This window comes from Toxotes jaculatrix, chromosome 6 (genome assembly GCF_017976425.1).
Source record: "Toxotes jaculatrix isolate fToxJac2 chromosome 6, fToxJac2.pri, whole genome shotgun sequence".
NCBI lineage: Eukaryota > Metazoa > Chordata > Actinopteri > Toxotidae > Toxotes > Toxotes jaculatrix.
Genome location: NC_054399.1, coordinates 10,539 through 82,627, shown reverse-complemented (window position 1 = coordinate 82,627; position 72,089 = coordinate 10,539).

Below are 72,089 nucleotides of genomic sequence, written 5' to 3'. Positions count from 1 at the left end.
TTTCATCTGTAGTCCCTGAGCAGGAACAATAAACACTGAGTATTAAGACAAAACACTACAGTCCAAGATAAGTAAATACATACATAAGAATACAACAAATATTAGAATACTGTCACTGAAACAGCCTTCTCAAACAACAACGGGACAACAAACATTAACAATCAGACAGCAACAATAACAGTTTCACACAGCAATAAAATCACAATGTTAAAATTACAAATCAGTGGATTATGAACCAGTAGGATTTATGGTTGATGAGTGCATGATTGGGTTGATTTAAGCCATGATTTTATCTTAGATTTAAAACCAGTGAGGGTGCTTATCTCTCTGATCTCGCTTGGTACTGAGTTCCAATAATTAGTGGCTTTGACAGAAAAAGCTGATCTGCCAAACTCAGTACGTCTGTGCTGTACTACACAGTGAGCTCTGCTGGTCGTCCTGGTTGTTCTTCTATTGTCTGGGCGCAGTGATATGAACTCCTTTAATGGAGGAGCAGCTAGATCATGTACTATTTTGTACAGTAAACTAACATTGGCAAGGAATACAAAATTATCAAAGGTCAGAAGTTTATGCTTTTGGACAATATTACAATGATGATAACTTGATGGCTTTTTGTCTAGTACCTTAAGAGTTTGCTTATAAAGTGTTTGCAATTGAGTGAGTGTTGTTTTTCCAGATTGTGACCAGCTTGTGATGCAGTATGCAATATGTGAGAAAATCATTGAGTGCATATATAGTTTGGCGGCATCTAAGGGGAGCTGATTTCGGATGTGTCTAAAGTTTCTTAAGTTAAATTTAACAGTGTTACACACTTGCTTTATGTGTTTCTTGAAGGACAGCTGTGAATCAACAGTAATCCCCAAATATTTAAAATGTGAAACAATCTGGATCTTTTCCCCATTTACAAGGATATCTGGCTGGTTTCCATTTTTTCTTATGTAAAAGTACATACATGCAGTTTTACTGATGTTTAGTGTCAGACAGGACCTTGAAAGCCAGGTTGAAATTTTGGCCATCGCTGCTGTTAATTTGGCTGCTACTTCATATCTGTCTCTTCCATATGCCAGGATGACCGTGTCATCCGCGTACATTTGTGTTTCGACTTCAGGACATGCAAGTGGTAGGTCGTTAACATATAGACTAAATAATAAAGGGCCTAAAATTGAGCCTTGTGGAACACCAACAGAGCAGTCAATGAATGATGACGTCTTATTCCCAACTCTGGTGCATTGTTTTCTCATAGTGAGATAGGATTCCATCCATTTCATTACATCATCAGAAAAGTTGAAATTTGACAGTTTTGAAAGAAGAACATTATGGTTTACTGTATCAAATGCTTTTTTCAAGTCTAAAAAAACAGCTCCCACAGCACTCCCACTGTCTAGTTTTGATTTAATTTTTTCAATAAAATAACAGGTAGCCATTTCAGTTGAATGGTTTTTTCTAAAGCCAAATTGCATGGGATGTAAAAGGGCTTGTCCAGAATTTAGAAAGACAGTTAGTTGTTCAGTTATCGCTTTTTCTGCAATTTTTGATACCACAGGCAAAATACTGATGGGTCTGTAGTTGGCTACATCAGTTAGTTCACCTACCTTAAAGATGGGAACCACAACTGCGGCCTTCCATGCAGCTGGAAAAATTGACTGTTTTATAGACAGATTAACTAGATGTGTAATGGGGGTGCTGAGGGAGTGAATATTGGTTTTTAGAAATGTTGAGTCGCACATTAACGTATCTTTTGCCTTTGAGGACTTTAAAGAGCTTAAGATCTTAAAAACCTTACTTTCAGGAACTTCAGTTATCTTAAAAATCGGTTTAGTAAAATTTGGTGCTGCTAAGTCTTTAATTCTTGGACCAAATGTGTCCGATAAATTTTGCACTGACGCAGTAAAATAAGTATTAAATGTAGAGGCAATTTCATTAGGATCATTAGTTAAATTCCCCTGGATTCTCAGTTCATGTCCCTTTCCCTGGTTTAGCTTGCTGTCTCTCTTTGTTAGTTTATTTATGTTCCTCCATATCAGTTTACTATTTCCTTTTCCTTCTTTAATAATATTCATAAAAAAATTTGCCTTTGCTTTCCTTAATTCATTCACCACTTTATTGCGGAGGCTTGTAAAAATGCGTCTATCATTAAGTGATTTAGACTTCAGTGCTACTTTCAAGGCAAAATCACGTTTTTTCATCAAGTTCCACAAGTGGTCGTTAAACCAGGGTAGATTACTCTTACGCTGTCCATTTTTAAAGGTTTTTATGTATTTTTCTTTAATCCTGTTTATTGTACCTATAAAGGACTCACAAGAGGCCTCTATATCATCTGTGAGTAAAACATCTCTCCAATCAGTTTGACTTAGTTCTTCCCTAAATGCATTCATGTCTTGTTTCCTCATTCCACAGGAGTGTTTAATTGTCTCTTGTTGGTAAATAAACCTATTTTTCTTGCAATGAGAGTCATGTTGTGATCTGACAAGCCAGTGAGAAGATTATAAGATTTAATAATTCTCTCCGGTTTATTACTAAAAATGAGATCAATTTGTGTTTTGGAGACATTTGTTATTTTTGTGGGACCATCTATTAGTTGAGTCAGTTCAAATTGATTTGTAAGTGCTTTTAGCCTCTTTCTAGTTGCTTTTTCAGCCCAGTTTAAATTAAAATCGCCAAGAACTATACATTCTTTCTTTAAATCCAATTTTTTGAGCAGGTTCTTAAAATGCTCATAAAACGTGATGTCAGATGACGGTGGTCTATACACGCCTATCACATTGAATGTCATCTGCTGGGGCAGGCTGATATTGATAGCGATACATTCAATTTCATTTATGCATGTTAAATCGATTTGTTCGCATCTAATGTCATCTCTCACGTACATAAGCAGCCCGCCGCCTCTTCCTTTGTTTCTGTCTTTTCTGAAGACATTGTAGCCAGGCATTGTGTAAGAAGCTACAGGCGATGATTTGGTTAGCCATGTCTCAGACAGGCAGAGGAAGTCCAAATTTGAGCCGCTAAACAGTTTTTCAAGTTGTTCAGTTTTCGCCCCCACGCTACGAATGTTCAGGTGACCTCCAAGGAGACCTTTCGGTTTTGCGCGTGGGTCCCAAATGATTTTGGAGTGCTGAACAGTTTGGAAGAGACCAATATTGAAGTGTTTTGTCATCGCCGGGATTCCGCGTGAATGTACCTGTTGACCCATACTACCTTGATCGGCGAGCGTCCTGGCTGGAGGCAGCAGATCTTGTACAGAGACGGGTCCCGGGTTTGGCTGCACGTCGCCGGCAAGGAGAAGTGTAGTCAGCAGGTAAGCGAGCAGCTTTCTATATACGCGTGAAGCTTTATCTCTGGTAGTGTTGTTGGTTGGTTCACCTGGAGCTGTTGCTCGCCCATTTCGTAGTATTATGGTATAGAGAGTTAGTATGCTCCATTCATTGTGTGTTACAGGTTGTATCGGTGGTAGTGTAGGATCTCGTGAGATCATCAGCTGATTGATCCCACAGCCACGGACCGAGAACATCAGCAGATCTTTCCAAGCATTCTGTCTCTCATCACCACCTCTAATGGAGCCAGGCTGGTGCCAACAACTGACTCAGCAATTTTTATGAGTTTATTTAGTCTGTTTGCATCCTTTGTTCTGATTCCTGCTCCCCAACACACCACCGCAAAGAAGATGGTACTGGGCACTACCGACTGGTAGAACATGTGGAGCATTTTATTGCAGACTTTGAAGGACCTGAGCCTTCTAAGGAAATAAAGTCGACTCAGGCCTTTTTTATTGAGCACCTCGGTGTTTGTGGACCACTAATCAGCTAGGCTAACAAGCTAAGCGGCAGCTACATCCACCACACGACAGTCCCCGAGTCCAACCCGACTAGCTGGACCCCGTGTAACCGTGACACACAGCATACAACAGAGATCATAATGTTGCTGCTGTGTTTTAAACATGACTGTTTCAGATAGAGAGGTTTTAGATGGAGCTGCAGGGTTTGGTGGAGTTGTGGGGGGAAATTTATTTCTAGCCTGTTATTTAACTGTGAAACAATCATTATTTCATATTGATAAAATATATTAAAAAGTTGAAAACATTATTATTGTTATTATTATTATTATTATTGTCATTATTATTAATGATACCGATAAAAAATAATGATGATAATAATATATTAAAATGTTTAATATTTAATATTTACCGGCTTTCACCGCTGCCTCCACCCACTATCCACTTACAGTTACAGCAGCACACCGCCGCTTACTGACAGAGCTGCTCTGTCCATGCAATGTTGAACTTTTTAAACAGAAAAATGAGACGAAATAAAGTTGTAGCCTAGTATTCCCACACTAAATGGACTCTGAGCGGAACACACCGCAGCAGCCTTCCTAACATTACCCGCTCCGGTCCTCTATCTGTATCAGCAGCGACCATAAATCGGCAATTAAGTCATAAGCCAGCAGCAAAATATGCTGGTACATGTTAATTAGTGCAAACATCCAGGTAAAATAGTGAGAAATTTACTTATCGAAAAAACTGCAACACAGACTCCTTAGATCAGGGGTGTCAAACCTGTCCACAAAGGGCCGGTGTGGCTGCAGGTTTTTGTTCCAACCAAGCAGCAGCACACCAGACTTGACTCATTTAATCAACTGATCTCAGTCTTCAGACAGTTGATTGGTCAAACTGTGTGCTCTTCATTGGTTGGAACAAAAACCTGCAGCCACACCGGCCCTTTGTGGACAGGTTTGACACCCCTGCCTTAGATGGTCGGTTAGTAGCCTACAGTCTACACTACAACAAGCCATATTGTCACAAAAACCTATCAGAACATTGGCAAACAAACACGGACACTGCAGCCCCTGTCAACCCGCTGGAGGTAGCTGGAGGCCTCTGGATGTAGCCGCCTAGCCCAGCCGATGCTTTAGCAAAGAGCTAACTGCCTGTGCCTGTCTATGGGGCTGTCACTCAACGTAACCACGCCCTAATTTATTAAGCCTAAATAACACTAAACGCTTGTGGTACAAAAAAATTCAACCCCCCCTCCCTCAATACAGACCAAAAACAAAAAATGTACCAGGCTGTAAATATGATCCTCACTGCTGAAACCTACAACTACCCCCTTGGTCAGTGGAGGCAGATGCAATGCATAACATCGTAATGGGAGAGGCATTTTTTTAACTAAATAAATCCATGCTTTCATTTCACCATTATTATTTCTTATGCTTTGTCATACAAGCCCAAAGGGAGATGTGGTTTCTATAGAGTTCCTTTGGGATTGTACGATAGTTAAATTGTGTTGTGGGGCTTGGTAGGCAGGAAAACCATGACTCCAGAGTAGACGGGGTTCTAGAGGAACCTCCTGACAAACCGGACTGTACACCATAGCAGTTTAGTGACTTGCAACTACCTTTTGTATGAGTTAAAAGATTTGGACAGTAAATGGCATCACTACTGTGGTGTAAACAAACAAACTGACATGTACACTTTGAAAGAGTGCTTGAAAGTGTTTGGTCCTGTGCATCAGACCAAACGCAGACTAGCCAAGCAAGGAAAAATTATATTGTAGCCTTGATATCATGTCTTCACTTTCTAGTGAGCATATGTAACATCTTCTTAGGCTTATAGCATACTGTCGTAGCACATCACTTTTCATTTCTTAAATTTTGAAAGCACTGAAACTGATGTTGTTAATAATGAACTTGACAACATTCAACAGACTTAATGACAAGGGTTGTGAAAGTCAAAGCATCCAATAAATGAGTACACAAAATACATCAACTTGCCAGCATGATGTTGATTGAAGTATGGAATTGAGAAGCCAATCACAGGCCACCCTGCAGGCAGCAAATCATGTAAGTGGATCAGCACAGAGCACCGAAGCTCCACAGCAACAGAGCAGCGAGCACAAACAAATAAAATGTCACTCACTGTGACCAGTGGCAGAGGCAGATAATTGTGGCGAGGGGGGAATAAGCGGAAACTTAATTTGTAATAGCAGGTGCTAAACATTTTTGTTCTGAAAAACAACTGAATGTGATAATACACATTAATAAGTGAAAAGTATTGCAATGTGTAAAGCTTTAAAAGGTGCGTCTGGTGTTCTTCTGAGGTCCAAAACAAGATATGCATGTGCATGCTTTGGTCAGCTGAAGACTGTCTCTTTCTGCCCTACTGTTATTATTGTGCAGACAGCACTACAACCCTGAGTGCAAACACAACCATTAATCCGAGACCTAAGCCTAGTTATAGCACATTTGAAAGCCTTATCCTCAGCCTCTCACATCCAAACTGGAAGTCCTAAATGCTGTGGTGTACAGTCCACCTACTGCTTACTCAGAGTTTTTGTCTGAATTCAGAGATTTTTTTATCTGATTTAGTGCTTTGTAAAGCAATTATAGTTGGTCACTTTAATATTCACTTAGATACAGACAATGACAGCCTTAATACAGCAATTCAATTCAGTATTAAACTAAATTGGCTTCTTTCAAAATGTTAACAAACCTACTCACTATATAAATAAAATTGAATTGAATTGAAATTGAATATAAATATCAGTAACAGTGCTCAGGAAATTGCAGACCTTATAATTTATTGAGAGTAATTAAAATCACAAAGAAAATACTGGTCAGAAAATCGCAAGTAAATTTGCACCCGAACTTTCATCCCAGCTAACCAGTGTGAAAGGCTTATTCTGTTTTCTGCCTACCATCTTTGTTTCACGCAGTGCACAATACATCATTACAAGCTCCAGTCAAGCCTCATGCCATATTTTTCTTTAAAGTAACTAGCTGCCATTTCCACTAATGACAGCATGCATTTTCCAGTCAGAGGTGTGTAATGAATGCTGGTAACAATTGTCAAGGCGTTGGGATGAAATCTCACACTTAACATTTGTAAGGCACACATGCATTATTGTACACACACACATAACACACACTCACAGGTATTTCCAGCCTCTCACAAAACCTCTCTCACAAAACAAAGCCAAATCAATGCAAGGGTCTTAATGCCAGAGCCCACAGGAGGCACCACACAAATAAAATGAAATTTCTTAATTAGTAGTCTTGGTCAACCTTTACTGAGGACCAAACCCTCCAACACACACGCACACGCATTCTTGGAGCGCTCAGCTCACTGTGGATGTTACAGAGACTTTTCTATGCTGCTGGCTGCTTGTGTTGTTTCAAGGCTGTCACTTGTCTGAAACACGACGTATTGATCACAGAACTAGATGTCACATTACAAGAAGAAACTGAAATGACAGAAAAAACTTTTATTTCCTTTGTTGACCAGTACTAAAGTAACCTCTCCACTTTCATATTTCTCTCTGACTAAATGTTAGTAAAGCAGCAGACTACTTTACGGTGCAAAAAGACTGATAAAAGAATTTAATGTCATCATGTTTGTAGACACAGTTCAGTGGAAACACAAGCCCATCACCTCAGCTCATCACTGAATAGTAACTAGTTAAGTGTAACTGTAAGTGTAACTTTGTTACCTGTGACTGTCGGGTATAGTTTTGTAAATATACACGGTGTGGTTTTGGTATTAATTGTGTTTTATAAATAACATGACGATGTACAGTAATAACAGAAGGCACTTTTATTAGGGGACTGGCACATATACATTTGCACATAACGTATTTGCACATGGGAAGTTTCTAGTTATGAAACATATAACAGCAATATTTTTTTACATATCGTAACTGTTATGGTTGAGGAGTTGGCCTCCGTTGGATGCCGTGGTGGCCACTCGGCTCCGTCTGAAAAGGAGAGGAGGTCCGTTAGACTCCGTTAGCAGCGGACTGTCCAAAATTGACGTAAATGCAGTTTTGTGAAACTTATACTCAAGAGGTTATGTGAAAGATGGGGCAAATAGTGCAAGTGCCTGAACAGACATTAAGTTATGGTTTAACACTTACCTTTACCTGTCTTGTTTTCGCTCCACGGTGAGTCACTGAAAAGTCCCCTAGGTCAGCAGGCAGTGTTAAGAACGTTCCGGGTGCGACCAAGTGGAGTCTGGAAATTGCTTTATGTATATATTTATTGTAATTATATTTATGTTGTTTGTTTTGGGGTTTAGATTACAGCAGGCAGGCTATTTTAAATATTTTGGTTAAATATAGTAATCACATTTTCATATAAGTCATTTCTCTCATGATGGTATATTTGGGAACACCTGTAAATGTATGCACCCAATTACACTTACCAGAACGCAGTATAAAAGGGCGCCAGTTTTAAATCTGTTGTTGTTGCTGGTTTAATTCTCACCTTTGGTTTGCCGTTGTACCTGTGCGGCTGTTAAAAAAATAAAGAAATATATGTGTCTGCATATCCAACCATCGCCTTGGAATTTTCTTCCCTGTGAAGTCTCTCTGTTATCAGAATGGCCATTCTAACGGTAACCCCAAAATCATAATCCATGAATGATAAACATTTTACTGACTTACTGACAGTTTGGAGTCCTGAATCAACACACTGGCAAATAAAGCTGGAAATGCCTGACCTTGAATAGCAGTCTAACTGTCAGTCCTGGTCAGCCAGTACACAGTTTGAGTCTGAGTCTGGTCAGGATGGCAGTTCTTGAAATGGAGACCAAGACCAGGAATAAATACTGGTGTATGCAATCTGAGAATACATATAATATCCTTTGTTGCTTTCTACAAATTGCAGCCACTGGCGTTGCTGTCCGCCACAGCCCCTACTTCATAGGCACTCTGAACCCGGAAACACCAGAAAGCTGTCAGAGTAATGAGGGACCTGATTTCTTTTTTCACTTATCTCATTTCTCCTGACGACCTCAAGTTTGCAACTTTTACATGTAGGACCAAAAACATAACTGAGTGAAATTTACAAAAAGCATACTGTCTCCTTAAAATTCACAGCAGGAAAATCCTCTTTCAGGGGGTAAATGAAAAACTATGACTAATTTAAATATGGCTATATTTCCTCAGTCATTTTGTTTGTGTCATCAAAGAACCATAAACAGGTGAAAGATGGACTTGACTGTCAGGTCACAGGCCACACAGCATTATTATTATGTGTATTAGCTAACAGAGCCATCATCTGTGGGTTTCCTTCCTATTATGCAACTCAACTCAGCAGCAACTAACTGGCATAGTAATCCATCTGGCAATAAAATGAGAAGCACAGAAAACAGCACTTACATTTGTCTTCTGAAAAACCTCAAATATCAAACAAAGCTTACAAAGACTGCAATATGTAAAGCATGACTATAACAGATGCAGCTCCACGCTATGTGTTAGCAAGTATTCTGAGGATCTGTTACTTCTGACTGCACATGTAATAAAAGCCAGGGACAAATTAGAAAATTCAGTCACTCAGAGTTTATGAGAAAACACTGGCTGCACATTTGTTTGTTTCTTTCCATTAGGATGCTCCTGCTTTTTGCTCCATGTTATTTTTCGTATTCTCTCTTTCTGTTTTCACTATTCCAACTCCATCTCTCTGCACCCTTGTATAACTTACTCCCAAGCGTGAAAAGTCATTTACATACATGCACACAGTATGAAAACATTGTCACAAATGGCATCCAATTTCTACACATCAACTGGGAGAGCTGGCGAGAGCTTGTTGGCTTTGTGTGTGTGTGTGCGTGTGCGTGTTTGTGTGTGTGTGTATGTACGTGTGTTGGAGGGTGACTTGAATGCTGGTTGTAGCAAGGTTTGCCCAATAAATTCAATAGCTCCTAGTCTTGTAACATCATGAGGGCTCATTATTTCCTTCTGTTTTACATAAAATACAATATTTTTAAGTGAAAAAAACCCCCATAAAACCTGTCAGTATTTAACTAACAGCTAAATGTGAGTGAATTGGAATGAATGAGTAGCTGTTGTTGAGGGCGGCACAATGATGCAGTGGTTAGCACAGTTGTCTCACAGCAAGAGAGTTCTAGGTTCAATCCCCGGTCAGGGCTCTGTGTGGAGTTGGCATGTTCTCCCTGCTCCTGCATGGGTTTTCACCGGGTACCCCTGTTTTCTCCCACAATCACAAAAACATGCACATCAGGCTAATTGGCTACTCTAAATTGCCCTTAAGTGTGAGTGGTTGTGTGATTTTGTGTGTCAGCCCTGTGATTGACTGGCGACCAGTCCAGGGTATACCCCGCCTCTCGCCCATAGTCAGCTGGGATAGGCTCAAGCCCCCGGCGACCCTGACGGATCAAGCGCCATTGAAGATGAATGAATGAATGAGTAGCTGTTCTTTTGTTTGTTTTCACTTACGCGTTCACTAAATATAGCATATTTATCCTTGCCATAAGCAAGCAATAAGCAATAAGCTCAATACAGACCTAAAAATTCAAGTAATTTAGTTTGAAGAGTGGGGCTGCCCCTGGTTACTCTCCCAGGATGGAGGAAAACACATGGGCCTTGCAACAGCATGTTAATGATGTAATGTTAATGAGGTCACTAACAGAGGAATCTGCCACTAAGGCAACTCTGCTCTGACAGGCCTGCATCAGTGGCTGGAAAAAGGAGAACAGACATAGGTTGATTTCTTTAATCTTGACCATTCTAAAAAGCAGTGACCTACTGTTAAGATGGTGACGTGTGTAGACCCAGCAGCTCTCTGCTTTTTGTATTGTTTCGTATGTTTTGTGTATGGTGTTGGTTACTAAGTCTCTGACGCGCTAATACAGTATGGTAGGGATGAGTGCTTGGACACTGGGAGACATTACGAATATTATAAGACCGCTAAAGTGGACTTTATACCACCCGAAATCCGGTGGCCCCAATCATCACAGAGACCTGGCTGGACGGAAATGTCCCAGACACGGCTGTGGAGCTAGAGGTCGCTCCATGTTCTGAGTGGACAGGATAGCAGCCTCCGGCAAGAGCAGAGGCAGAGGATTGTGTGTGTAGTGTCACAACGGGCTCACAAAGACTGACAAATTGGAGAGTCCACACATAGTCTCAACCATTTTTACGATTTTTTATTAAGGAGGAATAGGTAGGTAAACATCAAATTAGCAAGCCAGCAATGTCTTGGACAAATGCACAGGTATGGCTGCAGCAGACAAAGGAGCCCAGCTGCAGTCTAAGAAGGCCAGGAGAAGAGAGAGCGAGGCAAGCCTGCTGGGCCTTTATAAGCCTTCTCCAGCTTGCCAGCAGCAACACAACAGCAGCAACACAACCCCCTGAAAGGCCATCACACACAGGGCCGTAAAAGTAGTGGACATCATCAGAACGCACTGCTCCCCAGATTTGGAGTATCTGGCTGTAAAATGTAGACCATTTTACATGCCGCAGGACTTTTCTGCCATTCTGCTCACAGCTGTTTAATAATTTGGACCATTTGGTCTACACTAACACCTCAGGAGCATACAAAGCAGTAGCATGTCCACACCTCGGCATGTCAGACCACATCTCACTGCATCTCACCCCAGCCGACAATCCTCTCATCTGCCAGACAAAACCACATGTAAAAACAGTGCAAGTGTGGAGTGAGGGGGCCATTTCAATGCTCCAGGACTGTTTTGAGCTCACAGACTAGGGGATGTTCAAGGAGGGTGATGATCTTGGGGAATACACATCATCTGTCCTAGCGTATATATACACTATTGTGCAGATAACGTCATATCCACAAAAACCATCAGGGTCTATCAAAATCAGAAACCATGGCTGGATAGTACTGTGCAATCCCTGCTTAAGGCCCAAGATGCTGCCTACAAGTCAGGCGACAGGCTGGCCTATAGCAAAGCACTGAAAAAGGGTATTCAGCTAGCTAAACACCGATACAAGCAACACATCAAGGAGCACTTTGACACCAACAACTCTCGGAACATGTGGAGAGGCATCAACACCCTAACAAACTCTAAGGGTGGCAACCAGCAGGTCAGCCATGAACCCACTCTCCCTGACACCCTGAACCATTTCTTTGCACACTTTGACCAATAGACCCCAGGTGGTCAGAATAGGCAGCTACTCATCATCTAAACTGGTCCTGAACACAGGTACACTGCAAGGCTGTGTGCTTAGTGCAGTCCTCTTTACCCTGTTCACACATGACTGCACTGCCATCCACACTTCAAATACCATAGTGAAATTTGCAGATGACACGACTGTAGTGGGTCTCATATCCGACACTACAAAGACGAGGTCCAGCACCTGACTGAGTGGTGGTCAGACAACAACCTGGTCCTGAACACCAGCAAGACTGCAGTGGACTACAGGATATCCAGGAAGACGGCTCATGCTCTGAACAAGTTGAAAACATCAAGTTCCTGGGTATCCACATCACCACTGACCTCACATGGACCCTAAATGCCTCTCACCAGGTAAAGAAGGCACAGCAAAGGCTTTTTCTCCTCATGAGGCTCAGACAGGCTGGACTCCACTCTCAGCTACTGACAAACTTCTACAGAACCACCATAGAGAGCATTCTCTGTCTTAGTATGGTGGTCTGGTATGGCAGCTGCACAGCGCAGGACAGGAAAGACCTGACCCAGGTGGTTAAAACAGTACAGGGGATTGTGGGGAGTCCTTTGCCAGACTTGCACTCTGTTTATGCTGGCCGTGTCCAGATCCAACCTACTCTGGTAACAAACTCTTTGCCTCCGGTCTCTGGAAGGACGTACAGGTCCAAAAAAACTCGAACTTCCAGACCGAGGGAAAGTTTCTTCCCCAGGGCTGTGAACACCGTTCTGAACACCATTGTGAACCCAAAGGGTTCATAACCCTTGCAGCATGAATGTAATCTAAACAAAATATAAAAATTTGCACAATCTCTCACAAAAAGGTTATGTGCAAAGTTTATATTGTTAACCATGCAAAACTGAAACCTCCCATCCTCTCAAATGTGTGAAACTCTGACTGCATATACTGTATCCACGTCATTTCCTTTTTCCAACTAAGACACACCCACTTCAAACCAGTGAGAAGCACACAGACAAAAACACGTGAACATATGGTAGAAAAATGTTTATGCAGGATTACATCACTCAAAGAGGCTATTAAGATCTTTCAGTGAGAACATTTTGACCAGATGGTGGCACTAATCAGAAGATCAACACATTGATTTAAATTCATCCTCTGCTGACTGTGAATAGCTGTTGGATATGTCTGTGGTTCAGCAGTTCAGTACTCTAACAGCTTGTGGTAGGAAGCTGTAGGTGAGTCTGGAGGTTCTGCCTTTTATACTTCGATACCTTTTGCTCGAAGGCAGCCGTTCAAAAAATCTGAGAGGGTGTGAGGAGTCCTTACCGATGTTCAGAGCTCTGCTCCTGCAGCAGCTCTGGAAGAGATCTTGGACAAAGGGGAGAGAAACTAATTTTCTCATCTTCTCTGCCCTTCTGACTATTCTCTGTAAGGCTTTTCTGTCAGCCATACTGCAGCTGGAGTACCATGTGAACATGCAGTATGTCAGGATGCTCTCCACCACGCCTCTGTAAAAAGTCCGGAGGATGCTGGTGGGGAGAGAGGCTTTTTTCAGCTTTCTCAGGAAGTGCTCTCTGCTGGGCCCACTTTGTTATCGCTCAAGTGTTGTTCTTCCAGTACAGGTCCTGTGAGATCTGCACTCCGAGGAACCTGGTGTTCTCCGCTCTCTCCATGGGATGGCTGATGATGAGGGGACCGTGCTCAGTCTGAAACAGTAGTGGACTGAGTACACAACCTTGAGGAGAACTGGTGCTCAGCGTAATGGGTTTGGACATGTTTTTTCCGACTCGTACAGACTGTGGTCAGGAAGTCCTGGATCCAGAGACATGTGGCAGTAGGAGGAGTTTCTCCACTAGTCTCTGTGGGATGATGATCTGAGTGCAGGGTGGTGGATATTGCATCCGCTGTGGAGCGGTTGGGACAATATGCTAACTGGAGGGGTTAGAATCATATAGGGAGGCTGGCTGTGATGTATGGTTTGACGAGCCGTTCAAAACACTTAATCACAATTGGTGTTAGTGAGATGGGGTGGTAGTCATTCAAGCAGGAGATGACTGGTTTCTTTGCCACTGGTACTATGGTGGATGTTTTGAAGCATGTAGGAGAGGTGGCCTGACTGAGGGAGATGTTGAAGATGTCTCTCAGCACACGTCCCAGGATGTTGTCTGGGCCCGCTGCTTTCCATAGGTTGACTTTGTTCAGGATCCTCCATGTATCTGCTACGCTGATGGTGTGAGCTGGCCCATCGGATGGTGAAGGGTCAGCCCTCCTGCTGGTTGTCGGGTTAGGCTCCTCAAAGCATGCAAATAAGTTGTTGAGCCTGTTGGGAGGGAAGGCGTCATTGTCCTCAACCCTCCGCCTGGACTTGTAATCCATCAGTGCCTGGACCTGCCACATTTGTCTCGTGTTTCCTGTGTCACAGAGGTGTTGTTGGATTTTATCTGCGTAGGTGTATTTTGTAGCCTTGATCCCCTTGAAGAGTGCAGTCCTGGCTGAGCAGAGGCCATCATTTTTAATCCTAGACCTAAGCCGAATTATAGCACATTTGAAAGCCTTATCCTCAGCCTCTCACATCCAAATTGGAAGACAGAAAAAAACAGTCCTATTTGCTGTGGTGTATCGTCCACCTGCTGCTTACTCAGAGTTTTTGTCTGAATTCACTGAATTTTTATCTGATTTAGTGCTTAGTACAGATAAAGCAAATATAGTGGGTGACTTTAATATTCATGTTGATACCCACAATGACAGCCTTAAGACTGCATTCTATTCAGTATTAGACTCAATTGGTTTTTTACAAAATGTTAAACCAACTCGCTGTTTTAATCACACCCTTGATCTTGTTCTGACTTACGGCATAGAAGCTGAATATTTGACAGTATTCTTTCAGAACCCTGTTTTATCTGATCATTCTTTAGTAACATTTGAATTTACAATAATGAACTGCACAGCATCTGGGAAAAAATGAACTACTGTAGATATTTGTCTGATAATGCTGTTACCAAATATAAGGAAGTTATTCCATCTTTATTATCTCTGTTGCCATGTTTAGGCCATTTAGGCAATGGCCTAAACTTTACACCAGCAGATATAGACTATCTTGTTGATAGTACTAGTTGATAGTACTACTGCTTCATTACGTTCAACCCTTGACTCTGTTGCCCCTTTGAAAGAGAAGGTCATTAATCAGAGGAAGCTAGCTCCATGGTGTGATGATCCCTCCTACTCTGTGGTCCTGGGTTTGTTGTTGGTGTTTTTTTTCCTTTCTTTTTCCCCTTTCCCTCAGATTATAGACAGAGTAGCAGGGGTGTGTCCTCCTGATTGAGCCACACCTGAGCTGACTTTCACTCAGCCATAAAAGGGGGCTGGAGAGGCTGGTGCTCTCTCTCTCTCTTTCACTCCAGCATGTAGATTTTGGTTGGTAAGGTTTGGTTATTTTGTTTTCTGTTTGGGTACTTTTACATCCAACATTTTCACCCATGCCTACACCCATTACATCACTGACAGTACAGATTCCTATATTAACTTTTGAAATTAAGTTTTCTTATACTTTAAATAAATTTATTTGATTATCCAACCACCTGTTTGTGTGATCTCCCTTCTTTTGCTGTGAACAGCCAGTTCATGAGACATGGTATGATTCACAAATACATACTTTAAAGCATCACGAAAGCTGGAAAGGAAGTGGTTATCCACTAATTTAGAGGAATTCCGCCTAGCCTGGAAAGACAGCTTCATAACGTATAAAAAAGCCCTTCGTAAGGCAAGAACTGCCTATTTTTCATCATTAATAGAGGAAAACAAGAACAACCCTAGGTTTCTTTTCAGCACTGTAGCCAGGCTGGCAAAGAGCCATAGCTCTGTTGAACCATGCATCCCTCTAGCTCTCACTAGTGATGACTTTGTGAGCTTCTTTAGCAACAAAATAGTAGACATTAGAGATAGAATCCATCTTATCATGCCTACAACTGTTGTAGGCGTGTCAAGAACAGCATCATTAGAAATGTCTGCCAGTCCTGATATGTCGTTAGACAGTTTCTCTCCCATAGATCTAAGTCTTTTGGATCCTATCCCGACCAGACTTCTTAAAGATGTTTTGCCTTTGATTGACACTAACATATTAGACCAGATAAATCTCTCTTTGGTAACAGGATATGTTCCACAGGCTTTTAAGGTTGCAGTTATCAAACCTTTACTTAAAAAGCCTTCTCTGGACTCTGACATTTTGGCAAACTATAGACCTATATCCAATCTCCCCTTTAATTCTAAAATTCTTGAAAAGGCTGTTGCAACTCAGTTGTGTGACCATCTACATAGAAACAGTCTGAACTTTTTCAGTCAGGATTTAGAGTTCATCATAGCACAGAAACAGCACTGGTGAAAGTTACCAACGACCTTCTCATAGCATCAGACAATGGACTTGTCTCTGTACTTGTCCTGCTAGATCTTAGTGCTCCATTTGACACTACTGATCATAGCATCCTATTAGAAAGATTGGAACATGTTATTGGGATTAAAGGAGCATCACTAGGCTGGTTTAAATCATATCTATCAGATAGATACCAGTTTGTTCATGTTAATGATGATTCCTCCATACATAACAGAGTAAGGCATGGAGTTCCACAGGGTTCTGTGCTTGGACCAATATTGTTCATCTTATACATGCTTCCTGTAGGCAATATTATAAGGAAGCATGAAATAATGCTATGTGGATGATACCCAGCTATATTTATCTATGAAGCCAGACCAAACAGATCAGTTAGCCATACTTCAGGCATGTTTTAAAGACATAAAAGCCTGGATGACCTGTAACTTTCTTCTTCTTAATTCAGACAAAACTGAGGTTATTTTGTTTGGTCCCAAACACCTCAGAAACAGTTTATCTGGCATTAATTGAGCCTCCAGTATGACTGTGAGGAACCTTGGAGTTATATTTGATCAGGATTTGTCCTTTAACTCGCATATAAAACATGTCTCTAGGACTGCCTTCTTTCACCTGTGCAATATCAGTAAGATTAGGAACATTCTGTCGCAGAGTGATGCTGAAAAATTAGTCCATGCTTTTGTTACTTCTAGGCGGGACTACTATAATTCCCTATTATCAGGATGTCCAGTTAACTCTCTAAAAAGCCTCCAGCTGATCCAAAATGCTGCAGCAAGAGTACTGACTGGAATTAGCAAGAGAGATCATATTACTCCTGTACTAACTTCTCTTCATTGGCTTCCTGTAAAATCCAGAATTGATTTTAAAATCCTTCTCCTTACATATAAGGCCCTCAATGGCCAGGCTCCTTCATATCTCAAAGAGCTGATAGTACCATATTATCCCAACAGATTGCTTGGTTTCCAGAATGCAGGTTTGCTTATGGTTCCCAAAATCTCTAAAAGTAGAATGGGAGGCCGAGCCTTTAGCTACCAGGCCCCTCTCCTGTGGAACCAACTGTCAGTTTGGGTTCGGGAAGCAGACATCCTCTCTAATTTTAAAATTAAGCTTAAAAACTTTTTGTTTGACAAAGCTCATAATTAGTTGTAGTTACAGTCCTAGTTATTATGACTGAACTTATAGTTAGTCACAATTATCTCTATAGACACTGTTACAGTTAAGGATATAGCCCTTAATAGGGCTGGCTCAGACAACTGAACCATCCCTTAGTTATGCTGCTATTGGTCTAGGCTGCTGGGGGACATCCCATGATCTTCTGTGCACTTCTCCTTCTCTCTCTTTCTCTCCTCAGACCCACTCTCACATTTATTAGCCTTTATTCCATGTCATTAACTCTGTGTCCTCTCTGTCCCGTAGTCCTGTGTTTGTTTCTCTCTGGTCTCTCTGTCTCTATACCTTTCTGCAGGTATCTCTGTCTCCGGAGCTGCATGTTCTATGGTCCTGGCTCCACCCACCTGCTGCTGTTTATTGTTTACAATGATCCATTTCTAACATGTTTAATGTTCCATTATGCTACAGATAAATATTGGATTAATATTCTATGCAGACTGTAATGTAAATAATTGCCAGTCATGACAGCTTTTTGCCTCCGTGCTGTTTCCTAACATAACTGTAATCTGCTGAGCACACATTATCCACTAACTGTTCACTAACTGTAATCTAAATGCTGACCTTCTAACATTGTCCATTGCCAACCCTGTTTGTATTATGCTGCATGTCTTTCCCCTCCTCTCCTCCATTCCTAGCTGTCCTATCTTCCTCCTTTTCCTCCTTTCACCCAGCCCAGCCATCGGCAGGAGGGTCCCCCATTTGAGCCAGGTTCTGCTTAAGGTTTCTTCCTGTTAAAAGGGAGTTTTTCCTTGCCATTGTTGCCTTAAGTGCTTGCTCTGGGGTCAGGCTCTGGGTCTCTGTAAAGCGCTTCGAGACAATTTTGATTGTGGAAGGTGCTATATAAATAAAATTGAGTTGAATTGAAATTCTCCAGAGGACCTGGCAAAGTGCTGCAAGTTTGTTGGCCATTTCAGACAAAGCCCTGCAAGTACCACAGGACTTAACCACCAACAAGTAGTACTTGGAAAAAAGAGCGAGCAACTTATACAAGTCGTATCGACCAGATGGAATTCGACACCTTCAATGGTGTCACGCCTCCTACGCAACCGAGAGGCTATCCAGGCTATGTTGGACAGCCACAGATCATGGTCATGCCAAACGAAGCTGAGTGGGGGAAACTGCAGAGGCTGGTGGTCCTGCTTGAACCATGCAGGTAAGCTCAAATAAACACTTGTCCATTTTCATGAAATAAACTACAGTCACGTGTAATCTAAAAATGAATGAACATTAGGTAGTTACTTTTAAAGACAATTGTTGGAAATTGAAAATCAGTTACACTTTAATTTAAATATCCAGCAAATTTGCAAACTTATCCACCTCTGCAGGTATGTGCCTGAGCTGCTGGGTGGTGAGACCTACATCTCTTGCTCTGTAGTGCTGCCTGCTTTTCGCCATCTGGACTGTGTCATGGACATCACTGATGATGATCCAGCCTACATGGTGAAATTCAAGAATGCCTTCCAGAAGGACCTGGCAGCACGGCAAGCTGATGCCAACGAGACATGGTTCAAGGTGGCCACAGCACTGGATCCACGTTTCAAATCCACCCATCCATTTATCCATTCATTCATTCAGGTGTGGACCAGTCTGGAGAACATGCTCCAAGTAGCAGAGCCCAGAAGAGCAGCTACTCTCCAGCCCTCCACAGAGGATGATGGACCAGCTCAGAAGAAGAGGAGGAGCATTCTCCTGCTGGGGTCTGACTCTGACTCAGAAGATGGAGTCTGGAGAGCTGCAGCGCTACAGAGCAGAGCCCAGCATCAGTATTGATGACTGTCCCCTGCAGTGGTGGTATGCTCACTCGGGAGCCTATGAAAAGCTGTCAGTCCTAGCACGCAAGTACCTGGCCTCCCTGGCAACCTCCGTACCCTGTGAGAGAGTGTTTAGCCTCGCAGGCCACATAGTGCAACAGAAAAGGGCAACCTTGCTCCCAGAAAATGCGACCAAGCTGGTCTGTCTCAGTGACTGGCTGAAGGAGAAATAAGAGGCACGAGGTCAGCATAGCTGCTATGTCCTCTGTAGCCTACTAGAAGTGATTGCTTGATGTTATTTCAGCACTTTGTGATGAACTATGTTACTTTTGATGTCCTAACTTACAGCACTGTGATTGATGGGTCTGTTTTATTTATTTTTTATTATCTGAAGCAGAGTAAAAGCAACAAGTTTAGTGTTGTATTACTCAGAAAACTGTTGTTACTTTTTTATGTTAACTTATGGCACTTTATAAGGACCTGATGTTTTATTTTATTTGTATTTCCTAATTATTTGGAGTTTGACAAAAGAACACAGCAGAATGTAAATGGATGCATCTGTTCAAGTGTGTTTAAAAACAAATGACTTTATAAAGTCATTTTTTTGTTCTATATCAATCTTTAGATCTGCCACAATAATGTAATAATGAATTTAAATGAAAAATACCTCAAGTTGAGGGATATTCTCAGAAATTTTAAGGAAAGATTAAAAATGAGATTAATTAGATCAATTAATTACAGATCACAATTAATTAATCTCTTAATTTTTTTAATCTCTTGACAGCCCTAAAAACAACATCTGAAAACACAAGCAGGACTATCCATGGATAATCACATTGCATTAAGAGTCCAAAAGCTACCAAAATATGTCATGATTTATGATTATTTGGTTAAATAATAATGGTTTTGTTAAACAGGTTCATGATACACTGAAGATCATTGTATTCAGTTTTTGTTGGCACTGTCGGAGACATGTAAATTCAACTACGTTTATTAACAAGGTTGCAGTTAGTGATGGACTTGAATTTAACCCAAAAACCTAGCTGAGACATCCTTAGGTTCATCAGCCACCTCTGTGTTTCCTTGCTAGGGTCAGCAACAGTGTATAAAGAGCATCAAATTGTGACAGTGTTCTTAGACTTAGTAAAGATGTCCAAAGTCCCAGTTCTCATCACATAACACCCACCCATGCAAGTCTCCAATGAAATGAAGACAGTGTGCAGTCTTACTGAAAACAGGTCAGGACAGCAGGAGACTTCAACCAAGTCAACCTACGAACCATGCTCCACAAATTCTACCAGCATGTGCAGTGTCCCACCACAGGCTCAAATGCTCTGGACCGGGTGTACACCAATGTGAAGGACTCATACTGTTATGTTACGGGGTTTGTGTTATGCATATGGGGGTTTGGCTGTTTCTTGTGCTTGTGCTTTGGTGTTTGTTCCCTCTGCCTTCTGTGGGAGGTTCCTTCCTATTAGAGTGGAGAGGCGTGGTTTCCTGCTGGCTGGAGGTTGGCACACCTGCACCTCATTTTCCGGTCTTCACTCCTTTTAAGCCAGAGCTGGGCTTCACTTTGACGCTGGATTGTCCTACCCTCAGTGGTAACTCTCTCGCTGCCTAGTAAACTATTCTTCTAGTGAATCCCTAGTGGATTAACCTAGTATTCTGTCAAGTAACTCTAGCTCTCTGCTGCTCTTCCCCTCAGAAACCCTCCAGTGTTCCAGACTGCTCCTCCAGCCAGTAACCTGTCAGCCACGCCATCTCAGCCTCCCCTCTCCTATCAGTTCAGAAAGTTTTGGACTCACTTTGTGTTTGTTCTTCCCCATTAAATTTGTCCTTTCCCTGCCATCAGCCTGTGGTCAGCTTCTGGGTCCTCTATAACACTCAAACCTAACCTAACACATACAGAGCATTCCCCAACCCCCCACTTGGACAATCTGACCACCCCTCTGTTTCTGGTACCAGCATACAGGCCCCTCATCCATTTGGGTTCGCACATGCAGCTATCCACGGCTCAGAGCTGGACCTGGAAGAATACACAGCCACTGTACTCTTCTACTTTGACAGCTGTGTAGAAAATGTCACAGTCACCAGAAACAGTGGATGAACAAGGTGGTCAAAAATCTACAAAAGCACTCAATAATGCCTTTAAATTTGGTGACAACACAGCACTGCCAGACACTAATCTACAGCACCGACACCAGAAGCATCCCAGATAGCAGAAGATTCCGGGCAGATTCGCACTCAAGTCAGCACCTCCGCTGGACACTCTCAGACATGCACACAAGATACAGCCCGCCTACAGACAGCGCGCTGTCAACCAGCAGTCCCATTGCTGACCCCGAGTAGATCTGGACAGCGAGTGTGCTTTTCAGAGTCAGACGTTACGGCAGAGGTCTCCCTAATAGCAAAATGACTCTGTACCAGATCCGCACCGGAGATACCATCGGATCCAGAATGGATCCGCAAAATGGATCTGGACCGGATCTGGTGCAGACCCAATCTGTATCCGCTCGTTGAATCTTCAACCTTGTCCACAAAGGGCCACATGGCTGCAGGTTTTTGTTCCAACCAATCAATTCAACTCAATTCATGTCACATCCAGCTCCAGAGTCATGTCCTGTTTGACTGTGTTCCTCTATACCAGTTTAGTTTCCTGTTTTACTTTGAAAGTGCTAACCCCTTTGTCTTTTTTTTGTAGATTCACTTCCTGTCCTCCTGTGTTTCCCGCCTCAGTGATTACCTGCCCTGCCCCTAATGTGTTGCACCTGTGTTTCATTGTTTCCCCGCCTCCTAGTGTATTTAAATCCTGCCCTCTCCTTTGTTCTCTGCCAGATCGTCTTTGTCTGTTCAGTCAAGCGTTCCGGCATTCGTTCCTTGTGTTTCTCCCTGTGTGTTTTGACCTGGTTAGTTTTCTTACGGTTTTTCCCTTTGCCTCGCGACTTTGATACCTCTGCCTGTGTTTGGACTGCCTTACTGTGTACCGACTCTGTTTGGATTAAAGACCTGCTCTTTGCCTCTCATTCCTGTGTGCTCGAGTCGTGCATTTGAGTCCTCTTCAGAGCCCTCATCCCCTTGTCAATTCAGTTTTATTTATATAGCGCCTTCCACAATCAAAATTGTCTCAAAGCACTTTACAGAGACCCAGAGCCTGACCCCAGAGCAAGCATTTAAGGCAACAGTGGCAAGGAAAAACTCCCTTTTAACAGGAAGAAACCTTGAGCAGAACCTGGCTCATATGGGGGACCCTCCTGCCGATGGCTGGGCTGGGTGAAAGGAGGAAAAGAAGGAAGATAGGACAGCTGGGAATGGAGGATAGGAGGAGAAGGACATGCAGCATATAAAACACGATACAAACAGGGTTGGCAATGGACAACGTTAGACAGCCAGCATTAAGATTACAGTTAGTGAGCAGTTAGTGGATACTGTGTGCTCAGCAGATTACAGTTATGATAGGGAACAGAGTACAGAAGCAAAAGCTGTCATAATTGGTAATCATTTCCATTACAGTCTGCATAGAATATTAATCCTAAATTTATTTGTTGCAGAGTGGAACATTAAACATAGTAATGTGTTAGAAATGGATAATTGTGGACAATAAACAGCAGCAGGTTGGTGGAGCCAGGACCACAGACAGAGAACATGCAGAGCCAGAGATGCAGAAAAGTACGGAGAAAGAAAGACCAGAGACAAACAAGCACAGGACTACAGGAGAGAGAGGACACAGAGTTAATGATATGGAATAAAGGCTAATAAATGTGAGAGTGGGTCTGAGGAGAGAAAGAGAGAAGAGAGGTGCACAGAGGATCATGGGAAGTCCCCCAGCAGCCTAGGCCTATAGCAGCATAACTAAGGGATGGTTCAGTTGCTACAGGTTTAGTCATAATAACTAAAATAACAAAAACTGTAACAACTAATTATAAGCTTTGTCAAAAAGAAAGGTTTTAAGCTTAATTTTAAAATTAGTGAGGGTGTCTGCTTCCTGAACCCCAACTAGGGTTGAACACCAAAAAGCCTTCCAGAAAAATGTCTACTAAGACACTGCTCCTGCTTAAGTTAACCAGCATATTGAGAGATGTTTCTCATCTAGCTATAGTAAAAAATGTAGATTTGCCTGTCTAAAAATGTTTATCTGTGACTACAGATGCAATGAGAAAAAATGTCTCTCGTGCTGCCACGGATGAGGAAATTTTTAAACATGCCATCCGCTGGTTCAACCTGGCTGCAGACAGGGGGAGTGTAAGGAAGTGACCCACTGTTACCCCTCCCCAAGAATAGATTAATCTTTTGTTTGTGTTTTGGTTTGTTTTGTTGTTCTTTAGCATTTTGATAAGAACATATAGAATATTCATGAAATAAAAATACAATAATCCTTTATGGTTGCTTTTTGTTGTGACAAGATGGCGGCGCTCTGCTCAGCAGCGTCTGTACCGGCTCGCGATAGTGATCCTGTTTTTTCTGCTCTTTCTACGTATTTTCAGCATAACCTTCAGTCTGCGACAAACAGACTAACGTATGAACGTAAGACGTTACTAGAATTACAACTGTACAGTAAATATGGTAGTGTAGTGTCTGTGAATGTTCTCATTCATCCAGGTCATAGTTCTCTCTAGTCCGCACTAGTCTGACTCAGACTAGTGCGGACTAGATAGACCGATGCGTATGAACTGATGAAGCCCCTTGGATAAGAGGCGAAACGTCTTCCCAGACAAACATATGTCCAGTTGCCTTCGATTCAATTTTCAAAGAGATGGTAGTGTAGATGCCGCAGCAACGGAGCGTCTTCGCAACTATGGACTGCTACGTCGCAACCACGGACTGCTACGGCGGGACGCCCCAGCGGCCTACGCAGCACCGAGACCAACCACACACACCGGCCACTGCTGGAGGAGACACAAGCGGCGCTATAGGAAACAGAAGCGTGGCTGCCGAGGGGGGCTAACAGCCAAGCTAAAGGCTAACCCGTGCAGGACCCCGCTACCATCCATCCTGTTCGCTAACGTACACTCCCTCGAAACAAAACTGGACTACTTACAACTGGACTTCACAACAAAAAGGGAGGTGAGAGACTGCAGCGCCATTATCCTGACGGAGACGTGGTTACAACCATCCATTCCAGACGCGGCCGTTAGCATGGAGGAGCTAACTATTTTCCGGTTGGACAGGAGCCGTGAGCTGACAGGTAAATCCCGCGGTGGTGGTGTATGCATCTATACCAACAACAGATGGTGCAACAACGGTACTGCCATATCCACTCACTGCTCTCAGGATGTAGAGTTTCTGACTGTGAAATGCCGTCCGTTTTACCTGCCCCAGGAATTTAGCAATGTCTACCTCACAGCTGTTTATATCCCCCCCAGCGCTAACACCAGAGAGGCTCTAAACATTCTCTACCGCTCCATCAGCAACTCGACCACCTCTCCGTCAGGCTTATTCCAGCATATAGGCCCCTGCTGATTAGAGGGAAACCGTCGGTGAAGCAGGTGAGGGTCTGGCCAGAAGGAGCCATGGAAGCTCTACAGGACTGCTTTGAAAGCACAGACTGGGACATGTTCAGAGCAGCAGCAACACAAGACCAGCACATCAACGTGGAGGAGTATGCAACAACTGTAACAGGATACATACAGAAGTGCATGGAGGACGTCAGTATCATCAGGAACATCACAACCTGGGCCAACCACAAACCCTGGATGACCACAGAGGTGCGTGCTATGTTGAGAGCACGGAACGATGCTTTTAAATCCGGGGACTCGACGGCTCTCAGAACAGCCAGAGCCAACCTCAACCGAGCCATCAGGGCAGCAAAGCGCGCATACGGACGGAAAATCCAGGAATGTTTCCACGACTCCACCAACACCAGGAACATGTGGAAGGGTATCCGGGCCATCACAAATTACAGAGCAGCCCAGGTGCCTGGTAAGGATGACACTGACTTCCTCAATGAACTGAACAAACACTTCAGCAGGTTTGAGGCACTGAACACGACACCAGCACAGAAGGCAGAGCCCCACCCAGATGAACAGGCACTGAAGCTTGAAGCGGTGGCAGTCCGCAGGTCCTTAAAAAACATCAACACCCGGAAGGCAGCAGGACCAGACAACATACCTGGTCGGCTGCTCAAGGGGTGTGCAGACCAGCTGGCCCCGGTTCTGACAGACATCTTCAACAGCTCCTTGAAACAGGGAACTGTGCCATCATGCTTCAAGACAGCCACAATTGTGCCAGTACCAAAAAAACCTGCAGTTTCCTGTTTAAATGATTACCGCCCCGTTGCACTCACCCCCATCATGATGAAGTGCTTCGAGAGGCTCATCAGGCAGCACATGGTCACCAAACTCCCTCCCAATTTCGACCCGTGTCAGTTTGCTTACCACCCTAACCGCTCAACAGAGGACGCCATCTCCTCTGTTCTCCACCTGAGCTCTCAACATCTGGAGGAGAAAAACACCCATGTGAGAATGCTGTTTGTGGACGTCAGCTCAGCATTCAACACAATCATCCCCCAGAACATGGTGAGAAAACTGACACTTGGATTTAACACCACCCTGTGCAACTGGCTGCTTGACTTCCTCACCAACCGCCCCCAGTCTGTCCGGGTGGGGAAGAACACCTCCTCTGTCATCAGGCTGAGCACTGGCTCCCCTCAGGGCTGCGTCCTGAGCCCTTTGCTTTTCACTCTGATGACCCACGACTGCATCTCCAGATCCACTACCAACCACATCATCAAGTATGCGGATGATACAACGGTAGCGGGCCTCATCCAAAACAATGATGACAGAGCATACAGACAGGAGGTGGAGCGGCTGGTGGACTGGTGCAGAAGTAACAGTCTAATCCTCAACTCAGCTGCTGCATTACATGTGCAATAGTTCCTGTGTATATTTATTTATTCCACCCTGAACATGTGCAATTACTATATAATAAACACTATAATGAATACTATTATATATATATATATATATATATATATATATATATATATATATATATATATACAGTACACTTTTATACTTTAATTAAAAAAATAAAAAATAATAATAACAATAACATACTATAAATATTAATGGCTGTATGTATATATAAATAAATATATATTATACGACCAAGATGGCGGCGCGGATGCACGCAGCGGCTCGAGGCTCTCGGCTTTCTATGTTTGTATTAGTGTTTTTGTTCGTGTTTTCACTCGCATTTCAAAGACTTGAAGCTTTAATCCAGTACAGAAGGGCTGAATTGTGGGAATTGGGGAAAAACTCTGCACTCTATGCACCCCCAAAGCTGGATTTTATTCCACCCGAGCTGCAGCGGACCACAGAGGCTCTTGCCATCCCCCCTCTGTGGCCTAGAAGACGGAGGAGACAACGTAAACAAAAGCGGGGCAAGCAGAGCGGGCTGCGTGCTAGGCTACATGCTAAACCACACAGACCGGCTTTGCCCAGTCTCCTCCTCGCCAACGCCAGGTCACTCGTCAACAAACTGGACGAGATTCGACTGAGGATCGTCTCACGTAAGATTGACAGCTGTGTAGCGATCTTCACCGAGACCTGGCTGGATAACAACATCCCCGATGCAGCGGTGGAGCTAGCGGGGCGCTCTCTGTTCCGGGCCGACAGGACTGCAGCTTCAAGCAAGACCAAAGAGGGAGGTTTAGCACTGTACATTCACAACTCGTGGTGTACAGCAACGAACATAATTGGAACTTTCTGCTCCCCCGATTTGGAATATCTGGCAGTGAAGTGCAGACCGTTTAAACAGGTTAGGGTCAGGTTAGAGAACTCACCTCTGTCATGATCGTAGCGGCCTACATACCACCGCGAGCTAATGCTAAGTTAGCGCTGGAGGAGCTGTACTGCCTGATTAGCAGCCAAATGAACGCTAATCCAGAGGCGGCTGTGATCGTGGCTGGAGACTTTAACCATGTGGAATTAAAAGCTGTTCTCCCCAAATTCCACAAATTCATTCACTTTCCAACCAGAGACTACAATATACTGGACCAGGTTTACTGCAACATCCCAGGAGCATACAAGGCTGCAGCAGCTCCTCATTTTGGCATGTCAGACCACATCTCTGTGGAGCTGATCCCTGCCTACAAATCTCTGATCTGCAGGACCAAACCCACCACCAGAACCATCCAGGTTTGGACTGAGGAGGCTTCTTCAGCCTTACAGGACTGTTTTGAGCAAACAGACTGGGGTGTGTTCAAAGCAGGCGCTGATCTTGAGGAATACACGTCATCTGCGCTGTCCTATGTTCACTTTTGCACTGATGCTGTCCTACCCACAAAGACAATCACGGTTTTTCCTAACCAGAAGCCATGGGTGGACAGCACAGTGCGGACCCTGCTAAAAGCCCGGGATGCAGCCTATAGATCAGGAGATAGGCTGGCTTACAGCAGGGCCTGGAAAGATCTGAAAAAGGGCATCCAGGTGGCAAAACACAGGTACAAGCAGCGCATTGAGGAGCACTTCAATGACAACAACCCACACAACATGTGGAAAGGTATAAGGACCATCACGGACTACAAGCGCAGCGACCAACAGGTCGGCCATGACCCCACTCTGCCTGACACCTTAAACAGTTTCTTTGCACGCTTCGACTCTCCAGGCTGCAGAAGGACTGTACATCTACCTCAGCCAGAGGTGCAGCATCAGCCTCTCGTCCTGCAGCTGCACCAAGTGACCTCCGCCATGAGGAGGATCAACATCAACAAGGCTGCAGGTCCAGACAAGATGTCAGGTCGTACCCTGAAGTCATGCGCTGACCAACTGGCAGGAGTTTTTCTGGACATTTTCAACCTGTCCATGCAGCTTTCCATGGTCCCTGTATGCCTAAAGTCCTCCATCATTGTGCCTGTGCCCAAGAAACCAACCATCACCTGCCTCAACGATTACCGGCCTGTCGCTCTGACTCCAGTCATCATGAAGTGCTTCGAGAGGATCCTCCAAGGACACCATCCCCGCTGGCCTGGACAGTCTCCAGTTTGCCTACAGGGAGAACCGTTCTACGGAGGATGCAGTCTCGTTAGCACTTCACACGGCCCTGACTCACCTGCAGCATACTAACACCTATGTTAGGATGCTATTTGTGGACTTCAGCTCAGCCTTTAACACTGTTCCCCCGGACATGCTGGCCCTGAAGCTCCATAACCTGGGTTTATCAACACCGTTCTGCTCCTGGATCAGTGACTTCCTAACCAACAGGCCCCAGGTGGTGAGGATAGGAGAGTCTACATCTGCCCCACTGATCCTCAACACTGGCACGCCGCAAGGTTGTGTGCTCAGCCCTGCCCTCTCCACACTCTTCACACACGACTGCTCTGCCATCCACTCCACAAACATGGTTGTGAAGTTTGCGGACGACACCACTGTGGTGGGTCTCATATCCAACAATGATGAGACCCACTACAGAGAAGAGGTCCAGAATCTAACACAGTGGTGTAACAGGAATAACCTCATCCTGAACATCAGCAAGACCAAAGAGGTCATAGTGGACTATAGGAGGTCCAGGAAGACTGAACACGCTCCTCTCTGCATACATGGGGAGGCGGTGGAGCGTGTGGACAGCATAAAGTTCCTGGGCATCCACATTTCCTCTGACCTCTCCTGGTCTGTGAACACTTCACACCTGGTGAAAAAGGCCCAACAACGGCTCTTCTTTCTCAGGAAGTTGAAGCGGACTGGACTGTCTTCTCAGCTGCTCACAAACGTTTACAGGGCCACGATCGAAAGCATCCTGTGTCTCAGTGTGACAGTGTGGTATGGCAGCTGCACAGCACAGGACAGGAAGGACTTAGCCCGGGTGGTGAGGACAGCACAGGGGATTGTAGGCTGTCGTCTACCAGATCTGGACTCAGTGTACACTGCCCGAGTCCAGAAAAGGGCCAGACGCATTGCGACCGATCCCACCCACCCAGGCAACTCACTGTTTGTACCGCTTCCTTCAGGAAAGCGGTACAGGAACATTAAAACAAGCACAAACAGACTCAGGGACAGCTTCTTCCCCAGAGCTGTTAAAACAATAGCCCCCCCGCAGTGAAACACTCAACCCCCCTACAGAACCCTCACACAGGCACCCTCCCCCCTCCAGCCACATACACCCACCTTCTCACACACACACTCACTCACACCAACACAGACACACGCACACACACACACACACACACATCCCTGGTGACAACCACACAGAAGACAATCAACACTGACAGCTTCCATACACTGGACCGCACTAAGCTGCACTTTATTACTTTACTTACTTTACTTACTTTGTGTTTATATTTTCATAAGTGTTCTTTTTTAAGTACTTGTGTTATTTATATGCGTGCCTTAAGCCGAGATTCTCTGAAAAATTTTGTTATGCTTGCATAATGACAATAAAGACTCTTGAATCTTGAATCTTGAATATATATATTTTTAAAAAATGTATATATTGGAAAGATATAGATATATCGGTGTATATATAAATATATATGTGTATGTTTCTTACCGTCCTCAACCTCCACTATGCACAGTCTCGCTGAAAATACTTACTTTGTTATTTGTAAATACTTTGTGTATTTTTTATGTTATTTTTATCCTTATTTTTATGGTAATTTTATTTTTCTGTACCTTATTGTGGTTTTTCCCTTCTCTACTGTTCCTTCTCTACCTCTACTGTGATCTTCTGAGCTGGTGCAACGTAATCTCGTTCCTAATACGTACCTGAACGTAGAAGGAATGACAATAAAGTTCTCTGAATCTGAATCTGAATTATTTTCCCACTATTGCCCACATGATTTATTCAGTGAATTTATAGTCAACTTTTATATAGTTAGAATTTGATGGATACGTAATGGATAAAAATTCTTTAGTGATTTGAAACTGCATTTATGTTTCACAACTGATGTATCTCTTACAGCTGTAACAGTAGTGTTTTATTGTTGCTATTATGTACAAAAAACTACGACAGATACAGATACATTTATTAGATATGTCGGTTGCTAGTTTTTATAAGGATCTGGCCCAAAGGAGTACCATCATGAACCAGGTCCAAAACAAATCCAGCGCAGAGGTGCGCCTTAATGGGCAGGTCCAAAATGGATCCGGGGCGGATAAGGTGGTGAATGAGCAGATATGGATTGGGTCTGCAGCAGATCTGCTCTGGATCCGTAATGCTTATCCATTCCGGATCTGTTGCGGTGTGCAAGTGGACTCCGTTCTGGATCCGTTTTGTGGATCCATTCCGGTGGGGATCCGGTGCGGAGTCATTTTGCCTTCAGGGATGTGGCAAGGCATCAGAGCTCAACAACTTCTTTGCTCGGTTTGACAACAGAGACAGAGGGAGGAGGACCACGATCCCAATCACAGGGGAGGAACAGACTCTGGCACTGAGCACACGTAATGTACAGCACACACTGAGCAGAATCAACCCCCGAAAAGCTGCAGGCCCTGCCCATTTCCCAGGATGGGTTCTCAGGGACTGTGCAGGACAACTAGTTGGAGTCTTCACAGACATCTTCAGTCTGTCTTTGTCTCTGGCAACAGTCCCAAAGTGCCTGAAATCAGCCATCATCATGCCAGTGCTAAAGAAGTCAAACATCACTTCCCTGAATGACTATAGATCAGTGACCCTTATTCCAACGGTAATGAAGTGTTTTGAAAGACTGGTCTTCTCACACATCAACATCTCCATCCCAGCCACACTAGACCCACACCAGTTTGCCTACAGAGCAAATAGATCCACAGAGGATGCCATCTCCCTCGCTCTTCACACCACTCTGACTCACCTGGAGAGACAGGGCACATACGTGAGGATGTTATTTGTGGACTATAGCTCTGCTTTCAACACAGTCATCCCTAGCAAACTTACCACCAAACTCCACCAGCTCGGTGGAGCCCACAGCTCTGTAACTGGATCCAGGACTTCCTCACAGAACGCTCTCAGGCAGTGAGACCTGGCCCCCACACATCCTCCACCATCACCCTGAGCACAGGCACACCACAGGGGTGTGTGCTCAGTCCCATCCTGTACTCTCTGTTCACACATGACTGCGTCCCTGCATTTGACACCAACACCATTGTGAAATTTGCAGATGATCGACTGTGGTCAGGCTGATCACTAACAGTGACGAATCAGCCTATAGAGCAGAGATACAGAACTTGGAGGACTGGTGCTCAGAGAACAACCTCTCTCTGAATGCTGAGAAGACCAAGGAGATCGTCATCAACCTCAGGAGATCCCAGGTTGAGGACTTCACTCTTCAGGTCTTCATCAGCGGTGAGAGAGTGGAGAGGGTGTCCAGCATTAGATTCCTGGGAGCACACATCTCTGAGGACCTCACATGGACGACACACACCACTGCACAGGTGAAAAAGGCACAGCAGCGGCTGTTTTTCCTGAGGAGACTGAAGAAGGCCAGACTACTACAAGAGATGTTAGTGACCTTCTACCGCTGCTCCATAGAGAGTAATCTAACATACTGCATCTCAACGTGGTATAGCAGCTGCTCTGCAGCGGACAGGAAAGCATTTCAGCGTGTTGTGTCCAGTGCCCAACGGATAATCGGGACTCAACTTCCCGTGCAGGCAGACGATATAAAGCCCTCCGCAACCACACAACTGAAGAACAGCTTCTTCCCCAGAGCTGTGGCTGCTCTGAATCAGTCAAAAAACTCTGCCTGTGACACAATCACAGCAGTCTACACTGGTTGCATTGTCCCATTCCTCTTTTGTGTGACACTATGTAAATAAACTGATGGCAACTTGCACAAAACTGTAAATAATGTGTACATTCACATGTTGCACAAAACTGTAAATAATGTGTACATTCACCACAGCCATATCTATATATATTGCAAGATTCATATGTACATCTCCACATGTAAATTCTGATCCCTAGCACCTTCTAATTTATATTTATATTTTGACTGTACTTTCTTTTTTCTTCTTCAAGCACCTCACAGAGCCAAACAAAGTATCATTGCACTGTACAACCTGTATTCTGCAATGACAATAAAGATTCTTCTTCTTCTTCTTCTTCAATGTTTAGCATATGATAGTATATGAAGTATAGTATATGTTACACCAGAAAGCAGCAAGATATATTTCTACAGATATTTATAGCATTAAAGTTTTTAGCATTAACACAAATAATCCTGTGACAGACTAGCTACTTGTCTGCCAGCTGTGGCAGACAAGTAGCTAGTGCTGTGTTGTCAGTGCTGTGCTCTGTTAGTCCAGGGATGTTCTGTCCTATGTGAATATGCCACTATAGCTTCAGCTATTGTTCTACCCCTGAACAGTCGTGAGCTGCATTTTGTTTTAATGCATATATAAAAGTTACACAAGTACATGTAACAGAGTAAACATAACTGCAATTGCCCTGGCTAAGCAACCTATACACCCACTGCCTAATTTGTGTACACTATAAAAATAACTTGAAATTGCCCACTTTACTGTCATTTTCAATTCCACTAAACAAAAAGTAGATAATTGTATTGCAACCTATACAAAAGTAATTATTTTAACTTACGTTACTAAGTTCATTGTTAAAAGATGAGCTTACTTCATGTTCTGTGGAAAATTAGGAAAATTCGCAAATTGTCGTTAAACCGCAGTTAAGGCCTACATTGCTCATTTCGCTGGCTCTGTTGAACGGGGTCTAGTGAGTGTTTCTTCAGGAACTTTCTTCCACCATTTTCATTCCCGACTCGGCAAGTGACTGGTGTGTGTGAGAAACGTGACTTTCAAAAGGTGGGTACTTTGGTTGAATATTTGCACTTATGTACAGTAAATGGCTTTGGAAAAACTAAACATCTATATGTGGCATACACTGTTTAATCATTCGGACCGTAAGGAGGGTGGTATACCGGTGATAGTCTTTCGTAATACACATTCTGCAGCTAGCTACATTGCAGCTACAGAACACAGCTAGCTGCACGAGGGAGTGAGGGGTGGGTGCGCTGCAACGGATGTACACGACACGCGCAATGCTAAGTGCTTGAGAGGGGTACAAAAAGTAAGTGTATAATCAGTCATATGATTCTGGAAACACTCCAGAAAGAGTGGGATAGGGAATAGCTACAGAGGGAAGTATGTCTGTGCGTTTGTCGCTTCAGCTCACTTATGCCCACTACCACAGCACATACCGCGACCGCATTTAATGTGTTCGTGTTGTCTTCGGTTTAACACTGAAGCAGCAGTGCACGACTCCTGGCTAACTTTATATATATATATATATATATATATATATATATATATATATATATATATATATATATATATATCCTGTCACCATAGGATGCAGAACTGTTTGTTTTAATAGAAGAAAATATTGTTGGCGTAGTATGTGTTGCTGCCCAGTGTGAATTCTGCTTATCCTCTGCAGCCTGATAGCTTTCATTTCAGATAAGAAAGATAATAAGAGAAAAAGAGTTTCATATTATGGAAAATATAGAGCAGTGAGTAACAGTCACTTTTAGTCTAGTGTTCTGTTTTTATTGATTCTTCTTTTCTCTTTCTTCATTTGTGGAAAAACGTGATCAGTACACCCTAACACAGACAACAGGTTCTCATTGTTATTTCCACTTAAATGTTTGTGTGGCCAGACAGATGTTTTTGTCATTGCTACCATTTCCAAAATCATTAAGTGACAATGCTCTTAATTTTTGCAGTTACTGTATGAAGTTCTGCTTCTGCAGCTTTGTCAGCTCAAATCAAGAGGGTCTATTAAGTCATCATCGACTACGGCACAAAAGAAGAGCTCACTGGCCATGTGTCTACAGTGTGTGTACCTTCAAAACACCAGGTTCTTTGAAATCACACCTCACCCGATCAAACTGCAAGACTGTAAAAAGGCAGGAGACATCAACCTTTTTTTGTTTTTTGTTGAGTTATGTGAATTTAGAGAAATTTGTTCACAGTGCACATTTTTTGCTCATGTTGGACATCATTTATAAAATCAAGAAACTGTCTGTTGTCCCTTCCAGCAGTGTAACTTCAAACCCAACAATCTATAGACCTTTAGTTCACACAGAAGTAGAAAGCACAAGAATACAAAGGAGGTTAGAACTTGTTTAAGAGTACGTTCTGAAAATGACACTTGTGCCACTGAGACTCATACCACTGACCAGACATTAGATACACCTGTTGAGGAAGAGGCATTACAGAGTTCTCCAAGCCAACAGAAAGTCATAATGGAAACTTAGTTTACATATAGAAGAACCCATAAAAATACATTTGTGTATGTTTCAGTTATTCAAGTGTTGGAAAATTTATTGAGAAGGCCAGATTTTTTAGACAAGTTAGTGTTTTATCAAGAAGATAAACATGGTCACTATAGATCCTTTCAAGACGTCAGTACTGTAAAGATAAACTTTTAGGGGTGCAAGAGACAAGTATTTATCTAGGTCTGTATATTGACGATTTTGAAGTATGTAATCCTTTGGGGAAAATTTCATAAGATAACTGCTGTCTATTGGGTTGTGCTCAATTTACCTTCTGCATTGTGCTCTAGTCTGCCCTTTATTCAACTTGCCCTTCTTGTGAAGAATGTTGATGTTAAACAGTTTGGGTATGATGCATTTCTTTATCCACTGATAAAGGATATAAAGTCTCTAGAAAGAGATGGGGTGTTTGTTGACATTCTAGATAAGTTTGTAAAAGGAACAGTGTTTTGTGTCTGTGCAGATAACCTTGGGGCCCACAGCCTTGCAGGCTTTTATGAGTCTTTTAGTGTGGAAGTTTTGCAGATTTTGTTGTGTAGGTCGAGATCAAATTGCAACTGTTGAGCCAAGGGATTTTGAACTAAGAACAGTACAACAGCACAACACCTTGTTGGATGAACCGGAGTCAAGTGGTGCAAAAAGTGTGAATGGTGTCAAAGGGACCTGTGCATTAAGTAATTTGTCCCACTTCTATCCAATTACTGGGTTTCCCCCAGATATTTTACATAACTTTTTTGAAGGTGTAATTCCAGTGGAACTGTGTTTGTGTCTGAAAGAACTGATGAGAAAGGTGTTTATTACATTTGATGGACTGAATAGCCATAAAATTGCTGCCATACAAATTTTCTGACCAGGTCAACAAGCCACAACAAATTACAAAGGCCAGCTTTGGAACGGGAAGAATCAGTGGCAGTGGACATGAAAATTGGACATTTCTACGTTTATTACCTCTTATGATTGGGAGCAGCATTCCAGACCAGGAGCTGTCATGGGAAGTACTGGTGGACCTTAAAGAAATTGTAGTCTCTACAACACTATCAGAGAAAGTATTGTGTTATTTGGGGAGTAAAATATCTGACCATCGGAAATTGCTTATTGAAACCTTTCCTGACTTTAAATTGCGTCCAAAACATAATTTTATTAAACATTATGTACATCTTGTATGCTGCTTTGGACCACTAGTGGACTTGTGGACTATTCAATTTGAATCCAAGCACAACTTCTTCAAAAAAGTAGTGCACGATGCTCTCTGTTTCAAGAATGTACTTCTTACATTTTCTTCTAAGGCATACTACCTTGATGGCCAAAATCTCTTCAAACCCAAACTGTACGTTGGCAAAGTTGACATGGTTAAAATCTCATCCTTGGAAGAAAAATTGAGGGCGGCAATCAAAGAGAAATATCCTGACCAAGATACTGTTTCCCTTGCCAAAGATGTTTATTTGTATGGGACCCAGTATGTAAAGGGCATGATAGTTTCTGCTGGACAGTGCAGTGGACTTCCAGAGTTCTACAAGATACTGAACATTTTGGTCAAGTTTGAGACATTGTCTTTTCCCACTGCAAAGGTGTCATCTTGGTATATGGAACATTACAGATCTTATCACCTTGTTGACAGCACCTGCACAGATATAGAAATCCTGGATCCAGAAGACCTGAATGATTATCATCCGTTGGCTGCATAAGCAGTGGTGGAAAGGTGATGGTCACCCCAAAGACGTGCCTGCTGCATTGAATGTAATGGTCTGTCCTGATGCTTCTGGATTGCAGTGTGATGTGAAATTTGTGTAAATTGTAACTTTGCTTTTAATTATTAGTCATCATGTCTGAGCTTAGCTGAAAATCCTGCATAATCAATATTTTTTTTTTCTCAGGCTTTGTTATTGCGAGTTGACATAAACCCCAAACTCATCCGGAAAGTCCAGTTGACCGACACCCCTGAATCTGTCGAGCAACTGCAAGATGAACTACGGGAAAAGCTTAATCTTGAAGGTGAATTCTCTATACAGTACGAAGACCCAGATTTTGGTAACTTTGTAACTTAATGGACATTGCAGAGCTGCCTGCAGAAAGGGCTGTCCTTCACATTCTTTGGAAGTCACCATCACCACCACAAACACCATGTTGTGCATCCTCCATCTCTTCCCTTGATACAGCCAACATTAGTTCACCAACCTCGTCCTCCAGTTCATCTTCATCTATTCAGACCTACATGCGCAGTATTTCACAGTGGCCTACTCTATTTCCAATCCCCTTTCATATGATGTTGAGATAAAACTCTGTAAGGGTAATGATGTGTATGAAAAAATTGGGGCAGGTCTAAGTGTAACAAGAGACATGAAAATGGGAATTCTGGAGAAGCTGGCACAAAAAATATTTGCCCTGAAAGCCTACCCTGATAAATATGAAATTGAGTTTGTTGCCTCTGAACTTGTCAGCAAACACCCATGCCTTAAGGAACCTAGTAGTGGCTCAGGATATGATGGCTGGACAACAAGCATTAAATATAAGCTGGGAAACTAATGATAAAAGCTGCGCCAGGCTGGCTGTAATGAGGTTGGTGTAAATAGAAAAAGAGGGAGGGAAGATGATGCCAATGAGGCCCGGTTCTCCTTGAAGAAACCAAAGTGAGGTGAAGTAAACTATGCTTCTGAACATCCAGAAAACTTTGAAGATGATTCTCTAGAAGAACAAAGATGTGTCCTTGTGGATGCAATGAAAAAGGTGGAGCCCATGGTCATGGAAATCCAGGAGAGATGGCCTGCTCTGTTTCTTGAAGAACAGGCAAAACCTTTTCATACCTGTCAGTGTCGATTACATTGTTTAACATCATTTATGGGGACAACTATTAATATGTTAAAATGTCAAAGTGAATTTGAGTTTTTGTGCTGCTATGGTGTTTTGCAGATCTGTGCAGAGTTCTACCATGTCACTACCAAGGACCTGCTGGGGACTTTTAGAGCCGCCTTAGACATCTACTCTCCTCGACTGCTTAAACTGATAAACGGTAGACCTATCTGTTAATCTGTTAAGCATAAGGGGCTGAGGGTGGGAGTGTTTGGACCAGGTTGCTGGGTCAGATCTAAATTCTGACAGCCAAATTGTTACCAGACTGTCACATTGATTTGGTTTGCACTAAAAAATGTAAATATGCAGACACTTGACGCTGCTTCTACAGTTTTATTTTTGGGGTTTTGCTGACAGCAGAGCAGAGACAATGAAATGGTAGTGTATCAGGTTTGGTGGTGTGTAGTGTGGGGGGGGGGGGGGGGGGGGGGGTTAAATCAGTGTCTCACCATTATGTTTGTCAGTCATCACAGATTAACAAATGAACAATATTTTAAGTTAAGATTAACACAATCACTAAAGTTACCTACCAATAGACACTGTTCAAAAAGTCACTCATGTCCAGTGGTGGAATGTAACAAAGTATTTGTATTTCGTTACTGTACTTAAGTATTTTTTACATATCTGTACTTTACTTAAGTAAAAATAATAATAAATAATTTTGATTTTACTCCATTACATTTTGCAGCAGTTATCTGTACTTTCTACTCCACTACATTTCCACAATTTATGCCATTACTCATTACATGTTATGAACATAATTTCCTCAAAATCTTGCATGAAAAAAATAGACTGATTGCATTGAGGCGTTGTTTGCCATTTTCTCTCAAATTGAATCGAAGGCAACTGGACTTGTATTTGTCTGGGAAGACGTTTCGCCTCTTATCCAAGGGGCTTCATCAGAAAGACCGATGCATACGAACTGACGACGTCAGATGTCCTGGTTAACTCTGTTTTAGATCATCCACATTTGCATTTTTATAGTTACCGTGCAGTTTTTGAGATTTTGGTCATTTTTTGACACCTGCTAGTTGCACACTGGGTCAAGTTCTTTCTCAGACCTCAGTCTTTCCAGGCACACTCTACAGGTGAAAACTCTTTTACTGACCCGTTGGCAGTTTAAAAAACATTGTACAAATTATTTGGCTCACAGGCTATTTCATATGATTAACCAAGGTTTTCAGTTTTTTTCTGCCTGTAAATCCATTTAAATATTATAACATTAGGACTTCTTGTTCGATCTACAGTATATAGGTACCTTTACCAGCTTACTATTTTGGCACCGTATTTTACAACATAACCTAATGGATAATTGTCAAGAGTTTTCAGTTGCTGGCATTATTTAATTTTACTGATGAATTGTTTGCATTGAATGCTTACTGAAAGTAAGTCATGCTGCTAGTACAAAAGCACTACTTAAAAGGTTTTACAAAAGTTTTATTACTTTTCTGTTTTAAATAAACATGTTAAATCAAAAGGTAATTGTTTTCTTTAAAAGTTATTTGTTGGCACAGTTGCTCAGATTTTTAACTTTTTATCCCTATTAACCCTGTGAGACCTGAACTATGAAAGAATGGTCAGAAAATTCAAATTTTTCAGATATGAACTCTTTATTTGTCCCTTTGACAAAATGTAAAAAAAAATAATTAAAAAAATAAATTCTAAGTATATTTTATATTTTATACACCGATTTTCTGCTCGATATAACTACTAACTGTAATTATAAAACTGAGTAATACAACGTTTTAAGGACAAACTAACTATTCATTTAAAAAATATTGTAAGTGTTTCAAAGAAATTCTCACAATAAACCATGAAATGATCAACTTTCTTGACCCTGAGAAACACAAATGTGTGCTAGTGCGAGGCAGCCATTTTGAAAGAAAGAAAAAACACATGTCAAAACATTTGGAAAGTGAGGAGTGTCCACCAGGAGTTAGTATACGAGCATAAGAGTTCATCTAAAAGGGTTAAATGCAAAGTTTATGCTTGATGGTGATGCAATGAGTCCCAGAAATGTGGGTATCATATATGATACGTACGGGCTCACAGGGTTAAAGATGCATTTACTTAACAATAGATAATAAGTTTTCACAATATTTGTTGTTTGGAATTGATAGTATGTACAACTTAAAATATAAAATTTTGAGACATATGAAAGAAATTAACTGAACAAAAGATAAGTTGTTGGAACAACTATATGTAGTTTTCTTCAAAATGTAAGAGTTTGAGTGGGCCTCAAAACTTAAAAATCTAGTGCAATAAGTTGCCTTGAAACTTTGTGTTGTTTCAACTTTTTCTTTTTTACAGTGTGGGGTTGCAAAAGCTACATACAGTACATAAAATTACATTGTCATATGGCTATTACTTATCCAAACAAATAAAGCATATTGAATATGAACAGAATTTTGAATTAGAAAGAGGGAGTGGAAGTGGTGGTAAATGTGTAAATGTGTTAGAAATACACACCCAAAATGCTCAGAAATTAATACAAAATCCAACAGTCCCTCATCACCTTGGGAGGTGTTATGGGAGAACTACATGCAACACCACTAAGTCAATACTGGCTTACAAATATATTGGCATGCATCAATTGGAGTTTGTGCCATTATTTACAGATCCTCTTAATCAAAAACAAGAAGGAGAAGGGGAGGGGTCAGAAGAAAAGACAGTTAAGCTCTTTAGAAGCAGGATATCAGCTATAAAGTAAATGAAAGTGGACAGATGAATCGATTGAGGCAGCAAGCCATCTCACTACAATGTAATGAGCAGAGTGAAATACATTAAGCAGACTGATGGGCTGGGAGAGAGACAAAGAAGGTGAATGAGGAGCAGGAAAAGAGAGACAGGAAAAAGCATGTTCTGATAAAGTGGCTCAGACTTGTTTAAAAAAAGGAAGCAGTGAAATTTGACACTTGACAGTCACTCTGTGTTTTTATGTTTCACAGGCTGTGTAGTGAAAGCTTTATGTTAGATGAGCAGCAAAGTACATTCATGAAAGAATGTATTAAAACAGAAACGTGTCTGTGAATGTTCTCATTCATCCAGGTCATTGTTCTCTCTCTCTCAAACTGAATCGAATGCAACTGGACTTGTATTTGTCTGGGAAGACGTTTCGCCTCTTATCCAAGGGGCCAAAACTGGAAGCCGTTTTCTGTGTAATAATCTTGAAACTGCAATGGTGAAATATTAATTTTACATGATGAATATTATATAATGAATGGAACTCTCAGTGATGTCTATGGACTTTACAAATCTGCAAATCTCCACAAAAAGAAACAAATACACTACCATCTATAGAGGAGAGGAGAGGACAGAGCCAATTGTCCTCAGAAGGCTGGCATCCTTCAACATCTCCAAAAAGCTTCTGCAGATGTTCTACCAGACTGTGATGGCAAGCGCCCTCTTCTATGTGGCGGTGTGCTGGGGAGGCAAAACCAAGAAGAAGGACGCCTCACGTCTGGACAAACTGGTGAGGAAGGCAGGCTCTGCTGTGGTAGAGCGACTGGCAATGAGCAAGTTCCTGTCAGTCATGTACAATCCATTGCATCCACTGTACAGCACCATCTCGAGGCATAGGAGTAGCTTCAGTGACAGGCTGCTGCCACTGTCTTGCTCTACTGACAGACTGCTGCATGAATGCGCATATATACAGTGGTGGAAAAAAGTTTTCGGACACCCCATGCATTTGTGATATATCGCATTAACAATCGCTCTTAAGTTTCCAAGTGCAATTTGTTTTTGTACAGTCACAGCCACAATACTAAACCAATCCTAAAAGCCATTAAAAACTTAAATTGATTTGTTAGGGTGCTTTGTGTCTATATAAAGCCAGCACATTTGAAAGTTCTTCAGATCAAAAATGGCTAAAACAAGGAACTTAGTACAAGAAACACGCCTAAAGATAAAGATTCTCAGCCAGGAAGGGTATAGCTGCCGCCAGATAGCCAGAAAGTGCAGATGCAGTTCTTCAGCAGTTGGATACACACTGCAGAAATATAGACATACAAACAGCTTGGAAGACAAGCCAAGATCTGGGCATCCAAGAATGTCTACGAGAAGCAGAGGTTAGCTCGGTGCTGCTGGGCCCAAGCACACAAGGACTGAACAGCCAGGAACTGGAAGAAGATTCTGTGGTTGGATGAGTCCAGTTTCCAGCTTAATGCTCCTTGTGCTAATGTGAGGGCACGCAGAAGGCCAGGTGAGGCATTATCTCCAGCATGTACAGTACCTACTGTTAAGCATGGTGGAGGCAGTATCATGGTTTGGGGATGTATGAGTGCTGCTGGTGTTGGTCACCTCACTGTCTGTGGTGGCACATTGAACTCACACATTGAAGAATTGTACCACTCTCGAAACCGACATTCTCCCTTCTGCACATGCACTGTTCTGTCGAGGTCGAAACTGGATGTCTCAGCAAGATAATGCCCCTTGCCACGCATCCAGGTCAAGTAGAACTTGGCTGCAGGAGCACAATATCCAGGTCTTAGCGTGGCCAACTCAATCCCCGGACACAGTAATTCAAGAAGAATGGGAGAAGATTACCCCTCAACAGTGTGAAAGGCTCGTTGAGATCATGCCAGCCAAGAGTAAAGCGCCACTGCGTGCTAGTGGCAGGAGTACTAAATATTAATTTTGTTATATGATGGTTTATTTATTTTTTTGTTCAGTTTTGAACACATTCTTTGCTATTTGTTAACTTTGATGCCAACAATGTTGAGAACTGACATGTTGACACCATCAAGAATTTAGTTTTGCTATTTTTTTCTTGATAACAAAAACCAAAGAAATAATTTGTTTTGTCTGAGTCAAAACTATGTGGGAACACAGAATTATGTATTATATTCAAAGTAACCACATTTTGCTTTGATGACATCTTTACACACTCTTGGCATTCTCTCAATCAGTTTCATGAGGAAGTCACCTGGAATGGTTTTCAGCCAAGCTTTTGACTGGTACTGTATATATATATCTGACTGCTAAATAGTGTTCTAAAGTCTACTAAAGTCAACTTGTACATTGCATCTGACTTAAAGGTAGGGCAGAGGGAATTGTTCCCATATCTAAGTTTGTTGCAGCAGCATCTGCAACAAACTTCTTCAAACAACAAACAACTTCAAACAAACTTCTTAATGCTCTAACAGTCTTACAGCTTTGAAGTTCTTCTTACTCCTGCAAAAAAGATATTATTGCTAGCAGTCTTAGACCTGTAAATTCCTTCGTTCTGCTGTTACAAATTTCTTACTGCTGTAACATTTTTACACCTGTCAAGTCTGCTGCATCGAACGTCTTACTGCTTCAAGATTCTTACAGCTGTAAAGTTTTTGTTATTTCTGCAAGGAAGTTCTTACTGCTGTCAGGTCCATCTTACTGCTGCAGCAAAGTTATTTCTCCCATAACATTCTTACGCCAGTAAAGTCCTGCATACAGCTGCAACCAACTTCTTACTGCTGTAACCATCTTGCTGTTTTTTTATAACATTCTTACAGCAGTAATGTCCTTCTTACTGTTGTAATGTTGATCTAACATTTGTGATCTCCTTCTGGATACTAAAGTGCACCCTGTCAGAGACAACCTGAGGGATCTTGTTGGTTCATAACAGAGCAGCAGAAAAGACATGTATTTTGGTCTTTAATCATTCAGCACTTTATAAACATTTTCATAGTAGTAGTAGATTTAGTATTTTAAAAGTTATTCTTTGACATGACAGTAGGACGATTTGAGAACTGAGTGATGTGAGTCATCTTAGTGAGGACTCCACCAGTGGTCCGAAACAGCTACAGATGTGTTACAGAAACTGAGCCTACTGAAGAGAAACACATTGGAGAAGTGTCTGCAAATAAGAAATAGGTTTTTAATTCATTGAATCAGTGTATAGATGTTGAACTAAAGAAAGAACAATTCCAGTTTCAGTGTTCCTTCCCTATCTCCAAGTCTCTCAAACTCTACTGAAGAGAAAATATATTTTGCTCCCATCTCTTCAGTAGACATGTCACGATTTCCTCCACGGTCTCATAGTTGATGATTACATTGTATCATGAGAATTGAATTGGTTTTAAGTTGATATAGTCTCTATGTTTGATATGGAAGAACAAACAATATGTTTTAATCTCTGAATATTGTCAGAAAAAATGAGGCAAATTCACTGCATGACGTAATAAATAAAAGTTCAAGAGGGTTTGCCAGCCCATCAACAGCAGCAAATAAGGCACATGCATTATTGTTGGTTTTGGCAATGATGTCAGAGAAAAAAATCTTACATTTCCTACTTCTAAATTATAAATGTAAAGTCTCTCTTTAGGTAACCTACAGAACCTAAAGAGGAACAGGATCTTTCCCCTGCTTGTCCACTGTGATGATCCCTCCTACTCTGTGTTCCTGGGTTTGTATTTGTTGTTCTTTTCTTTTTTTCCCTTTTCCTCAGGAGATAGACAGAGTAGCAGGGGTGTGTCCTCCCGATTGAGCCACACCTGCGCTGAGTTTCACTCAGCCATAAAAGAGGGCTGGAGAGGCTGGCACGCTCTCTTTCTGTCTCTCACTCTGGCATGTAGATTTTGGTTGGTAAGGTTTGGTTATTTTTTTCTGTCAGGGTATTTTTACATCCAACATTTTCACTCATGCAGACATTCCCCACACCACTGACTGTACAGATTCCTATATTAACTTTTGAAATTAAGTTTTCTTATACTTTAAATAAATTTCTTTGATTATCCAACCACCTGTTTGTGTGATCTCCCTTATTTTTGCTGTGAACTTTGAGCCGGTTCATGACACCACCAAGGAACAGATGCCAGAGAGAGAGGAAAGCAGAAATATGGGTGGCTGACTATGGCGTCCTGCTTACAAAGGGCACCTTTTTGTTGAGACTGTTCTGGACAATGAGCGAAAACCCTCATCCCTAGGAATTTTGGTTTAGTTAATGAACTGAAACCAATTGAGCTCAGTCATAATGCTGTTTGTCATGATTCCTGCCATACTCCATCTGCCCACCAGATGTCCCCAGACTTTCATCCTGTTCCCAGGTCCACTTCCCCCCCCCATTTTTAATCCTATCCATTTCCTACCACTGTAACTTCCCTGCCTAATTACGTACTATTTGCTCCCCAGTATTTGTACCAGCTGTTGTTTTCCAGTCAGTTGCCAGTTCATTTGCTCAGGTCTCAATGTGTCTCCCTTTGTTGCTGTTCACGCTGTGGATTAATTCGTGTTACAAGCCTGCTAACTGTATTAATGACATGTTTATTTCCGGCTTGCCTGTCCACCCGTCTACCTGCAAACCTAGTTTTCATCATTAATTGTATTAAAGTAACTTCATTGCACCAGCCTGTCTATTTTGAGTCCTTTCTGCCTGCGGTCCTACCACCAGCTGTGACATGGTTGTTGACACACAAAGATGACCAGAGTGGGCTGGTTCAGTCATGCAGATGAGCAGACAACACTGGGAGAACAACTGGAGCAATAACAGAACTTTTATTAAGCTCCCCAGGATTTCAAGTAAGACCTGTTGATTGACAACAAAACCATTCTGTGGCCTGCTGGTAGCTGGTACAGCCATAAGGTTTAGGGGTAACTAAATCCCCCAGATCTAAAAATGCTTGCTGTTGCTGTACACTCCCAGAGTACACAGTGCAGATTGTGCAGTAGTACTTCAAATGTATATGTTCAAAATGACTTGCATGCTGGTGATACACAGCATACACATTCCCTGATTCATGGCCAGATTCACTGCTGCATTTTGGTGGTACTTGTTTGACCCAACAGGTGCACAATGACTCCAGAGTTTAACAAAAAAAAAGAAAAAAAGAAAAACCTGAACAAAAGCTGGGTCACACTTCTCTTAACGGTTTTAATTTTTCAGCAGTAAAGAGATTCAATTCTGCAGGCCTCGCCCCCTTTACAACAGAGAGCTCATTTCAATCTCAAAGCCAACATCTGTGACAGAAGGGTGAGCTTTAAACTGCTGTAGTTAATCCTTTACCAAGGGAGTTGAGGTATGGGAGCTACTGAGAAAATCGCAGAGGAAAGATGATAAGGTGTAAGCAAATGTTTTAGAACATTGCTTATGGATCTAAATGGCTAAACTGCAGCTATAACAGTGGCTTCCAGTGACTGCTTAGCTTCAGACTTTGGGAAGTGAACAGGTTGGTGAGCCAAAACAGACCCCTGAAAAGATATCACATAAACGGTTGTGTTCCATGTGAAAAGGAACACAACTTTGTGTTCAACTTAGAAGTAACCATTGTGGTGGGTGTTATGAATATAACTTTCACTCAGTTAACACACACACACACACACACACATAACAATGTTGTCTTGGGCCTGAACCTAAATTTTAGCAAGCATACTAAATCAATTGTAAAATCCTTTTTTTATATGATAAAACAAGGCTAATCCAAGAAAAATCTGAAACCTCAGGACTGTTCATCTACTACATCTAATTGTCTTTTCAGGTCTACCCAAAAAAGAAAACATGCAGCTTCCAGAATTTTAACAAAAACATTTACCCACAAGTCAGAGAATTCATTTTAAAATAATGCTACAAATCTACATTGCTCAAGGCTACAACAAAATTATATTTTAGATTGCTTCAGCCCTCTGACTAGGGTTTGCCAACTTTTTCTAAGCTCAACTTGAAACATGGAGATGCTGCTTTTTGCTGCACCTCATTGGCACCTTGTTTCCTTAAAATGAGGTAAATGTTTATGAAATCCCAAATTTTTTACAGAGCAGAAAAACAGGTTTGCACGGAAAATGACTTAACAGGATCACAAAATATAAAAGTGGCTGGTAACACTTTATATTACGGTACACATATTAGCCATTAACTAGCTGCTAATTAACATGCGTATTAGTAGCTTATTGGTTCTGTATTAGTTATTACAAAGCACTTACTAATACCTTACTCTGCAGGACCATATTCTGCCTTTATTATACCATTAACTACGAGTTTACCGGATATTACCTCTTAATTACTACCTATTGATAGTAAACAAAGGTGTTGTTGTACACAAATTATGATCTCAATATGCTTTGCTTAGTAAGGCTCTTATAATGTAGAAGTACCACACAGACAGTCATTTTACATTAATAATGCTTAGTAAACATAGTTGGTTATGATGGAATAAGACACACAACTACAAGTGTCAACACTGACAAGTTACCTCTGAATTAAGTCTGTTTAACTCAGAATGTGTTCCCTATTTTGAAGTGAAGTCTTGGTCACAACTAATTTACTAGCAGCTTGACAGCTATTAACCCTAACATGATCCCTATTCTAAAGTTGACTCCTCTTCACCCCCACTAAATACATAACAACAGACAATTCAGCACATATTTGTGCAAATGCTACTTTATTAAAGAAAAACACAGAACAAACTGTACAGACTTCACTTTCAGAAACCGTCTGTACAACTTAAAGCTGTTTTGCTGTCTAAGAACCACAAAAATAAAATATAAACAACATAAAAAGTTGTTCTATAATTACTAAAATAGAAGCTATACTTCACTTATACTTAACAATCCAGAGTAACATAGAGTCACCTAGCTGTAACAACTGAACAAGTTACTGACAATCTTTTTAATACTTCATCAACAATGGAAGAAGTTTGCCTCTGGACTTCATGTCCTCTATGATTGTCTTCTTTTCAGGGGTAATATGGGTGGCACACTTCCTAGCAAAAGACAGCAGGGTCTCGGTTGCAGGATTGAACTTCAGGCTGTTGAAGGTTTCAGGGTCCACAATCTGGAGCTCTGCAATTGGTGCTGTCATCTTGATAGTCCCTCTATCCACACCATTGATCCTGAAGGCTTCAGTCATTGTGCGAACACTTCTAAAGGTTTTCAGGACGCTTTGATATCTTCGGATAACCTCAGCTGGCCCCTTAACTGGCACAGTAGGAAAAATAAAGAAAACAAGGGATGAAGTTGCTGCAAGCATGAAAAATTAAAAATCATATTTTAGAGACAAGTCAATATTCTGACGTATATGTTCACTGAATTTTTATGTGTCTTCAACAGTATATTCAGATGTTAGAAGTAAACAACTGTATTTTGCTTCTGCCTTATCTTATGTCCAGAGCATATTGTAAATAAAACCCATAAAGGTTTCATCAAGATTTACTCTACATTAAAGTTAATCATTCTAAGGAACAGGATTCAAACAAGGCCATTATTACCTCTAGTATGAGCTCGTCCAGGCCTAGCTAAAGTTCCAGATGCCGGTGACTGAGTGTGACGAGGCTTCCACTGATGACATCACTGTCTGAGGACTCGCTGATGTTTGGAGAAGATGGGAGATCATCTTCTTCCATGTCACCATCATTATCATCCTCTTTCACAGCAACAACCTTTGGTTGAGCTTTTTAAACAGAAGGCAGACAAAATATTGGCCAGCTAGTTACATTTTTCATTCAAAATCCTTTCTTAATTCAAGTTGCTCCAAAATTACCCACTTGATTTCTTGTTTCCCCCAAGGATCTGTGCACGAAGAAAATTGCGCTCTTCTTCCAGATCTTTGATCATTTTGTCTTGCCACTGGACCTTAGCTTCTAGGAACTCCACTTTGGAGATTGCTCCTTAATGAAATGATAAACATTATGAGTTCCCAGAAGCATAATGGAGTGGGACATCAATGTTTTATCTCTGGCTGCATTTTCCTAAGATGATGCCATATGCTGTCCACACTATGAGATCTTGGTATCTTTAAAGTTATGAAACTGTGGTGAGGTGAATTAAGACAGGGCTGCCACAGTCAATAAAATTAATGGGAAACACTGGAGATAAGATAAGATAAGATAAGATAAGATAAGATAAGATAAGATAAGATAAACCTTTAATAGTCCCACAATGGGGAAATTGCACAAAGATCCTATCATTTCAGAAATTACCTACATAATATACAAAGAATAAGAAACTTTTACCTAATCCATAGCTACTGTTGCTGCTAAAGCTAGGTGCCAAGCTTGTTGTGTTATCATCAGGATCTGGGTGGACACAATGACAAAAGATGAACTTTAGGACTTGGTATATATATATCAAATTGTACAAATTCATCATTGACATTTTACTTAAAGGTTGACAGAAACAAAACATACCTGGATTATTACTTGGGTCAGTTTGGGTCATATCTGTTGAGGCTGTCATCACTTCCTCTTTGGGGAGCTTGGCCTTCTTCTTTGCTTTTGGCTATATGAAAAAATAGGTTAATAACTTTTTATTTACACTAAATAATTGTGAACATTAGGCTTAAGGCTGCAAGCTAACCAATGTTTAGCGTCATCAATAATATTTCCCTTTAAGTTTCAATATCATCATAATTTTGTCTTGTTTAGCTTTTAAGTTTCTTTTACACTTAGTCCTGTGGCTACAGTGGGTATCTGAGCACACTATAAATTTCAACACCATTTAGACGATGCTCCTACCCTTAAACTGAGAACAATATGTAGATTGACAGAGTAGACCAGCCTATCAGCACACTAGCGAGTATAACATACGATAATGACAAAACTTTAATTACATTAATAACATTACATTAACAGTAATGGCGCTCACCATTGCAGTTGCAACCCTCAACAAATGCCAAAGTTAACAGCAACTCACGCACATTGCTCTTTTTACACTAGCACAATAGCATGCCTGTTTAGCCTACAGTGCTCGGCTAGCTACCCAGGCAGTAGCTAATGCTGCTGTCGACTAGATTATAGACTGCCTGATTATAAAACAAGTGCATTATTTAATATGTGAAACTACCTAAGAATCCCTGCTTTTTCTTTTTCTTCTTCTCTCTTCAAGCGCCAAAGCAAAGACGGAACTCAAGTGGGTTTTTTTGATGATTGGATGTAACCTGGCAACACTGCAAGAAGTGCACGGTTGCAGCACACTGACTGGGGCATAGCGATGTCAATCATTGCTCTGCAACAACCGTTAGCTTACAGAGTTTTTCCTTTATCCACTTTGAACTTCGAAACATAGAGAGTGAATATGGTGTCACATTACGAGATTTTAAGCCGGATACACTTTAGACCGTGCGCTAAAGAAAACTTCAGGTTCCAGAAGTGGTTAATGAAAGAAGGCTTACTTCGAAAAGTAGTAAAATGTCCTTCATGCGCTCATATCATGAAGCTGAAAAAAACGTATGGCAAACAGGAGTCAAAATGGTGAGTATAAAAACAATGCTTGTGTGTCATTTATTAATTTTACACATAACCGTGAATGACAGGCCGAACAGTTTGCCTGTCATTTCAGGGGTGTCAAACGGGGCTGAGTAACTAAACGAAGTACGAATGAAGGTGCGTCATTTGACCGCTTGACCTGCGCTTGACCGATTCTTGTCAGTCGGGAAACTAATACAGACTTTAATAATATAAAACACAATCAGCCGGTCAGATCAGATCACTCAGAAAAGTATAATAAATAATAAAAAACAATTGTTAGTGAAGAGCTGCAGCATGGTGTGGTCGGTAAATAGACGCAATACATGTAACTACAGAAAGACCAGGAGTTTGTGGGAGCGAAGTGGAGTAAGGGAGCGTTTACACATTTTAAGTACTGAAATATTTTTTATTTTTTATTTCCGGATCATTTTCCTTAACTGCATAATTATTTAAACGTCTAATTTGTGTTGAAAAGCATGTTTGCTGGGGCCAGGTGCACATTAGTTGTTTTTTCTTACCAAATGTTATTACATATTATCAAAACAATACAATAGGATATATCCAGCTTTTTGAGGGAAAACATGACGCTGATGTGGCCCGTGACAATCTTGAGTTTGCCATATTGTCATTGACACAATGTTTTAAACCATTAAGCCTACAGTAACCTTAGTATTGATAATCCTCAGGATATGCAGAGATTCCTGTCACAACATCTTCACTACCAGTGTGGAAAAATTTTTTTATTGTTAATTTAGAACTACGCTGTACCTAAAACCCATCCTTTGTACAAGTCTGCCCACATTCTTTCAGGTTGTAAAACTCTCCCCAGAGTTGTTGTAAGGAAATAAGGATTAAGGATTTGTGGTCATTTTAAAACAGACGTCCCCTAATAACATCTGTAAATGTTGATCTGGAAAGACCTTAACTAACCTGGGAGTGAACTCCGGTTAATTGTCCTGAGTGCTTGTAATAGGTGTAAAAACAGATGCTTTCTAGAGTGTTTATCTAAGGCTGCTGATCTGGAAATATCATAGATGGCCTGGGAATGAACCCCATTTGGTTGTCCTGATTGTTTACATTTGGTGTGACCTTTATTGTCTCTCATGTTGGGAAAGGTATTTATGGCATACTGACTACAGGTATAAAGAGTCATACTAGACAACACTCTTCAGACAACACTGCAGAACACACTGTGAACTGTATGTCTTGTCTCTATGCTGCATGACATTAAAAGACTTGATTCACAACACCCGGTCTGAGTTTCCCTTTGCAGGATTAGACCCTCACATTGTTTTAACACCAGCACTAGAGAAATTAAAAATATTCCTAAACCACAATTGTTATATTGACAGAAAAAAAAATATATATATTACATATATTATATATATTACATATATATAAAATAAATAGCAACAGTTGTTACTAACTCTTAAAACTCTAAAAACAAAATCACGTTGCACTGTACAACCTGTATTCTGCAATGACAATAAAAAGATTCTTATTCTTATTAGAACTCGTAAATTTATTTTATTTTTTTTTTTTTGGACATGATACATGCTAGCTAGCCCAATGCTCATACTACATTGGCTGCCCTGCCCTGCTTGTGTTTTAAAGTCAGAGAATTGCTGATTGAATTCATTAAAGACCCAGTTCAATTTGATAGCCAATCGAGTGCATGGAAAAGCACCTGGGATTGAGGTTGATATGCTCTGACAGACAAGAAAGTGGGCAAGACTGTCCTGTTCGAGTTGGAACATTTTCTCTTTCACCAGTTCAACCAAGCCAGTTCTCTCTCCACACATTGCAGGTGCAAGTTGGTAGTAAGTCCCACCAACTTCTCCCAGGGTAATTTTATTTATACTTACCGACGTCTCCACCACATCGAAGATGTCCTTCCCTCTTGTCCACACCGACAGACAAGTTTGCTTTCATGCCTCTTAAAAAAATGGCCAGATGCGCTGTATCAGTATTGTTGGTGCTTTTGTCAACTAATGACGTTTTCGCTAATGAAAACGCCAGATAACTGCCTGCTTCTTCAGCCAGCTGTGTTTCCTGTTAGTTCCCTAACTTGGTCTGCAATAGTGTTTCTTGACAAGCTGACATTATTAAAAGCCTGAAAACTTCTGAAAAAAACTTGACCCACTTGAACTGCGGGTGATTTCTTCAGCCAAAATAAAGCTGGCCTTCACGGCTGCATCATTTTTGCCTGTAACTTTTACAAACATATTCTGCTGGGAATGCAGGCTGCTCTTTAATTCTTGGAACTTTTGTTGCTTTTCTTGGTGGCTAAGGTTAGCATACTTAATGCTGTGTTTCATGTCAAAGTGCCAACGTAAATTAAAGCTGCAAGCAGCGATGACGGGCCCTCGCACCCCTTGCAACCCGCGGGAGCCGCCGCCGGCGCAGCCAAGAGTACCAGAGTCCTCCTATGTCCTCTCCTCTTCTCCCCAGTACACGTCATAGTACAAACAGGTTATTTCCTGTTACCAGCAGGGGGCGCCACGAGTAAGGCGGGAGTTTGACATATGGAGGCGTTCAGGGCAGAGCCCTCATCATGCTCATGAAGTTTGAAGATGTTTGGATAAAGTATGTGGATGTGAGAGCCATTCAAAATGTCATGGCAAATTCACCAAACGCCACCGAACTTTGGTGAGCTACAGAGGCCACGCCCTTTAACTTAGAGAAAAGTCTGTTATAACTTTTGATCATCATGGTCTTGAGGTGAGGTCCACCAGATATGAAGTTGATCGGGTGAAATCCCTAGCACGAGTTCATCCGCATACCAATGGTGGAAAGCACTGAAATTTGGCCGCCAAAAACAAAATGGCCGACTTCCTGCTGGGTTGAGGTCATGGTGTCAAGAGACTTTTTTGTGCGTCTGGAAGTGTTCTTTATGTGTACCGATTTTCATCTTCATACTCCAAAAAAACCCATATGGAGAGGGGTATTTTAAATTTTCAAGGGGGCGCAGTTGAGCCCCTTTGCCCCGCCCAATTATAAAAACCCCATCAGAGTCTAGGACCAGCCCCCAAGAACGTGTGTATGAATTTTTATGATCATAGGAGGTTGTTAAGGTCATTACAAATCCAAACGTAATTTCACGGCGAGGGATCGTCAGTTGCCGCGCCGCCACACAGATGCCATTGCACCCAGCTTCACGGCCTTTATAATGTAGCTTCACCAAGTAGTTGGGAAGGTTGTAGAGCAGAAACGAAACCGATGGTGTCAACTATTAAGGAGCAGTACACTTCAGAGTAAAAATAGGTCATTTCCTGTTACCAGCAGGGGACGCCATGAGTAAGGCGGGAGTTTGACATATGGAGGCGTTCAGGGCAGAGCCCTGATCATGCTCATAAAGTTTGAAGATGTTTGGATAAAGTATGTGGACGTGAGAGCCATTCAAAATGTCATGGCAAATTCACCAAACGCCACCAAACTTTGGCAGGCCACAGAGGCCACGCCCTTTAACTTAGAGAAAAGTCTGTTATAACTTTTGATCATCATGGTCTTGAGGTGAGGTCCACCAAATATGAAGTGGATCAGGTGAAATCCCTAGCACGAGTTCGTCCGCATAACAATGGTGGAAAGCACTCAAATTTGGCCGCCAAAAACAAAATGGCTGACTTCCTGCTGGGTTGAGGTCATGGTGTCAAGAGACTTTTTTGTGCGTCCTGAAGTGTTCTTTATGTGTACTGATTTTCATCTTTGTATTCCAAAAAAACCCATATGGAGAGGGGTATTTTAAATCTTCAAGGGGGCGCCGTTGAGCCATTTTGCCCCGCCCAATTACAAAAACCCCATCAGAGTCTAGGACCAGCCCCCAAGAACGTGTGTATGAATTTTTATGATCATAGGAGGTGGTTAAGGTCATTACAAATCCAAAAGTAATTTCACGGCGAGGGATCGTCAGTTGCCGCTGTGGCTCGCCAAAGTTCGGTGGCGTTTGGTGAATTTGCCATGACATTTTGAATGGCTCTCACGTCCACATACTTTATCCAAACATCTTCAAACTTTATGAGCATGATGAGGACTCTTCCCTGAACGGCTCCATATGTCAAACTCCCGCCTTACTCGTGGCGCCCCCTGCTGGTAACAGGAAATAACCTGTTTATACTATGACGTGTACTGGGGAGAAGAGGAGAGGACATGGGGGACTCTGGTACTCTTGGCTGCGCCGGCTGCGACTCCAGCGGGTCGCAAGGGGTGCGAGGGCCCGTCATCGCTGCTTGCAGCTTTAATTATTAGGGCCCGAGCACCGAGTGGTGCGAAGGCCCTATTGTAATTCTAATGTTTATTAGGGCCCGAGCACCGAGTGGTGCGAAGGCCCTATTGTTTTTCTAATGTTTATTATTAGGGCCCGAGCACCGAGTGGTGCGAAGGCCCTATTGTAATTCTAATGTTTATTAGGGCCCGAGCACCGAGTGGTGCGAAGGCCCTATTGTTTTTCTAATGTTTATTAGGGCCCGAGCACCGAGTGGTGCGAAGGCCCTATTGTAATTCTAATGTTTATTAGGGCCCGAGCACCGAGTGGTGCGAAGGCCCTATTGTTTTTGTAATGTTTATTAGGGCCCGAGCACCGAGTGGTGCGAAGGCCCTATTGTTTTTGTAATGTTTATTATTATTATTAGGGCCCGAGCACCGAGTGGTGCGAAGGCCCTATTGTTTTTCTAATGTTTATTATTATTATTAGGGCCCGAGCACCGAGTGGTGCGAAGGCCCTATTGTAATTCTAATGTTTATTATTATTATTATTTGTCCTCCCAAACAACTGCATTTTTCAACCCCTTCCCATGCTCTAAAACGCCTGAAATTTTTCACACTCATCAGGTCTGGTGAAAAATTTGATATTTTGTGGTCGTTGTAAATGGGGGGGGCAAAATGGCTCCGCAGCGCCCCCTTGAAATTTTCAAAACCCCCCTCCCATTGGGCTTAGTTTGTCATAGGTGCATGAAAATTGGTACACATGTTGATCATACCGAGACACACCAAAAAGTCTCTTGACACCATGACCTCAACCCAACAGGAAGTCCGCCATTGTGGTCGGAAGTTGGCGATTTTGGCAAATTACACCATTGGTATGCGGACGAACTCGTGCTAGGGATTTCACCCGATCCACTTCATATTTGGTGGACCTCACCTCAAGACCATGATGATCAAAAGTTATCACAGAGTTTTCTCTAAGTTAAAGGGCGTGGCCTCTGTGGCCCGCCAAAGTTTGGTGGCGTTTGGTGAATTTGCCATGACATTTTGAATGGCTCTCACGTCCACATACTTTATCCAAACATCTTCAAACTTTATGAGCATGATCAGGGCTCTGCCCTGAACGCCTCCATATGTCAAACTCCCGCCTTACTCGTGGCGTCCCCTGCTGGTAACAGGAAATGACCTATTTTTACTCTGAAGTGTACTGCTCCTTAATAGTTGACACCCTCGGCTTTGTTTCTGCTCTACAACCTTCCCAACTACTTGGTGAAGTTACATTATAAAGGCCGTGAAGCTGGGTGCAATGGCATCTGTGTGGCGGCGCGGCAACTGACGATCCCTCGCCGTGAAATTACGTTTGGATTTGTAATGACCTTAACCACCTCCTATGATCCTAAAAATTCATACACACGTTCTTGGGGGCTGGTCCTAGACTCTGATGGGGTTTTTGTAATTGGGCGGGGCAAAATGGCTCAACGGCGCCCCCTTGAAGATTTAAAATACCCCTCTCCATATGGGTTTTTTTGGAATACAAAGATGAAAATCAGTACACAAAAAGAACACTTCGGGACGCACAAAAAAGTCTCTTGACACCATGACCTCAACCCAGCAGGAAGTCAGCCATTTTGTTTTTGGCGGCCAAATTTGAGTGCTTTCCACCATTGGTATGCGGATGAACTCGTGCTAGGGATTTCACCCGATCAACTTCATATCTGGTGGACCTCACCTCAAGACCATGATGATCAAAAGTTATAAGAGACTTTTCTCTAAGTTAAAGGGCATGGCCTCTGTGGCTCGCCAAAGTTCGGTGGCGTTTGGTGAATTTGCCATGACATTTTGAATGGCTCTCACGTCCACATACTTTATCCAAACATCTTCAAACTTTATGAGCATGATGAGGGCTCTGCCCTGAACGGCTCCATATGTCAAACTCCCGCCTTACTCGTGGCGCCCCCTGCTGGTAACAGGAAATAACCTGTTTGTACTATGACGTGTACTGGGGAGAAGAGGAGAGGACATAGGAGGACTCTGGTACTTGGCTGCGACTCCGGCGGGTCGCAAGGGGTGTGAGGGCCCGTCATCGCTGCTTGCAGCTTTAATTATTATTATTATTATTATTATTATTATTCCTCCCAAACAACTGCATTTTTTAACCCCTTCCCATGCTCTAAAACGCCTGAAATTTTGCACACTCATCAGGTCTGGTGAAAAATTTGATATTTTGTGGTCGTTTTAAATGGGGGGGGCCAAATGGCTCCGCAGCGCCCCCTTGAAATTTTCAAAACCCCCCTCCCATTGGGCTTAGTTTGTCATAGGTGCATGAAAATTGGTACACATGTTGATCATACCGAGACACACCAAAAAGTCTCTTGACACCATGACCTCAACCCAACAGGAAGTCCGCCATTGTGGTCGGAAGTTGGCGATTTTGGCGAATTACACCATTGGTATGCGGACGAACTCGTGCTAGGGATTTCACCCGATCCACTTCATATTTGGTGGACCTCACCTCAAGACCATGATGATCAAAAGTTATCACAGAGTTTTCTCTAAGTTAAAGGGCGTGGCCTCTGTGGCCCGCCAAAGTTTGCTGGCGTTTGGTGAATTTGCCATGACATTTTGAATGGCTCTCACGTCCACATACTTTATCCAAACATCTTCAAACTTTATGAGCATGATCAGGGCTCTGCCCTGAACGCCTCCATATGTCAAACTCCTGCCTTGCTCGTGGCGTCCCCTGCTGGTAACAGGAAATGACCTATTTTTACTCTGAAGTGTACTGCTCCTTAATAGTTGACACCATCGGCTTGGTTTCTGCTCTACAACCTTCCCAACTACTTGGTGAAGCTACATTATAAAGGCCGTGAAGCTGGGTGCAATGGCATCTGTGTGGCGGCGCGGCAACTGACGATCCCTCGCCGTGAAATTACGTTTGGATTTGTAATGACCTTAACCACCTCCTATGATCATAAAAATTCATACACATGTTCTTGGGGGCTGGTCCTAGACTCTGATGGGGTTTTTGTAATTGGGCGGGGCAAAATGGCTCAACGGCGCCCCCTTGAACATTTAAAATACCCCTCTCCATATGGGTTTTTTTTTAATACAAAGATGAAAATCAGTACACATAAAGAACACTTCGGGACGCACAAAAAAGTCTCTTGACACCATGACCTCAACCCAGCAGGAAGTCGACCATTTTGTTTTTGGCGGCCAAATTTCACTGCTTTCCACCACTGGTATGCGGATGAACTCGTGCTAGGGATTTCACCCGATCAACTTCATATCTGGTGGACCTCACCTCAAGACCATGATGATCAAAAGTTATAACAGACTTTTCTCTAAGTTAAAGGGCGTGGCCTCTGTGGCTCGCCAAAGTTCGATGGCGTTTGGTGAATTTGCCATGACATTTTGAATGGCTCTCACGTCCACATACTTTATCCAAACATCTTCAAACTTCATGAGCATGATGAGGGCTCTGCCCTGAACGGCTCCATATGTCAATCCCCCGCCTTACTCGTGGCGCCCCCTGCTGGTAACAGGAAATAACCTGTTTGTACTATGACGTGTACTGGGTAGAAGAGGAGAGGACATAGGGGGACTCTGGTACTCTTGGCTGCGCCGGCTCCGACTCCGCTGGGTCGCAAGGGGTGCGAGGGCCCGTCATCGCTGCTTGCAGCTTTAATTATTATTATTATTAGGGCCCGAGCACCGAGTGGTGCGAAGGCCCTATTGTTTTTCTAATGTTTATTATTATTATTATTATTATTATTATTATTCCTCCCAAACAACTGCATTTTTCAACCCCTTCCCATGCTCTAAAACGCCTGAAATTTTGCACACTCATCAGGTCTGGTGAAAAATTTGATATTTTGTGGTCGTTGTAAATGGGGGGGGCCAAATGGCTCCGCAGCGCCCCCTTGAAATTTTCAAAACCCCCCTCCCATTGGGCTTAGTTTGTCATAGGTGCATGAAAATTGGTACACATGTTGATCATACCGAGACACACCAAAAAGTCTCTTGACACCATGACCTCAACCCAACAGGAAGTCCGCCATTGTGGTCGGAAGTTGGCGATTTTGGCGAATTACACCATTGGTATGCGGACGAACTCGTGCTAGGGATTTCACCTGATCCACTTCATATTTGGTGGACCTCACCTCAAGACCATGATGATCAAAAGTTATTCAAGGCTTTTCTCTAAGTTAAAGGGCGTGGCCTCTGTGGCCCGCCAAAGTTTGATGGCGTTTGGTGAATTTTCCATGACATTTTGAATGGCTCTCACGTCCACATACTTTATCCAAACATCTTCAAACTTCATGAGCTTGATCAGGGCTCTGCCCTGAACGCCTCCATATGTCAAACTCCCGCCTTACTCGTGGCGTCCCCTGCTGGTAACAGGAAATGACCTATTCTTACTCTGAAGTGTACTGCTCCTTAATAGTTGACACCATCGGCTTGGTTTCTGCTCTACAACCTTCCCAACTACTTGGTGAAGCTACATTATAAAGGCCGTGAAGCTGGGTGCAATGGCATCTGTGTGGCGGCGCGGCAACTGACGATCCCTCGCCGTGAAATTACGTTTGGATTTGTAATGACCTTAACCACCTCCTATGATCCTAAAAATTCATACACACGTTCTTGGGGGCTGGTCCTAGACTCTGATGGGGTTTTTGTAATTGGGCGGGGCAAAATGGCTCAACGGCGCCCCCTTGAAGATTTAAAATACCCCTCTCCATATGGGTTTTTTTGGAATACAAAGATGAAAATCGGTACACATAAAGAACACTTCCAGACGCAAAAAAAAGTCTCTTGACACCATGGCCTCAACCCAGCAGGAAGTCGACCATTTTGTTTTTGGCGGCCAAATTTCACTGCTTTCCACCACTGGTATGCGGATGAACTCGTGCTAGGGATTTCACCCGATCAACTTCATATCTGGTGGACCTCACCTCAAGACCATGATGATCAAAAGTTATAAGAGACTTTTCTCTAAGTTAAAGGGCGTGGCCTCTGTGGCTCGCCAAAGTTCGATGGCGTTTGGTGAATTTGCCATGACATTTTGAATGGCTCTCACATCCACATACTTTATCCAAACATCGTCAAACTTCATGAGCATGATGAGGGCTCTGCCCTGAACGCCTCCATATGTCAAACTCCCGCCTTACTCGTGGCGCCCCCTGCTGGTAACAGGAAATAACCTGTTTGTACTATGACGTGTACTGGGGAGAAGAGGAGAGGACATAGGAGGACTCTGGTACTCTTGGCTGCGCCGGCTGCGACTCCCGCGGGTCGCAAGGGGTGCGAGGGCCCGTCATCGCTGCTTGCAGCTTTAATTATTATTATTATTATTATTATTATTATTCCTCCCAAACAACTGCATTTTTCAACCCCTTCCCATGCTCTAAAACGCCTGAAATTTTGCACAGTCATCAGGTCTGGTGAAAAATTTGATATTTTGTGGTCGTTGTAAATGGGGGGGGCAAAATGGCTCCGCAGCGCCCCCTTGAAATTTTCAAAACCCCCCTCCCATTGGGCTTAGTTTGTCATAGGTGCATGAAAATTGGTACACATGTTGATCATACCGAGACACACCAAAAAGTCTCTTGACACCATGACCTCAACCCAACAGGAAGTCCGCCATTGTGGTCGGAAGTTGGCGATTTTGGCGAATTACACCATTGGTATGCGGACGAACTCGTGCTAGGGATTTCACCCGATCCACTTCATATTTGGTGGACCTCACCTCAAGACCATGATGATCAAAAGTTATCACAGAGTTTTCTCTAAGTTAAAGGGCGTGGCCTCTGTGGCCCGCCAAAGTTTGGTGGCGTTTGGTGAATTTGCCATGACATTTTGAATGGCTCTCACGTCCACATACTTTATCCAAAAATCTTCAAACTTTATGAGCATGATCAGGGCTCTGCCCTGAACGCCTCCATATGTCAAACTCCCGCCTTACTCGTGGCGTCCCCTGCTGGTAACAGGAAATGACCTATTTTTACTCTGAAGTGTACTGCTCCTTAATAGTTGACACCATCGGCTTGGTTTCTGCTCTACAACCTTCCCAACTACTTGGTGAAGCTACATTATAAAGGCCGTGAAGCTGGGTGCAATGGCATCTGTGTGGCGGCGCGGCAACTGACGATCCCTCGCCGTGAAATTACGTTTGGATTTGTAATGACCTTAACCACCTCCTATGATCATAAAAATTCATACACACGTTCTTGGGGGCTGGTCCTAGACTCTGATGGGGTTTTTGTAATTGGGCGGGGCAAAATGGCTCAACGGCGCCCCCTTGAAGATTTAAAATACCCCTCTCCATATGGGTTTTTTTGGAATACAAAGATGAAAATCAGTACACATAAAGAACACTTCGGGACGCACAAAAAAGTCTCTTGACACCATGACCTCAATCCAGCAGGAAGTCAGCCATTTTGTTTTTGGCGGCCAAATTTGAGTGCTTTCCACCATTGGTATGCGGATGAACTCGTGCTAGGGATTTCACCCGATCAACTTCATATCTGGTGGACCTCACCTCAAGACCATGATGATCAAAAGTTATAACAGACTTTTCTCTAAGTTAAAGGGCGTGGCCTCTGTGGCTCGCCAAATTTCGGTGGCGTTTGGTGAATTTGCCATGACATTTTGAATGGCTCTCACGTCCACATACTTTATCCAAACATCTTCAAACTTTATGAGCATGATGAGGGCTCTGCCCTGAACAGCTCCATATGTCAAACTCCCGCCTTACTCGTGGCGCCCCCTGCTGGTAACAGGAAATAACCTGTTTGTACTATGACGTGTACTGGGGAGAAGAGGAGAGGACATAGGGGGACTCTGGTACTTGGCTGCGCCGGCTGCGACTCCCGCGGGTCGCAAGGGGTGCGAGGGCCCGTCATCGCTGCTTGCAGCTTTAATTATTATTATTATTATTATTAGGGCCCGAGCACCGAGTGGTGCGAAGGCCCTATTGTTTTTGTAATGTTTATTATTATTATTATTATTATTATTATTATTATTATTATTATTATTATTATTCCTCCCAAACAACTGCATTTTTCAACCCCTTCCCATGCTCTAAAACGCCTGAAATTTTGCACACTCATCAGGTCTGGTGAAAAATTTGATATTTTGTGGTCCTTGTAAATGGGGGGGGCAAAATGGCTCTGCAGCGCCCCCTTGAAATTTTCAAAACCCCCCTCCCATTGGGCTTAGTTTGTCATAGGTGCATGAAAATTGGTACACATGTTGATCATACCGAGACACACCAAAAAGTCTCTTGACACCATGACCTCAACCCAACAGGAAGTCCGCCATTGTGGTCGGAAGTTGGCGATTTTGGCGAATTACACCATTGGTATGCGGACGAACTCGTGCTAGGGATTTCACCCGATCCACTTCATATTTGGTGGACCTCACCTCAAGACCATGATGATCAAAAGTTATCACAGAGTTTTCTCTAAGTTAAAGGGCGTGGCCTCTGTGGCCCGCCAAAGTTTGGTGGCGTTTGGTGAATTTGCCATGACATTTTGACTGGCTCTCACGTCCACATACTTTATCCAAACATCTTCAAACTTTATGAGCATGATCAGGGCTCTGCCCTGAACGCCTCCATATGTCAAACTCCCGCCTTACTCGTGGCGTCCCCTGCTGGTAACAGGAAATGACCTATTTTTACTCTGAAGTGTACTGCTCCTTAATAGTTGACACCATCGGCTTGGTTTCTGCTCTACAACCTTCCCAACTACTTGGTGAAGCTACATTATAAAGGCCGTGAAGCTGGGTGCAATGGCATCTGTGTGGCGGCGCGGCAACTGACGATCCCTCGCCGTGAAATTACGTTTGGATTTGTAATGACCTTAACCACCTCCTATGATCCTAAAAATTCATACACACGTTCTTGGGGGCTGGTCCTAGACTCTGGTGGGGTTTTTGTAATTGGGCGGGGCAAAATGGCTCAACGGCGCCCCCTTGAAGATTTAAAATACCCCTCTCCATATGGGTTTTTTTGGAATACGAAGATGAAAATCAGTACACATAAAGAACACTTCAGGACGCACAAAAAAGTCTCTTGACACCATGACCTCAACCCAGCAGGAAGTCGACCATTTTGTTTTTGGCGGCCAAATTTCACTGCTTTCCACCACTGGTATGCGGATGAACTCGTGCTAGGGATTTCACCCGATCAACTTCATATCTGGTGGACCTCACCTCAAGACCATGATGATCAAAAGTTATAAGAGACTTTTCTCTAAGTTAAAGGGCGTGGCCTCTGTGGCTCGCCAAAGTTCGATGGCGTTTGGTGAATTTGCCATGACATTTTGAATGGCTCTCACATCCACATACTTTATCCAAACATCGTCAAACTTCATGAGCATGATGAGGGCTCTGCCCTGAACGCCTCCATATGTCAAACTCCCGCCTTACTCGTGGCGCCCCCTGCTGGTAACAGGAAATAACCTGTTTGTACTATGACGTGTACTGGGGAGAAGAGGAGAGGACATAGGAGGACTCTGGTACTCTTGGCTGCACCGGCTGCGACTCCCGCGGGTCGCAAGGGGTGCGAGGGCCCGTCATCGCTGCTTGCAGCTTTAATTATTAGGGCCCGAGCACCGAGTGGTGCGAAGGCCCTATTGTTTTTCTAATGTTTATTATTATTATTAGGGCCCGAGCACCGAGTGGTGCGAAGGCCCTATTGTTTTTCTAATGTTTATTATTATTATTATTATTATTATTATTATTCCTCCCAAACAACTGCATTTTTCAACCCCTTCCCATGCTCTAAAACGCCTGAAATTTTGCACACTCATCAGGTCTGGTGAAAAATTTGATATTTTGTGGTCGTTGTAAATGGGGGGGGCCAAATGGCTCCGCAGCGCCCCCTTGAAATTTTCAAAACCCCCCTCCCATTGGGCTTAGTTTGTCATAGGTGCATGAAAATTGGTACACATGTTGATCATACCGAGACACACCAAAAAGTCTCTTGACACCATGACCTCAACCCAACAGGAAGTCCGCCATTGTGGTCGGAAGTTGGCGATTTTGGCGAATTACACCATTGGTATGCGGACGAACTCGTGCTAGGGATTTCACCTGATCCACTTCATATTTGGTGGACCTCACCTCAAGACCATGATGATCAAAAGTTATTCAAGGCTTTTCTCTAAGTTAAAGGGCGTGGCCTCTGTGGCCCGCCAAAGTTTGATGGCGTTTGGTGAATTTTCCATGACATTTTGAATGGCTCTCACGTCCACATACTTTATCCAAACATCTTCAAACTTCATGAGCTTGATCAGGGCTCTGCCCTGAACGCCTCCATATGTCAAACTCCCGCCTTACTCGTGGCGTCCCCTGCTGGTAACAGGAAATGACCTATTTTTACTCTGAAGTGTACTGCTCCTTAATAGTTGACACCATCGGCTTGGTTTCTGCTCTACAACCTTCCCAACTACTTGGTGAAGCTACATTATAAAGGCCGTGAAGCTGGGTGCAATGGCATCTGTGTGGCGGCGCGGCAACTGACGATCCCTCGCCGTGAAATTACGTTTGGATTTGTAATGACCTTAACCACCTCCTATGATCCTAAAAATTCATACACACGTTCTTGGGGGCTGGCCCTAGACTCTGATGGGGTTTTTGTAATTGGGCGGGGAAAAATGGCTCAACGGCGCCCCCTTGAAGATTTAAAATACCCCTCTCTATATGGGTTTTTTTGGAGTATGAAGATGAAAATCGGTACACATAAAGAACACTTCCAGACGCACAAAAAAGTCTCTTGACACCATGACCTCAACCCAGCAGGAAGTCGACCATTTTGTTTTTGGCGGCCAAATTTCACTGCTTTCCACCACTGGTATGCGGATGAACTCGTGCTAGGGATTTCACCCGATCAACTTCATATCTGGTGGACCTCACCTCAAGACCATGATGATCAAAAGTTATAAGAGACTTTTCTCTAAGTTAAAGGGCGTGGCCTCTGTGGCTCGCCAAAGTTCGATGGCGTTTGGTGAATTTGCCATGACATTTTGAATGGCTCTCACATCCACATACTTTATCCAAACATCGTCAAACTTCATGAGCATGATGAGGGCTCTGCCCTGAACGCCTCCATATGTCAAACTCCCGCCTTACTCGTGGCGCCCCCTGCTGGTAACAGGAAATAACCTGTTTGTACTATGACGTGTACTGGGGAGAAGAGGAGAGGACATAGGAGGACTCTGGTACTCTTGGCTGTGCCGGCTGCGACTCCCGCGGGTCGCAAGGGGTGCGAGGGCCCGTCATCGCTGCTTGCAGCTTTAATTATTATTATTATTATTATTCCTCCCAAACAACTGCATTTTTCAACCCCTTCCCATGCTCTAAAACGCCTGAAATTTTGCACACTCATCAGGTCTGGTGAAAAATTTGATATTTTGTGGTCGTTGTAAATGGGGGGGGCCAAATGGCTCCGCAGCGCCCCCTTGAAATTTTCAAAACCCCCCTCCCATTGGGCTTAGTTTGTCATAGGTGCATGAAAATTGGTACACATGTTGATCATACCGAGACACACCAAAAAGTCTCTTGACACCATGACCTCAACCCAACAGGAAGTCCGTCATTGTGGTCGGAAGTTGGCGATTTTGGCGAATTACACCATTGGTATGCGGACGAACTCGTGCTAGGGATTTCACCTGATCCACTTCATATTTGGTGGACCTCACCTCAAGACCATGATGATCAAAAGTTATTCAAGGCTTTTCTCTAAGTTAAAGGGCGTGGCCTCTGTGGCCCGCCAAAGTTTGATGGCGTTTGGTGAATTTTCCATGACATTTTGAATGGCTCTCACGTCCACATACTTTATCCAAACATCTTCAAACTTCATGAGCTTGATCAGGGCTCTGCCCTGAACGCCTCCATATGTCAAACTCCCGCCTTACTCGTGGCGTCCCCTGCTGGTAACAGGAAATGACCTATTCTTACTCTGAAGTGTACTGCTCCTTAATAGTTGACACCATCGGCTTGGTTTCTGCTCTACAACCTTCCCAACTACTTGGTGAAGCTACATTATAAAGGCCGTGAAGCTGGGTGCAATGGCATCTGTGTGGCGGCGCGGCAACTGACGATCCCTCGCCGTGAAATTACGTTTGGATTTGTAATGACCTTAACCACCTCCTATGATCCTAAAAATTCATACACATGTTCTTGGGGGCTGGTCCTAGACTCTGATGGGGTTTTTGTAATTGGGCGGGGCAAAGTGGCTCAACTGCGCCCCCTTGAAAATTTAAAATACCCCTCTCCATATGGGTTTTTTTGGAGTATGAAGATGAAAATCGGTACACATAAAGAACACTTCCAGAAGCACAAAAAAGTCTCTTGACACCATGACCTCAACCCAGCAGGAAGTCGACCATTTTGTTTTTGGCGGCCAAATTTCACTGCTTTCCACCACTGGTATGCGGATGAACTCGTGCTAGGGATTTCACCCGATCAACTTCATATCTGGTGGACCTCACCTCAAGACCATGATGATCAAAAGTTATAACAGAATTTTCTCTAAGTTAAAGGGCGTGGCCTCTGTGGCTCGCCAAAGTTCGGTGGCGTTTGGTGAATTTGCCATGACATTTTGAATGGCTCTCACGTCCACATACTTTATCCAAACATCTTCAAACTTTATGAGCATGATGAGGGCTCCGCCCTGAACGCCTCCATATGTCAAACCCCCGCCTTACTCGTGGCGCCCCCTGCTGGTAACAGGAAACAACCTGTTTGTACTATGACGTGTACTGGGTAGAAGAGGAGAGGACATAGGGGGACTCTGGTACTCTTGGCTGCGCCGGCTGCGACTCCGGTGGGTCGCAAGGGGTGCGAGGGCCCGTCATCGCTGCTTGCAGCTTTAATTATTATTATTATTATTATTATTATTCCTCCCAAACAACTGCATTTTTCAACCCCTTCCCATGCTCTAAAACGCCTGAAATTTTGCACACTCATCAGGTCTGGTGAAAAATTTGATATTTTGTGGTCGTTGTAAATGGGGGGGGCAAAATGGCTCTGCAGCGCCCCCTTGAAATTTTCAAAACCCCCCTCCCATTGGGCTTAGTTTGTCATAGGTGCATGAAAATTGGTACACATGTTGATCATACCGAGACACACCAAAAAGTCTCTTGACACCATGACCTCAACCCAACAGGAAGTCCGCCATTGTGGTCGGAAGTTGGCGATTTTGGCGAATTACACCATTGGTATGCGGACGAACTCGTGCTAGGGATTTCACCCGATCCACTTCATATTTGGTGGACCTCACCTCAAGACCATGATGATCAAAAGTTATCACAGAGTTTTCTCTAAGTTAAAGGGCGTGGCCTCTGTGGCCCGCCAAAGTTTGGTGGCGTTTGGTGAATTTGCCATGACATTTTGAATGGCTCTCACGTCCACATACTTTATCCAAACATCTTCAAACTTTATGAGCATGATCAGGGCTCTGCCCTGAACGCCTCCATATGTCAAACTCCCGCCTTACTCGTGGCGTCCCCTGCTGGTAACAGGAAATGACCTATTTTTACTCTGAAGTGTACTGCTCCTTAATAGTTGACACCATCGGCTTGGTTTCTGCTCTACAACCTTCCCAACTACTTGGTGAAGCTACATTATAAAGGCCGTGAAGCTGGGTGCAATGGCATCTGTGTGGCGGCGCGGCAACTGACGATCCCTCGCCGTGAAATTATGTTTGGATTTGTAATGACCTTAACCACCTCCTATGATCCTAAAAATTCATACACACGTTCTTGGGGGCTGGTCCTAGACTCTGATGGGGTTTTTGTAATTGGGCGGGGCAAAATGGCTCAACGGCGCCCCCTTGAATATTTAAAATACCCCTCTCCATATGGGTTTTTTTGGAATACAAAGATGAAAATCAGTACACATAAAGAATACTTCGGGACGCACAAAAAAGTCTCTTGACACCATGACCTCAACCCAGCAGGAAGTCAGCCATTTTATTTTTGGCGGCCAAATTTGAGTGCTTTCCACCATTGGTATGCGGATGAACTCGTGCTAGGGATTTCACCCAATCAACTTCATATCTGGTGGACCTCACCTCAAGACCATGATGATCAAAAGTTATAAGAGACTTTTCTCTAAGTTAAAGGGCGTGGCCTCTGTGGCTCGCCAAATTTCGGTGGCGTTTGGTGAATTTGCCATGACATTTTGAATGGCTCTCACATCCACATACTTTATCCAAACATCTTCAAACTTCATGAGCATGATGAGGGCTCTGCCCTGAACGCCTCCATATGTCAAACTCCCGCCTTACTCGTGGCGCCCCCTGCTGGTAACAGGAAATAACCTGTTTGTTCTATGAAGTGTACTGGGGAGAAGAGGAGAGGACATAGAAGGACTCTGGTACTCATGGCTGTGCCGGCTGCGACTCCCGCGGGTCGCAAGGTTTGCGAGGGCCCGTCATCGCTGCTTGCAGCTTTAATTATTATTAGGGCCCGAGCACCGAGTGGTGCGAAGGCCCTATTGTAATTCTAATGTTTATTAGGGCCCGAGCACCGAGTGGTGCGAAGGCCCTATTGTTTTTGTAGTGTTTATTATTATTAGGGCCCGAGCACCGAGTGGTGCGAAGGCCCTATTGTTTTTGTAATGTTTATTATTATTATTATTATTATTATTATTATTATTATTATTATTATTATTATTCCTCCCAAACAACTGCATTTTTCAACCCCTTCCCATGCTCTAAAACGCCTGAAATTTTGCACACTCATCAGGTCTGGTGAAAAATTTGATATTTTGTGGTCCTTGTAAATGGGGGGGGCAAAATGGCTCTGCAGCGCCCCCTTGAAATTTTCAAAACCCCCCTCCCATTGGGCTTAGTTTGTCATAGGTGCATGAAAATTGGTACACATGTTGATCATACCGAGACACACCAAAAAGTCTCTTGACACCATGACCTCAACCCAACAGGAAGTCCGCCATTGTGGTCGGAAGTTGGCGATTTTGGCGAATTACACCATTGGTATGCGGACGAACTCGTGCTAGGGATTTCACCCGATCCACTTCATATTTGGTGGACCTCACCTCAAGACCATGATGATCAAAAGTTATCACAGAGTTTTCTCTAAGTTAAAGGGCGTGGCCTCTGTGGCCCGCCAAAGTTTGGTGGCGTTTGGTGAATTTGCCATGACATTTTGAATGGCTCTCACGTCCACATACTTTATCCAAACATCTTCAAACTTTATGAGCATGATGAGGGCTCTGCCCTGAACGCCTCCATATGTCAAACTCCCGCCTTACTCGTGGCGTCCCCTGCTGGTAACAGGAAATGACCTATTTTTACTCTGAAGTGTACTGCTCCTTAATAGTTGACACCATCGGCTTGGTTTCTGCTCTACAACCTTCCCAACTACTTGGTGAAGCTACATTATAAAGGCCGTGAAGCTGGGTGCAATGGCATCTGTGTGGCGGTGCGGCAACTGACGATCCCTCGCCGTGAAATTACGTTTGGATTTGTAATGCCCTTAACGACCTCCTATGATCATAAAAATTCATACACACGTTCTTGGGGGCTGGTCCTAGACTCTGATGGGGTTTTTGTAATTGGGCGGGGCAAAATGGCTCAACGGCGCCCCCTTGAACATTTAAAATACCCCTCTCCATATGGGTTTTTTTGGAATACGAAGATGAAAATCAGTACACATAAAGAACACTTCCAGAAGCACAAAAAAGTCTCTTGACACCATGACCTCAACCTAGCAGGAAGTCAGCCATTTTGTTTTTGGCGGCCAAATTTGAGTGCTTTCCACCATTGGTATGCGGATGAACTCGTGCTAGGGATTTCACCCGATCAACTTCATATCTGGTGGACCTCACCTCAAGACCATGATGATCAAAAGTTATAACAGACTTTTCTCTAAGTTAAAGGGCGTGGCCTCTGTGGCTCGCCAAAGTTCGGTGGCGTTTGGTGAATTTGCCATGACATTTTGAATGGCTCTCACGTCCACATACTTTATCCAAACATCTTCAAACTTTATGAGCATGATGAGGGCTCTGCCCTGAACGGCTCCATATGTCAAACCCCCGCCTTACTCGTGGCGCCCCCTGCTGGTAACAGGAAATAACCTGTTTGTACTATGACGTGTACTGGGTAGAAGAGGAGAGGACATAGGGGGACTCTGGTACTCTTGGCTGCGCCGGCTGCGACTCCGGTGGGTCGCAAGAGGTGCGAGGGCCCGTCATCGCTGCTTGCAGCTTTAATTATTATTATTATTATTATTAGGGCCCGAGCACCGAGTGGTGCGAAGGCCCTATTGTAATTCTAATGTTTATTAGGGCCCGAGCACCGAGTGGTGCGAAGGCCCTATTGTTTTTCTAATGTTTATTATTATTATTATTATTATTATTATTATTATTATTATTATTCCTCCCAAACAACTGCATTTTTCAACCCCTTCCCATGCTCTAAAACGCCTGAAATTTTGCACACTCATCAGGTCTGGTGAAAAATTTGATATTTTGTGGTCCTTGTAAATGGGGGGGGCAAAATGGCTCCGCAGCGCCCCCTTGAAATTTTCAAAACCCCCCTCCCATTGGGCTTAGTTTGTCATAGGTGCATGAAAATTGGTACACATGTTGATCATACCGAGACACACCAAAAAGTCTCTTGACACCATGACCTCAACCCAACAGGAAGTCCGCCATTGTGGTCGGAAGTTGGCGATTTTGGCGAATTACACCATTGGTATGCGGACGAACTCGTGCTAGGGATTTCACCTGATCCACTTCATATTTGGTGGACTTCACCTCAAGACCATGATGATCAAAAGTTATCACAGAGTTTTCTCTAAGTTAAAGGGCGTGGCCTCTGTGGCCCGCCAAAGTTTGGTGGCGTTTGGTGAATTTTCCATGACATTTTGAATGGCTCTCACGTCCACATACTTTATCCAAACATCTTCAAACTTTATGAGCATGATCAGGGCTCTGCCCTGAACGCCTCCATATGTCAAAGTCCCGCCTTACTCGTGGCGTCCCCTACTGGTGACAGGAAATGACCTATTTTTACTCTGAAGTGTACTGCTCCTTAATAGTTGACACCATCGGCTTGGTTTCTGCTCTACAACCTTCCCAACTACTTGGTGAAGCTACATTATAAAGGCCGTGAAGCTGGGTGCAATGGCATCTGTGTGGCGGCGCGGCAACTGACGATCCCTCACCGTGAAATTACGTTTGGATTTGTAATGACCTTAACCACCTCCTATGATCCTAAAAATTCATACACACGTTCTTGGGGGCTGGCCCTAGACTCTGATGGGGTTTTTGTAATTGGGCGGGGCAAAATGGCTCAACGGCGCCCCCTTGAAGATTTAAAATACCCCTCTCCATATGGGTTTTTTTGGAATACGAAGATGAAAATCAGTACACATAAAGAACACTTCGGGACGCACAAAAAAGTCTCTTGACACCATGACCTCAACCCAGCAGGAAGTCAGCCATTTTGTTTTTGGCGGCCAAATTTGAGTGCTTTCCACCATTGGTATGCGGATGAACTCGTGCTAGGGATTTCACCCGATCAGCTTCATATCTGGTGGACCTCACCTCAAGACCATGATGATCAAAAGTTATCACAGAGTTTTCTCTAAGTTACAGGGTGTGGCCTCTGTGGCCCGCCAAAGTTTGGTGGCGTTTGGTGAATTTGCCATGACATTTTGAATGGCTCTCACATCCACATACTTTATCCAAACATCTTCAAACTTCATGAGCATGATGAGGGCTCTGCCCTGAACGCCTCCATATGTCAAACTCCCGCCTTACTCGTGGCGCCCCCTGCTGGTAACAGGAAATAACCTGTTTGTACTATGAAGTGTACTGGGGAGAAGAGGAGAGGACATAGGAGGACTCTGGTACTCATGGCTGTGCCGGCTGCGACTCCCGCGGGTCGCAAGGGGTGCGAGGGCCCGTCATCGCTGCTTGCAGCTTTAATTAGGGCCCGAGCACCGAGTGGTGCGAAGGCCCTATTGTTTTTGTAATGTTTATTAGGGCCCGAGCACCGAGTGGTGCGAAGGCCCTATTGTAATTCTAATGTTTATTATTATTATTATTATTAGGGCCCGAGCACCGAGTGGTGCGAAGGCCCTATTGTTTTTGTAATGTTTATTATTATTATTATTATTATTATTATTATTATTATTATTATTATTATTCCTCCCAAACAACTGCATTTTTCAACCCCTTCCCATGCTCTAAAACGCCTGAAATTTTGCACACTCATCAGGTCTGGTGAAAAATTTGATATTTTGTGGTCGTTGTAAATGGGGGGGGCAAAATGGCTCTGCAGCGCCCCCTTGAAATTTTCAAAACCCCCCTCCCATTGGGCTTAGTTTGTCATAGGTGCATGAAAATTGGTACACATGTTGATCATACCGAGACACACCAAAAAGTCTCTTGACACCATGACCTCAACCCAACAGGAAGTCCGCCATTGTGGTCGGAAGTTGGCGATTTTGGCGAATTACACCATTGGTATGCGGACGAACTCGTGCTAGGGATTTCACCCGATCCACTTCATATTTGGTGGACCTCACCTCAAGACCATGATGATCAAAAGTTATCACAGAGTTTTCTCTAAGTTAAAGGGCGTGGCCTCTGTGGCCCGCCAAAGTTTGGTGGCGTTTGGTGAATTTGCCATGACATTTTGACTGGCTCTCACGTCCACATACTTTATCCAAACATCTTCAAACTTTATGAGCATGATCAGGGCTCTGCCCTGAACGCCTCCATATGTCAAACTCCCGCCTTACTCGTGGCGTCCCCTGCTGGTAACAGGAAATGACCTATTTTTACTCTGAAGTGTACTGCTCCTTGATAGTTGACACCATCGGCTTGGTTTCTGCTCTACAACCTTCCCAACTACTTGGTGAAGCTACATTATAAAGGCCGTGAAGCTGGGTGCAATGGCATCTGTATGGCGGCGCGGCAACTGACGATCCCTCGCCGTGAAATTACGTTTGGATTTGTAATGACCTTAACCACCTCCTATGATCCTAAAAATTCATACACACGTTCTTGGGGGCTGGTCCTAGACTCTGATGGGGTTTTTGTAATTGGGCGGGGCAAAATGGCTCAACGGCGCCCCCTTGAAGATTTAAAATACCCCTCTCCATATGGGTTTTTTTGGAATACAAAGATGAAAATCGGTACACATAAAGAACACTTCGGAACGCACAAAAAAGTCTCTTGACACCATGACCTCAACCCAGCAGGAAGTCAGCCATTTTGTTTTTGGCGGCCAAATTTGAGTGCTTTCCACCATTGGTATGCGGATGAACTCGTGCTAGGGATTTCACCCGATCAACTTCATATCTGGTGGACCTCACCTCAAGACCATGATGATCAAAAGTTATAAGAGACTTTTCTCTAAGTTAAAGGGCGTGGCCTCTGTGGCTCGCCAAAGTTCGATGGCGTTTGGTGAATTTGCCATGACATTTTGAATGGCTCTCACGTCCACATACTTTATCCAAACATCGT